Consider the following 72,089-nt stretch of genomic DNA (forward strand, 5'->3'; position numbering starts at 1 on the left):
GCTCCTGTAGCATTCACATAACGCATGATTATTTTACTGTCTTCCCTAAAGTACATTTCAGTGAAACTGATAAAGCTGAAGGACTTTTAACAGAAGGCTGCAAACATCAAAACACTGTTTCTCACTTCATGTTTTATCTGCAGCTGTTAATAGTGTTACAAGCCATCCCAATCTCCGATCAGCGTGAGATTCCAGGGGTTCCGGGTGCTTAACCCAGGGTTTGTGTTTTCTTTTGGAAATGAGGCACAGTGGGGACTGTATGTCTTTAGGATATATGGTTTATTTACACATATATGCAGCCTGAACCTACGATGGAGGGGTTCACAGCATTAACACCCCAAGAGAGTGACCATAGCCATAGCCTTAGATTTAGTAGACATCAAACATTGTGCTCTGCCTCTCTAGCTTTCTAGCCTGCAGCTTTACTTCTAGATCATCACTCCTAAACTCTGCCTTCCACAGACCCACCCCCCTTGCTCTCCTTACTAGGAGGCTAGCTTGGTTTGAGTAGTTTTGAACACTTGCTAGTTCCAGGGATTAGAAGAGTCTGGCATCCACAAACTCAGGACAGTATCTGTAGGTGTAAACTTGATAGTAAAGACATCTAGATAACTGGAGAAAACTAGCAAGATATAAGCAGTCCAACTTTTGGCCATGGGATTACTATCTGGTTACTAATTTTATGTCCTGCTATTCAAAACATGTTTCTATCAGGTAATAATAATAATAATAATAATAATAATAATAATAATAATAATAATAATAAAAAAATAATAAATGATCTATACCCCACCCATCTGGCTGGGTTTCCTCAGCCACACTGGGCGGCTCCAAACATAATATTAAAAACACACACAAAAACCAAACATTAAAAACTTCCCTATACAAGGCTGCCTTCATATGTCTTCTAAAAGTCAGATAGTTGTTTATTTCCTTGACATCTGATGGGAGGGCGTTCCACAGGGCAGGAGCCACTACCGGGAAGGAAGGCCCTCTGCCTGGTTCCCTGTAGCTTTGCTTCTTGCAGAGAGGGAACCACCAGAAGGCCCTCAAAACTGGACCTCAGTGTCCTGGCTGAACGATGCGGGTGGAGACGCTCCTTCAGGTAGCTGTTATTGGGCGACTGAAAATCCAGCAGACTCCAAATTCTGCCATTTTACTGTTCAAAGACTTCCTGATTCTGCCAAGGGGAACAAAAAAGGAGTTTTAAAAGGATATTTTTGCCATTTTAGCTGTTGGTTATATAGCTGCATGAATTTTTCCATAGATGCTTAGTTCTTTTCTATTAGTTCAGAGTTGCCTCCTCATGGTAATTAACAAATAGAAACTTGCCTTCAGTGAAAGGGCAATATGTCCTTTGCTTTACATTAATAGATAACAAGTGACGGTTCTGTATGAGGATGAACCTTAGGCGCATAGTTGCATAAGACCTTTTTTTTTGCAATTTGGTTTGTTTTATCAATTGCTGAAATTCTGTATAACAGCATTATGCCTACACTGAAGTTAGATCAATTTTTGTGAGAGAATATAATGTAATTTGGGTTTTAGGTTTTGCTGCTGAGTTCAAAGACAAATGTGTGTCACTACTTGTTTTCTCAACCTCCCTTAGCTCTCCAGAGGGCTTTTTCAATGCCAGATTACATCTGAGCACATATGTTCTTATTCTGCAGGGAGCCTTGGGCTCCACCTTCTTTGTTGCATTCAGAACAAAAGTTGTTATGCCAAAAGACTGAAATAGTAATACTAGATTTACGAAACTCTCAACAAATTCAGCTTTTGCAAGACTTTATTTCACCCCTCCCCTTTTTAAAGACTATTTAGCAATTAGGATATAAAATGCAGACCCTCAGGCCCAGGGATTTCCTGTTAAAGGTAATTTGCAACGTATGCTCATTAAACTTGTGTGCGTTTAGCTTTATGAGGTAGGCAAAAAAAAATTAACAAAGGCAGGGCAGAAAATGGGTGGGTGTCTGGGGAAAAAAGACTTGGGCAAGCCCAGTTGCAATGTGTTTTGACTACATACAATTTTGGCTATAGGTGCTATCCCTGGTACATAGCCCCTCCATACATTGAGAGCCACCGGTATGTACAGAAGTCCAAGTTGGCTGCATACCGAAATTGTTTCCTAGAAAATCAACAAGGATTTTACAAAATATTTTTTCTCATCAGGAATCATTCTGGTCTATTACAAAATCCTTTCTGCAGTTCTTCTCAGGCTTTATGAGAACTCTGGCACACTTTCTCCGAATTAAATTTGGAGAGACGCGCTTCATTCATGCTTCTGGAAAAGGTCTACTTTTATACTATGTGCGTTATAATTCACCTGCCTTTAGAAGGGCCCTCCTAGCTAGAAGACGGCAAGGTCAGAGCAGTGATTCATGCACAGACACAACAGACCTCTCAGACCAGGACGTTCTATGTTACTCCATGAGGAGTGGTAGAACGATCCATTTACATCTAGTGACAGGTTAGGAGGAGGAAAGATCAGAGTAGTGACTCACACATATACCAGAAGCATCCTCTTCTGTGGCTGGGTACTTTTGAACTCACGTGACATACTAGCAGTTTTCACACAGCGCAGAGTTTGGGAATTAGCTGCTCTGTTCAGTCTGCAGTAGGGCTCAGCAACTTACAAGGCCAGAACTGCTTAGATCTGCATTCTGTGTCTTGAGACCATTTTTGTGGCCTGTGGGGGCATAGAAATGTTGACTGGAGGTTAGGAACAATGATTAAATTGAAAGCAAAGTGGTCTGTAGCTCTGACTGTAAAAAAGAAGAGCCAAGGTCAGCAAATGCACAGGGCCTCCAGACGAGTGTCTTATTTCTTTTCTTGAGCCGGAGAAGGTGAAAGTGTTTGTATATAATCTGTTAGCTTTCAGAGTGCATCTGAGCACTCCCTGAGTAGTAATAATGATGCCTGTTCAGGAGTGATGGGGAATAATCCTAGCGTTTGGCATCATTATAATGAAGCCAGTGAAGGGTGGAAGAAAGTTGTTAGGTTATCAGTATTGCAGGTATGAACACACTAAGGGCGCAGCAAGGATGAAGAAACATTCACGATATGTAGAAACTATTCTGCAAAAATTGGGGAGAAAAGTTTAAGATGGGTTTTTTAGTTTTTTAAAAACAAATATAAGTGAACATGCTATACAGTGGTACCTTGGGTTACAGATGCTTCAGGTTACAGACGCTTCAGGTTACAGACTCCGTTAACCCAGAAACAGTACCTCAGGTTAAGAACTTTACTTCAGGATGAGAACAAAAATTGTGTGGCGGTGGTAGCGGGAGTCCCCATTAACTAAAGTGGTACCTCCGGTTAAGAACAGTTTCGGGTTAACAACGGACCTCCAGAACGAATTAAGTTCTTAACCCAGGGTACCACTGTACTAGATTTTTATTTACTAATCATTTCGTAAAATTTATAGACCGCTTGATTGTTAAAAAAAACAAAACTTCAAAGAGGTTTACCAAAAGATAAAACAAGAAAATAAATAAAAACCACAAACATGCTTTAAAACTTAAAGTTAAAACACACATCACCTCAACTTTCCAAGCATCTGGGTAGGCTTGCCTAAACAAGATGGTTCTTAGTGTGGTGTGCTGTGGCATGATTGCTGACTGCATTTTCCAGCTCACATGTGAGGGAAGCTCCTTGTAGAGTGCATTGCAGTAGTCCAGTACACTGGTACCTCTGGATGCGAACAGGATCTGTTCTGGAGCCCCATTCGCATCCAGAAGCAAATGCAACCCGCATCCACGCATGCGTGGGTCACGATTCGCCGCTTCTGCACATGTGCGTGACGTTATTTTGACCGTCCGCGCATGCGCGAGCAGCGAAACCCAGAAGTAACACACTCCATTCCTTCCGGGTTGCCGCAGTGCGCAACCCGAAAATATTTATCCCGAAGCTACTTCAACCCAAGGTATGACTGTATTGATGTAACCAACACATGAACTACTGTGGCAAGGCTTTCCCAGTCCAGAAATGGCAACAGCTGATGAACTAGCTGTAATTGGTAAAGGGCCTTGCCAGCTGCTGAGGCTACCTGAGCCTCCAGTGATGTAGGTGGATCTGGAAACACCTCAGTCTGTGAACCTTCTCCTTCAGGGAGAGTGCAACCTCATCCATGGAAGGAACTGACCAATTTCTCAGACAAGGGAGCTGCTCACCCACAGTGCCTCTGTTTTGCCAGGATCCAAGCTCAGCTTGTTTGTCCTCATCCATTTCATTATTGCCCAGGGATTGCTCAGGTTCATTGTATTGGCGTCAGAAATGTATTCAGTGCAAATTATCCTTGCTTTTCAATCAGTCCAGAAGAACCACATCACTAATCTAAAATAGCAAAAGCAGTGGCGGATCTAAGCTTCAGGGCCTCTAATCTTGGGGGGTCCCCAGAAACGACTTTAGCCACACGTGTACAGTGGTACCTCGAGTCAAGTACTTAATTCGTTCTGGAGGTCTGTTCTTAACCTGAAACTGTTCTTAACCTGAAGCACCACTTTAGCTAATGGGGCCTCCTGCTGCCGCCACGCCGCTGGAGCATGATTTCTGTTCTTATCCTGAAGCAAAGTTCTTAACCAGAAGCACTATTTCTGGGTTAGCGGAGTTTGTAACCTGAAGTGTCTGTAACCCAAGGTACCACTGTATATAACATCCCTCCCATAACTCAAAAACTATAAGGCATAGGATTTTTTTTATTCACACCAGTGATTTTGACATGTGAGATAATCTGTCCAGTACAGCAATTTTAATCAAAATCTGAGATGTAGCAGTTAACATTTTTTAAAATATATATATATATATACACACCGTATTTTTTTGCCCTATAGGATGCACTTTTCCCCCTCCAAAAATGAAGGGGAAATGTGTGTGCGTTTTATGGGGCGAATGCAGGCTTCAGGAAGCTATCCGCAAGCCTTGGGAGCTCCGCGGGAGTTCCCCTCGGGCTCCCAAGGCTTGCAGATAGCAGCCTGCATCCCGAAGCCTGGGGCGCACTGCTTCGTGCAGATATCGGGCAGCTCCACAAGCTCGGGGGACAGCGGGGAGGCGGAGCACCGCCCCGCCATCCCGCTATTCCCCGACCTGGTTTGGAGGCTGGCGCTGGGGAGAAGCGTGCTTCTCCCCACCGCCAGGCCCACAAGCTCGGGGGACAGATATCTGCAAGCCTGGGGAGACCGGCGAACCATGGTTTATGGCAGTGTTTGAAATGGCTCATGTAACTTTAGATGCAGTAGTGGGAAATATTAGGACCAGAAGATGTTTCAAGAGAGAGCTGCCCTGAGGTTATCTTCAAACATTTTGCATGTGTGAAGTATATATGTTTACATTCCAAAACACAAATTTGTAGGAAGTGTTCTCTCTTGTGTCCAAACAGATTTCAAGGGTGGAAGCCCTTCCTGTTACCTCCTTATCTTCCCTTCTACCTTGCAAGGGTTAAAACTGTAAAATTATTTCCCTCCCGCACCTAAATTGTCCCATATCAATAATTGCCTAGAAAACGACGCAATGATGAAGAAAAGAAAACTGGAGAAAGAAAGAGGAAGTATAAGCACAAGAGACATGGGCAAAGGAAGATAGATTGTGATACAAAACACCAAAGAAAACAGCGGAAGGTAACAGATGCGGAAGATTTGTGGACAGAGAAGATGCCCAATTGGGAAGAGAAGAAACACGATATAGCTCAGAAAAGAGAGGAGTCCATGAGGCTGCTTTCCTTGCTCTTAAACAAAGTAAAAGTAAGGATATAATTTTCAAAATATTCTAAGGGTGTTTTTTTAAAATATATGTAATAAGTTGTGGACAACTGTAGGCATATATGATAGCAGAGTTCGCCACAAGTGGGCAGCAGGTTTCTCACTTTCCACATCCAAGGCACACCACATTTTGATGTACTGAACTGGGTGCGCTGGGAGATGTTGACTCTGAGAATGAAGTGATTTAAGTAAACTCCTCAGCAAGATGTAAGGCTTTTGATAACTTCTCCTTTTCATCTTGTGATAAAGGATCATACAAATGCTTGTTGGTGGAAGTTCTCTTTTCATATAGGAAATTGCTGTGAATTATTGAGGTGGGGCTGAAACTTGCTTTCTTGTGTGGGGTCATTATTTTAGTAGAACGACTCCGAAGTTATCATTGAAAAAAGCGAAAGCAAATAAACCGGCAATTTGACTATTGCCTATGGCAAGTGACTTGCATTAATAATTATTTTTCCTCTGAAAACAGCAAAATCAAGCTGGCTTGTATCTTAAAGGCTATGATTTGTGCAGCTTTGTGAGCCTTTTAAGATGTGGTTTGAAGTGAATTGGCATTTAAAAAACAAAAAACAGGTTTCCTTTCTGGAAAAATTGAACCGCCTCAAACAGCAGTCTGCAGAGACAACTCCTACAGTGTCTTAAGTCTTAAGTGTGTTTGCCAAGCAGTGTATTTTGGGTCTTGCTAAGACTGGCAGGGAGGGAGGCAGATTTCACCCATGAGGTACAACCCACAGGGAGGTTATGCATAAGTCTCTTTTTATGGGGGTGGGGACGAGCTGTTAAAACACAACAATGCTTTTATGCAGCTTTTGCATTTTAGTAGAATCACTTGTACAAAGTAATCCATCCATGTTGTCCTCCAACTGTTCTTGGACTCCAACTCCTGCAATCCCAGGCCATTTGACATGATGGGAGTTGTAGTCCAAGAGCTTCTGGCCACACACCAGGTGCATTCTGGCTTGTTTGACCTGGGTGGGTGGATGCTATTTGGATTTCCTGTCTTAGGCACTGAAGGGTCTTTGACTAGCCCAAATTGTACATAAAATCATTTATCATTAGGCTTTGCTGATTTACCGGTATTTGCTTTCTGCTCAAGTCCCTTGTTCTGTTGCGCTATAATTCTTTCTTTTATTCCCCCCCCCCCCAAGGACGTTGCACAAGCATCTGAGCAAATAGGGGGCCCTCTGCTGAATCTTGAAATCAAAAGGGAGAATTGCTCCTTTGCATCTCAGATACAGAATGCACCAAAGGAACAAGTAAACTGCCTTGGGCAACAAGAGTCAAAGAATAAGGGAGAATCCAAGTGTCAGTCAGCTCAGTTGGCGGATGCTTTTATTGAGGAGCAGCAGCAGCAGCAGCAGCAGCACATTCCATTTAAGTTGCCTGCATTACCTGATCCGTTTTGGAGACATACTTTGAACAGGCCAATTGCTGAAACCATCACCACCTACGTAACACACAGGCCCCATGACAGCCACTCGTTTGGGTGCTCCCCTGAAGCTTCCAGGGAGAGAGAATTCAGGAAGCCCAAGTTATATGAAACTGATGAATTCACACATTATTTACTCAACTACTATCAAACCCCAGAATATGCACGGGACTTTCCAAGGGTGGATAACCCAGCGAATAAGTCTCAGTGGCAGAGGGTGGTGTATTTCAATAAGGACAGCTTGCAGATTAACCTGCAGAACAAAGATAGGCAGTGCATGACGGATTTGATTTGTGTACCAAATACCCAAGAGAAAAGCTCCAGACGTAGTGATAACTGGGGAGTAATGGATAAGGAACCTGAGGTTATGCCAAAAAGCCAGGCATGTGCTAGGGTGTTTGCCAAAAACTATTGGGGCAAAGATCTGTCAAATGAGGCTGAAGAAGGAACGCTGCGTGGTAAATTGAATAGTCGTATCCTAGTAAGTGGAGCTCATGATAGAAAATCCCTAGTAGAAGACACTGAAATGGTGGCTATGGCATCACACAAGCTAGTTGGCCGTGTGAATAAATTGAAGGATGTATTGGAAGAGATCAGCAGTGATTCTGAATCCTTCAGTGAGGCACTTAATGAGTCACGAAGCAAAAAAGAAAGAAAAAATGGTGGTGGCTGCAAGGTGTCACCCTTCGGTCAGAAAATGGTGAGAGATTTGTCGATTTCTGTCCAAAATGATTGTTGTGGTGCTCAAGGTATTGAATGCAGCAAACACAGTTTCTTCTCACGCTCTGAGTACTGTGATTCAGCAAGGCACTCCAAGCTAAAGCTTAGGACAACATACAAAAGAACCAGCAGCAAAGTAAGGGGTGAAGAACAAAGAGTCAAATGGACATCTAGTGATGAGGAGAGGGAAGCTGATCGGAAGAACAGAAAGAGATATTCTGGAAACAATTTGTCTGATGATGAACCACAGTTCTTTAAAGCAAACCATCGTGAAGAGATGGAGTCTCTTGGCAAGATGTCCCATCACAAAATGAAATGTAAAACTCATCACACCATTCCAGGGGCAGTAAAAGCAAAAGATGCCACCCATTCAGGTGGGTCTCCTTTTCAAGAAGCTCACCCAAAGGCAGATAAGGGGAATGTAGACATTAATAAGATCGGTGAGAATGGGTGCCAAATAAATGAAAAGCAGAGAATTTTCAAGGCTAGCTCAAGAAGAGTGGTGTCAGGGCAGGAAGGAGAGGGGAGAGAATTGGTGAGATGGTGAAACAAGCAAGTGAGTCGAATAGGATGGGGGCAGCTTTCAGTTTTTGGAAGCCCTTTTTGGCATTAATGAGCAGCTCCTGCAACAGGGACATTCTTCACTCCAGGAGGTTTTGCTGCAACTCCTGGTTTTCAGGGGACTTGCTATTAAGAAAATAGGTGGAAACAGATTCCTGAAGGATGCCCTTTGTTTCCTGTCAAAACAATTCAATCCATATGCAGAGACAGTTTATGAAGGAGAACTTGGTTGGTCTTGGGGGGTGATGGGTGTGGTTCTTGAAAGCTCAAATTAGGCCCTCTTAAGGACTTTAAAATAAATCACATCTGGTGATTTGGGTGCTCTGCTTGGGCTGCTATGCATGCTGGCAGAGCACGAGAGGGCAGACACAGCTTGGCAAAAACTGGTCAACAGATTCAACATCTGTACTAATGACCAAATTTTTTTTTTTATTAAAAAAAGTTACTGCAGTGCATGATTGAAGCCATGTTTAATGATCTACTCAGAATCTGAGCCAAGTGAAGTGAATGGTCCCTGCCGATTTCGGAGGGAGCCACAGAATATGAAAATGCTCCCTAGTAACTGTACAGTTAAAGGAGATAGTTGAACAAATTGTTTAATTTATAAGATTAAAAAAAGAAAGTGCCTCCTCAGTGATGTCAGAAAGGGGATGGTGTGAGAGATGAAACATTTATCCAAAAGGCAGAGAAGGAACGTGTTTGTTTATAATTTACTGCAGACGTGGCAATTTGAGATACTCAAGCTTTTTTTTTTAATTATTATTATTATTATTTATTTTGCAAGAAGCCTTTTATTTATTTAGAAAGATTTATATGCCACTTAATCAGAAAACTCTGCAATTAGCATAGCTTAATCCAGCATTGGGCAGTATATGCTGTGTGCCAGATTCTACTTCTCAGTCCAGACCCTTTTTGTGGCAGGTCCCTTTGGGTTTATTGGAATGGTTTGAGTAGAATAACAGGTGCCCTGGTTTGAATGGCTACTCCCTTTAATTCTGCCTAAATCTTCTGCCCTTTATTAACCAGCTGAGGGCAAAGTTACACAGGACACAGGAGAGCCATTATCAGATTTCCTGCCATTCATTTTTTCTTTTCTTTTTTCTTTTGAAGGAGCATTTGCAGGGTGCTCAGATGGCAATCACAGTAGTGGAGCTGGGAGGAAGTGTTTAGCCCTTCCCACCCCAGTCACTTTACTAATAATAAGTAACTCCCTACTAGCGTCAGGGTAAGGTGGAAATGTGGGCATGATAGAGGTAAGGTTGGTCCCATATCTTATGTCCACCTTATATATATATATTTGGGGTGGTGGTGATGGTAAATACATAAATTGAGAGCAAGGTAAACATTCCATTCCCAGCTGTTTATTTCCCCCTCCTGTGCACCCAGCAATTTTTCCTTGCTTGTCAGGATTTGGGAAGATAGTGGGAAGCTCCCAGAGCCTGGTAAACAGCCCTTGCCTTGTATGGGGGGGAGGGACAGTTCTGGGGGTTCCTGACTGCACAACTTTGCTTTTGTGCATGGGCACCTGGAACAGAACCCTCGCTTTAAGTGGCGGGCCACTTGTATCTGTTTCCCCCCACTGCCATGGGACAGAAGTCAATGGCAGGAGGGGACTATAGGTGGGAAGAAACAGCAGGGAAAGGGAGGGCTTAGCACCCCTAGAGCCCAGCATCCCTGCGCCAGTCAAAGCAGGATGCACCAAGGTTGCTTTAAAGTGTCTTTTTCTTTTTTCCCCTTTTATTAAAAAAACAAACTCATATCAGGAGACCAGGAACTCACACAGAGTTTGGCCCGCAAGTTAATTTATTTTGAAGAATAGGTGGGGCTTGAGAGGGGAGAGCTAAATTAAAATCATGGTTGATGTGTGAGAACCAATGAAATTTCCCCCAGTCCTCTCCTAAATGTCACAGAATTAATTTCATTTCATTTCAAAATACAGAATTAATTTCATTTTCATTTCAAAAGACAGAACTAGAAAGCAAGAAGTCCATATTTTCACATGTACTTCACAGGCTAGGGGTGCTGTACTTTGTATTCGATGGATCTGCTGAACAGGGAATGCTTTGAGCAGTGAAAAAGGGGTATGAAATCTACTTAAGTGCTGGTTGGTATTTTGTTCCTTGAGTAAGTGACCTTCTAAGCATAGCTATGTATTCTGAGCCCATAGAAATTATTCTGTTCAGTTATTGCTTATAATTTTATGAAACATGGAACGGGCAAAACAAAGACGGTCAAGGACTACAACCTGAAACCATTCTACTGACAAGAATAGGCAGTTCCGAGGGCTGCAAGCTAGGTTGTCGCTTGTTGCACCAGATAGTCACAGCTGTAAGAAGAGGAACAAATTATAGTTTGAGTTTTTGCTTATAATTTTAATATGCTTTATTTATTTCATGTCATGGTAATTTTCATGTGAATAAGCGTTCCCTAGCACACCATCCATGTTTGTTAACCTCTGCTCCAATAAAGTAGTAATGAAGCAATGTATGCAGATATTTTCTGTGCTTAGATTCATGTTTTGCGTCAGGCTGATGGTGGTGGCAATTTCCACAGTCCTCTAAGCTTGTCTTTTCTTTAACGCTAACCTAGTTTGCAAAAATTGAATGGATTTCCCAATGCAGCCAACAAATGTTTATTTAATCTGAAAGTAATGTTTTGCACTTGGGTTTTATTTATTCATTTAGATCATTTAGTGCCAATGGCTCCCAGAGTGGTTCACATACAATCAAACTAACACAGTGCCACTGTAGGCTTATAATCCAGGGGTGGGGGGGTGGGAGAAAGGACACACAAGGGGAAAGGAACAGGGAAGGAAGAGGAAAGTAAAAAACCAAAACTCAAGCATCAATTTCTAAACAGGTGTGCTGTAATGACCAGCTGGCAACCTGATGGAATGGCTACCCCCAAATGGCAGTTAAGGGGAGAGGACAGTTGAGGGGTTCCATTCCCCCCTCTGGATCTTCACCACCCTGCAGTGAATAATACATTTTACATGTGTGTGCATGTTTTTAGTACACGGTTTGTACACATTCCATTTTATGACGGCAAGCATGAGATGCAGTGCTGGGGAAACAGGCCTTCCTGCATGGTAATCAAGAGGGGCTTGTGGTATCATAACCCTGCAGCTCATATCATCTGTTGGAGGTTGCTGATCCTCTGCAAAGTGGCAAAGTGCTCTCAGCGTAGGTCGCTTGGAAGCATTGCTGAACGTCTTACTTTATTCTGCCACAAACCAGCATAACCTAAATAAATAGCATAACAGTATGAATCTAAGCAAACAATTATTGAATAAATGGGAGCAAGAACCAATTGTAGATTAAAACATACATAGAATATTTGATTAAGCATAAATAATGGGTGAATAAATAATAATAATAATAATAATAATAATAATAATAATTATTATTATTTATACCCCACCCATCTGGCTGAGTTTCCCCAGGCACTCTGGGCGGCTCCCAATCAAGTGTTAAAAACAGTACAGCATTACATATTAAAAACATCCCTGAACAGGGCTGCCTTAAGATGTCTTCTGAATGTCAGGTAGTTTATCTCTTTGACATCTGATGGGAGGGCGTTCCACAGGGTGGGCGCCACTACTGAGAAGGCCCTCTGTCTGGTTCCCTGTAGCCTCACTTCTCACAATGAGGGAACCGCCAGAAGGCCCTCGACGCTGGATCTCAGTGTCTGGGCTGAACGATGGGGGTGGAGACGCTCCTTCAGGTATACAGGACCGAGGCCGTTTAGGGCTTTAAAGGTGAGCACCAACACTGAATGTGCTCGGAAATGTACTGGGAGCCAATGCAGATCTCTTAGAACCGGTGTTATGTGGTCCCGGCGGCCGCTCCCAGCAGTCTAGCTGCTGCATTCTGGATTAATTGCAGTTTCCGGGTCACCTTCAAAGGTAGCCCCACATAGAGCGTGTTGCAGTAGTCCAAGCAGGAGATAACTAGAGCATGCACCACTCTGGCGAGACAGTCCGTGGGCAGGTAGGGTCTTAGCCTGCCTGCCAGGTGGAGCTGGTAGACAGCTGCCCTGGACACAGAGTTAACCTGCACCTCCATGGACAGCTGTGAGTCCAAAATGACTCCCAGGCTGTGCACCTGATCCTTCAGGGGCACAGTTACCCCATTCAGGACCAGGGAATCCTCCACACCAGCCCGCCTCCTGTCCCCCCCAAACAGTACTTCTTTCTTGTCAGGATTCAACCTTAATCTGTTAGCCGCCATTCATCCTCCAACCGCCTCCAGGCACTCACACAGGACCTTCACCACCTTCACTGCTTCTGATTTAAAGGAGAGGTAGAGCTGGGTGTCATCTGCATACTGATGAACACCCAGTCCAAACCCCCTGATGATCTCTCCCAGCGGCTTCATATAGATATTAAAAAGCATGGGGGAGAGGACGGAACCCTGAGGCACCCCACAAGTGAGAGCCCAGGGGTCTGAACACTCATCCCCCACCACCACTTTCTGGACATGGCCCTGGAGAAAGGAGAGGAACCACCGTATAACAGTGCCCCCAGCTCCCAGCCCCTCTAGATGGTCCAGAAGGATGTTATGGTCGATGGTGTCAAAGGCTGCTGAGAGATCCAGCAGAACTAGGAAACAGCTCTCACCTTTGTCCCTAGCCCGCCGGAGATCATCAATCAGTGCGACCAAGGCAGTTTCAGTCCCATGGTGAGGCCTGAATCCCGATTGGAAGGGATCCAAATGGTCCGCATCCTCCAGGCGTGCTTGGAGTTGTTTGGCAACCACTCGGTCAATCACCTTGCCCAAGAATGGTAGATTTGAGGCTGGGTGATAGTTGGCCAAATTGGCCGGGTCTAAATATGTTTTTTTAAGAAGCGGTTTAATGACCGCCTCTTTGAGCGGGTCTGGGAAGGCTCCCTCACAGAGGGAAGCATTCACCACCCCACAGAGCCCATCACCCAGCCCTTCCTGGCTCGCTTTTATCAGCCAGGATGGGCAAGGATCAAGTAGACAGGTGGTCAGTTTCACTTGTCCAAGCAGCCTGTCCACATCCTCGGAGGTAAAAGATTGGAATTGATCCCATGTAACAGGACCAGACAGAACTCTAGCACTCTCCCGCCCTGTCCCTGGTCCCACGGTGGAGTCTACCTCCTTCTGAATCTGAGCGACTTTATCTGCAAAAAAAATTGCAAAAGCATTGCAGGAGATCTTGGGGTCCCTACCTGGCCCTAGTGGTACAGGTGGTTCCGATAGATTGCGAACCACCTGAAAAGTCTCCTGCTGCTGTTTTCTGCAAATGCAATGGAGGCGGCCAAGAAGGCCCTCTTCGCTGTTGCCATTGCCACTTGGTAGGCTCAACGTTGAGCTCTAGCCCGTGTCCGGTCTGATTCAGAATGAGTTTTCCGCCACCGGCGCTCTAGCCGTCTCAATGATTGTTTCATTGCCCTCAGTTCCAGGGAAAACCACGGGGCTGTCCGGGCTCCATGCAATCGGAGAGGGCGCTTCGGAGCCAGACAGTCAATAGGCCTGGTTAACTCTGCATTCCAGCGTGCCACCAGGGAATCAGCTGAAAGGCCATCAACTTGGGATAAAACATCCTCTACCACTCTCTGGAAGGAAGCCAATTGGATCCATTAAGTGGCGGGGGTGGACCATCCGAATCGGTCCCACCTCCCTGAAGGGTTGCAGAGAAGTCCAGTTGCACCAGGAAGTGATCTGACCATGGCACTTCTTTTGTTTCTCTTTTAGTGTCAGATCACCAACATCCGTAAACACCAAGTCTAAGGCATGTCCATGGCTATGAGTTGGGCCAAACCTATTCAGAGACAGCCCCATGGAGGCCATGCTTTCCACGAAGTCCTGAGCGGCCCCTTGTAAGGTTGTGTCGGCATGGATGTTAAAATTCCCCAGGACAACCAAGCTAAGTGTCTCCAGGAGGATATCCGCCACGACCTGAAGCAGCTCGGGCAGGGAATCCTTGGTGCAGTGGGGAGGTCGGTACACCAATAGGAATCCTGTACTGCTCCTATTGCCCAACGTCCAGAACATGCACTCAGAGAACTGGGTTTTCCCAATAGGACGCCTGGTGCAAACTAATGACTTCCTAAAAATCACTGTAACCCCCCCTCCCCGCCCACACGACCTGGGTTGCTGTGCATAAGAGAAACCTGGTGGTCAAGCAGCGGCAAGTACAGGCCCATCTGCTTCATCCAACCAGGTCTCTATCACACATGCCAGGTCAAGTCCTCCATCCACAATCAGGTCGTGGATGGCAGTGGTTTTATTCATCATTGACCTGGCATTGCACAGCAACTTTCAGGTGATGTGGGTTTCCCTTGCTGATTCCTGTATCCTTCCGGTCAGGACCAAACCTGGAGGCAGGGATAGTCCTCAAACAACGACTAAACCTGCCTCCTCGGTAATGACATGGTCTGGTCTTAGCATAACTCCTCCTGCTGCCCGTGATCACTGAGATCGGGTGTCCCAATACATCCCCCCCTGTGGAACATGCCCCAGCCATTCTATTGGCTGAGGCCCATTCCCGGCAGCCCTGACCCTTCCCCTTAAAAAGCAAAATACAAACTATATAATAACTTAACAGAATAATAAAAATAAAAACAAAGCAAGAAACAATAGTGCTCAAATTAAACTACTCCCGGAGGCCTTGATGGAGGCCCTCAAGCTGTGGCAGTGAGTGCAGGCCCCCAAAACTATTAAGAATTAAAAAGACCAGTTAAAACAGCTATATGGGGTGGTGCTTCAGTGATACAGATCTAACAATATGGGCCTTCATTTTAGGACTGATTTGTAGCATAGACCATCCTTCGACATGACAGCGCAGAATCTGGCGCCTGAATATATGACTTCTGGGCTTTCGTCCTGTAGTAATAGAGAAATTTTGTGTTGTTCTGAATGCCCTGGGAATTTATATAGGATGGGCTGGATAAACCTGGCTCGAATGTCTATATAATACTGGCAATAAAGAAGGGCACGCTCCATTGTTTCCTGCTGCTCAGAGCCCATGGGCATTTCCTCCCCTCCTAAGGTATCTTCTTGTAACGGCCTTCCTGGACTGCTGAAGGGAGGGCCTGACAATGGGCCAAGGTGAAAGACCTTCGCTGTTTTGGTATTTCGAGGTTAGCTATGTATGGCCTTTGGGAAGTCGAGTATCTTCTAGTTTCACTAATTAGAAATTTTGGGGACCTGGCTAGGTCTACCTGTCGATTGCTGAACGTCAAATCTCCATGGAAGTACGCCACAATTGAAGTTGCGTTTTATAAGAGCCTCCTAAGAGAAAATGCTGTGTGCTTCTGTGCTCCACACAGCTTTTGCTAATGCTCCGATTCGAACAAGGACGTAGCTCTTGCATCTTAAAATGAAATGCCAATGCAGTGGTACCTCAGGTTACATGCGCTTCAGGTTACATACGCTTCAGGTTACAGACTCCACTAACCCAGAAATAGTGCTTCAGGTTAAGAACTTTGCTTCAAGATGAGAACAAAATTCGTGCTCCGGCGGCGCAGCAGCAGCAGGAGGCCCCATTAGCTAAAGTGGTGCTTCAGGTTAAGAACAGTTTCAGGTTAAGAACAGACCTCCAGAACGAATTAAGTACTTAACCCAAGATACCACTATATGGTTTTTCATGGCCCTTAACACCAAATAAAGCCATGGGGCATCTGAGATGTCACCCATGGATTGAATTTAGGAGTTGGGCTTGGGTTTGTGCGCTCCTCCCCATAGAAAGAAAAGATTGAATGGTTCAGGGGAGTATTCCACGTTTCGGTGAATGCAGACGCTCCTTGGTTCGGTCATTCACTTCTGTGGGGAGGACAAGTAAAATCACCCCACTGGTAAAGGTAAAGGGACCCCTGACCTTTAGGTCAGGCGCGGACGACTCTGGGGTTGCAGCGCTCATTTCGCTTTATGGGCCGAGGGAGCCGGCGTACAGCTTCCAGGTCATGTGGCCAGCATGACTGGCGAACCAGAGCAGCGCATGGAAACGCCATTTACCTTCCTGACAGAGCGGTCCTATTTATCTACTTGCACTTTGGCGTGCTTTCGAACTGCTAGGTTGGCAGGAGCAGGGACCGAGCAACGGGAGCTCATTCCGTTGAGGGGATTCAAACCACCAACTTTCTGATCGGCAAGTCCTAGGCTCTGTGCTTTAACCCACAGCGCCACCCGCAGCCTCACCCCACTGATAATCCCAGCCAATTTCCCTCCAGGGATGCTCCCCAAACCTCCAGAGATAAAAAGCAATTACTTCTTCATATGGCACTGCAGAAGATAACTTTAGCTAGCATCTCCCTTATTTAATCGCTCGGGAGTGTCAGTTTCTACACAAAACTGTGCTGAACTATTTCCTTGCTTTTTATGTGCTGCCAGAATTTCTATATATATATATATATATATATATATATATATATATATATATATATATATATAGAAAAAACACTGGTTAGGTTGCCAAAAGATAAGACATGTGCAAAGTAACCTTGCAGATGTTTTCTAGGATGCTTTGTCAAATGTCTTTTTAAAGCAAGTGTGAATACGTGTTCTGATTCAAGCTTGTACTGCTTGGGGGAAATCTGTCTTACGAAAAATAAAAATATTTATGTAAATTTGTTTAAATGCTAGTTCCTGATGATTATTGGCAAGCAACAACCAACATAGTGTATTGTTTTGAAATTAAGGTGGTTCTAATGGCCAGGCAGTTGAGAAATGGCAAGAAAAGTGAGAAACCTTTACAAGGAGGGAGAAAGAATATTAAGTTTACCGTCATCTACTGCAGGGTTTTGTTCCTCTTGCTTGCACCCATATCATCTGGAGGTGCTAAACCAGCCACATAAAATTCAATTGCTACGTTCTAGCTTTGCGTTCATCCCAGGAACTGAGAACTGATTCATAGGCCAGACTTCTCAGTAGCAGAAGGGCTTATAGAAAGGAGGGAAGATGGCTGTTCCACAACAGGCAAAACTAGTGCTAGAATTATTTAATGCTTGGCCTTTGCCCCATCAAGAATGGGCCTTGGGCTCAGCTGCCTGATTTGCTCACAAAAACAGGCTGGGCCTGAGGCAATAGGAAGGTTTGGTTATCTGTTGCAATTACCATGTTTCAAAACCGTCAGTGTTGAATTTCCAAAAAGAAGTGTCTGGGTTAAAATGTCCCTGTGACCTCTGTGCCTTTTCAGTACGTAATTGAAAGTCTTAGTTTTTATTTCTTTATCAAATTTGTATACCACCCTTCACCCACTGATCTCGGGGCAGTTCACAGCATGTTAACAGGGTTTTTTCATGCTAATCATTTGTTGATGTAAGAAGCTAGTGTAAAAGGTAAAGGGAACCCTGACCATTATGTCCAGTCGTGGCCGACTCTGGGGTTACAGCACTCATCTTGCTTTATTGGCCGAGGGAGCCGGCACACAGCTTCCAGGTCATGTGGCCAGCATGACTAAGCCACTTCTGGTGAACCAGAGCAACACACAGAAACGCCGTTTACCTTCCCGCCAGAGTGGTACCTATTAATCTACTTGCACTTTGACGTGCTTTCGAACTGCTAGGTTGGCAGGAGCAGGGACCAAGCAACAGGAACTCACTCTGTCGCACTCTGATGCATGTCTACTCAGAAGCAAGTTGTGCTGTTTTCCATGGGGCTTACTCTTACTTAAGTGCACTTAAGAATGCAGCCTAGCAGCAAATATATATACAGAATATCTGCACAGAAGTCCCATCGAATTAAATGGGCCTTACACTTCCACATTAAGTGCACAGAGGAGATTGCAGTCTTAGTATTGCTGCTGCCTTACTTAATGGATTTTGGACATAAGATCCAGGCTTTGGAATTTCAGACTTGCACCAATACAAAGACAAGGAGAGGAGATATGCCAGGGGTGAGTGTGTTCCATTCTGCACAGCAGTTTACCTGATCCTATTTGCCTAAACCATGGGTGGCAAACCCGCAGCTCTCCAAAGGTTAAAAAGGTAAAGGGACCTCTGACCATTAAGGCCAGTCGCAGACGACTCTGGGGTTGCAGCGCTCATCTTGCTTTACTGGCCAAGGGAGCCAACGTTTGTCTGCAGACAGCTTCCGGGTCATGTGGCCAGCATGACTAAGCTGCTTCTGGCGAGCCAGAGCAGTGCACAGAAACACCGTTTACCTTCCCACCACAGTGATACCTATTTATCTACTTGCACTTAACATGCTTTCAAACTGCTAGGTGGGCAGGAGCTGGGACCAAAGAACGGGAGCTCACCCCGGGACTAGCTAAACTAAACTAAACTTGGAATCTGGAAAAGTTGCCAGGAATCCCAAATCAGTTTGATGCAAGTGCCCTTTGGCCACACGAGTGACCAGGCAAAGTTTGGGAAGAGCCTGAATTGCAGTGGTGGGCAGGTTTTAATTCCATTCCTCCTCTACCATATCCACTCTGGAAGTGGCCTATGCCATAACACTGTGTCTTCTTGCTGAACCCCAGTGTGTAGGCTTGCTGTGGCTGTCATGTGGCAATTGGAAAGCCCACTGTACATACTCAGAAACATTCTTTGCCACCTGTTCTAGAAGCAGAGAGAAGGGGTGTAGCTAAGGGGCATAACGCTTGCTCTGCATTCAGAAAGCAGCAGGTTCAACCCTGGGCATCTGCAAGTAGGGCTGAGAAATTCCCCACCTGAAACCTTGGAGACCTGGTGCAGTCAGCATGGATGTTACTGTGCGAGGCAAACCAATGTGCTGACTTGATAGGAGGAACTTTCTGAACTAAGCCTTGGCTTAGAACCTAAGCCGTATTAGAACCTTGGCTTAGAACCTAATTACCGTATTTTTCGCCCTATAGGACGCACCGGCCCATAGGACGCACCTAGTTTTTTGGGGGGGAAATCAAGGAAATTTTTTTTATTTCCCCCCCATGTTTGCACAGCCATCCCCAAGCTAGAAGAAGGAGATGGAGCGCTCCGTCTCCCTCTTCTGCCTTCAGGGACAGCCTCTCTAGCCTCCGTGGGGCAGCGGCTTGCCCCGCTGTCCCCCGAGTTTGTGGGGCTGGCGGGGGAGAGAAGCAAGCTTGCTTCTCCCCCCCCCCCGTCAGCCTCCAGATCAGGTCGGGGAATAGCGGGGTGGCGGCGCTGCACCTCCCCGCTGTCCCCTGAGCTTTTGGGCTGCAGGCTGCTGCCCGCAAGCCTTGCGAGCCCGCGGGACCTCCCGCCGGGCTTGCAAGACTTGCGGGTGTCTTCCTGGAGCCTGGAGAGCGAGAGGGGTCGGTGCCCACCAGCCCCTCTCGCTCTCCAGGCTTCAGCGAAAGCCTGCATTCGCCCCATAGGACGCACACACATTTCCCCTTCATTTTTGGAGGGGAAAAGGTGCGTCCTATAGGGCGAAAAATACGGTAAATTGTGAACATTGCACACAACATGGTTTGACACAACTTTGCTTGGAAAATGTATTGCAAGTGTCTTTTTTTAAATTATTATTCTCCAGCTGCAACATTCTAGCTACTAGCTGGTACCGTGGGGATTTTGAGCTCTTCAGTTTGCCACTGCTTACATAAATATGATAGAATCCCTGTCCCAGTGGCATAGAGATTGGTTATGTAAAACCTAGTTTCAGACAGTTAAAAAAAAGGCGGATTGAAGTCCATAGAGATTTATAGAACTTCCTTACTTGGAAGGTGTGAAGTTACTGGGAGATGCAAGGATAACAGAGCAGTTATTATTATTATTATTATTATTATTATTATTATTATTATTATTATTTGCATATTGCCCTATACCCACAGGTCTCAGGGTGGTTACAACATAAAACCACAATATAAAAATACATAAGAATAAAAACTCAATAAAACCCCCTCCCAAGCACATTTAAAAAGGGCATTGGAAGTCAATCAGCCAAAGGCCTGATTAAAGAGGAATGTCTTTGCCTGGCACCTGAAGTTACCACCCTTCTCAAGGAGGAGGCACATGAAGAAGGGCCTCAGATGATGATCTCAGGGTCTGGGTAGGTTCAGATGGAAAGAGGCAGTTCTTGAGGGGCATTGTGGTCCTGAGCCATTTAAGGCTTTATAGGCCAAAAGCAGCACTTTTTATTGGGCCTAGAAATTAATTGGTAGCCATTGCAGCCAGACCAGGATCAGTGTAATATGCTCAAACCTGCTCCGGTGAGCAACCTGGAAGGCACTCCAAGCCACTGAGGCCACCTGAGCCTCAAGTGACAGTAAAGGATCCAGGAGAACCCCCCAGGTTACATAGGTAAAGGACCCCTGGATGGGCTAATCTCTGCTTTCAGGCCGAGGGAGCCGGCATTTGTCCACTGACAGCTTTTCCAGGTCATGCTGCTAGCACAGAGGTAGGCAACCTAAGGGCCGTGGGCCGGATGCGGCCCAATCGTCTTCTCAATCCAGCCCGCGGACAGTCCGGGAATCAGAGTGTTTTAATAATAATAATAATAATAATAATAATAATAATATTTTTTTATTTATACCCCGCCCTCCCCAGCCAAGGCCGGGCTCAGAGCGGCTTACAAGCAATAATAAAAACAAGATGAATGATTACAACTTAAAAACAAAAATAAAATACATTAAAATAATGGAACATTAAAATATTAAAATGTAGCCTCATCGCAGGAGGAGAAAGAAAAGAAAGGAAAAGAAAGAGAGGGAGGGAATCAAATTGGCTCCAAGCCAAAGGCCAGGCGGAACAACTCTGTCTTACAGGCCCTGCGGAAAGAAATCAGATCCTGCAGGGCCCTGGTCTCATGAGGCAGAGCGTTCCACCAGGCCGGAGCCAGAGTTGAAAAGGCCCTGGCTCTGGTTGAAGCCAATCTAACTTCCTTAGGGCCTGGGACCACTAGGGTGTTGTTATTTATGGACCTTGAGGCTCTCCATGGGGCATACCAGGAGAGGCGGTCCCGTAGGTACGAGGGTCCTAGGCCGTGAAGGGCTTTAAAGGTCAAAAGCAGCACCTTAAATCTGACCCTGTACTCCACCGGGAGCCAGTGCAGCTTGAAAAGCACTGGGTGAATATGCTCCCATGGCAGAGACCCCGTGAGGAGCCTCGCTGCAGCATTCTGTACCCGCTGGAGTTTCTGGGACAGCTTCAAGGGCAGCCCTGCATAGAGCGAATTACAGTAGTCAAGCCTGGAGATGACCGTTGCATGGATCACTGTGGCCAGGTCGGGGGGGGGGAAAGGTAAGGGACCAACTGCTTGATGCGGCGAAGGTGGAAAAATGTCGCCTTGGCTGTTGCTGTAACTTGCGCCTCCCTGGAAAGGGAGGCGTCAAGGATTACACCCAAACTCTTAACGGAAGGCAATGGCACTAATTGGGCCCCCGCAAGAGAAGGGAGTTGGTCCCTCATCCCCATGCCATCCCGACCTAGCCATAGGACCTCTGTCTTCGAAGGATTTAGTTTCAATCGGCTCCCACGAAACCATCCAGCCACAGCTTCCAAGCATCTGGTCAGTGTGTTCGGGGCCGAGTCAGTGTGGCCATCCATCTGCAGATAGAGCTGAGTGTCATCAGCATATTGGTGACCGCCCAGCCCAAAGCTCCGGATAATCTGGGCAAGGGGGTGCATAAAGATGTTAAAAAGCATTGGGGAGAGAATTGCGCCCTGCGGCACTCCACACACCAAGGAGTGGCGCGACGACATTTCCCTTCCTAGTGCCACCCTCTGTCCCCGACCAGAGATAAAAGAGCACAACCAGTTACGGGCTATGCCCTGTATCCCCACGTCTGCGAGGCGGTGGTTCAGAAGATCATGATCGACCATGTCAAAGGCTGCTGACAAATCTAAAAGGATCAGCAGTCCTGACCCGCCTCGATCCAGTTGTCTACGGAGATCATCTGTTAGGGCAACCAGAGCCGTCTCCGTCCCAAAACCAGGACGGAAACCGGACTGAAATGGATCTAATGCCAATGTTTCCTCCAGAAACCTACCAAGCTGTTCAGCAACCACTCTCTCAATTACCTTACCCAGGTATGGTAGATTTGAAACTGGGTGGTAATTGGATAGAAGAGTGGACACACCACTGCTTCCTTCAGTTCCCCTGGGAATGTCCCCGTGTCAAGGGACAAATTGATAATTTCAACCAGGGGGGACCGCGCAACATCTGGACACTCCCTAATCAGCCAAGACGGGCACAGATCAAGGAGGCAGGTGGTGGGCCTACCAACTTGGAGGAATCTATCCACATCAGTAGGGAGTATCTGATCAAAATGGTCCAACACTGGACCTGAAGTCAGTCGAGGGGCCTCCAGTTCAGTCACTGTATCTAAATTGGCAGGGAGGTCACGGCGGAACAGCAGGACTTTCTCCACAGAAAAGCTTGCAACTGCCTCACAGCTGTGGGTCGAATTTGTGCTTAAGTTTGGCTGTCTTCCTACGGACGTTATTGACCTAATTATTTTTAAAAGTTGTGCCGGGCGAGAGCTAGCGGATGCAATGGAAGCTGCAAAGTAAGATTTCTTAGCAGCTTTCATAGCCATCTCATAGGCTTTCATAAGCGTCCTATAAGATGTTCTTGAGGCTCCGTCACGAGTCCGTCGCCATACTCGCTCTAGCCGTCTGAGATCCCGCTTCATTTTCCGGAGCTCCTCAGTAAACCAAGGGGCCCGGTTTCGACGGGGTCGCAGAGGGCGCTTAGGCGTGATCTCATCAATGGCTGCCAAGAGCCGGTTATTCCAGTCCTCAACAAGGTCATCTAATGAGTCGCCAGGAGGAGCAGGGTTCCGCAAGGCTTGTCGGAATCTATCAGGATCCATCAGTTTTCACAGACGAGCCCAAATAGGTTCGCCACCCGAGCTGGGGAGGAGCGGGAAGTCTATCTTGGCTTTCAGAGCGTAGTGATCAGACCATGGCACTTCCACAGCAGGGAGCATGATCACATCTATGCCAGCCCCAAAGATCAGATCCAGCGTGTGGCCTGCTTGATGAGTGGGGCCCAAAACAACCTGGGAGAGCCCTAGTGTTGCCATGGAAGTCACTAGGTCCAGAGCCTGTGAGGAGGGAGCGGCATCGGCATGGATGAGTAGAATGTGTCCTTTTATTTAAAATGCATCTCTGGGTTATTTGTGGGGCATAGGAATTTGTTCATATTCCCCCCCCCCAAAAAAAAAATATAGTTCGGCTCACCACATGGTCTGAGGGACAGTGGACTGGCCCATGGCTGAAAAAGGTTGCTGACCCCTGTGCTAGCATGACTAAACTGCTTCTGGTGCACAGAACACTGTGACGAATGCCAGAGTGCACAAAAACGCTGTTTACCTTCCCGCCATAAAAAAGTAAAGGTAAAGGTACCCCTGCCCGTACGGGCCAGTCTTGCCAGACCCTGGGGTTGTGCGCCCATCTCACTTAAGAGGCCAGGGGCCAGCGCTGTCCGGAGACACTTCCGGGTCACGTGGCCAGCGTGACAAAGCTGCATCTGGTGAGCCAGAGCCGCACACGGAAACGCCGTTTACCTTCCCGCTGGTAAGCGGTCCCTATTTGTCTACTTGCACCCGGAGGTGCTTTCGAACTGCTAGGTTGGCAGGCGCTGGGACCGAGCAGCGGGAGTGCACCCCGCCGCAGGGATTCGAACCGCCAACCTTTCGATCAGCAAGTCCTAGGCACTGAGGCTTTAACCCACAGCGCCACCTGCGTCCCTTCCCACCACAGTGGAACCTATTTATCTACTTGCGCTGGTATGTCTTCAAACTGCTAGGATGGCAGGAGCTGGGACAAAACAATGGGAGCGCATCCTATTGTGTGGCTTTGAATTGCCAACCTCACGATCAGCAAGCCCAAGAGGCTTGGTGGTTTAGACCACAGCACCACCAGCATCCCTGCCCCAAGCTACATACCTGCTCCTTCAGACGAAGGAGCCACCCACCCATCTGGCCTAGGGAACCACCCATGAACAGTGCCTTAGTCTTATCTGGATTGAGCTTCAGTTTGCTGGATCTCATCCAGTCCATTATAGAGGCAAGACACCATGCAATTCCATGATACATTATTACAGAAACTACTTTCAACCTATAGAAATTAAGAGAAAGCACTATATATAGCATGTGCAAGTTTCTTTGTGTTGTCTAATTTCCTATCTCTGAACTTTTTAGTAGTTCAAAAGGAGTCTAAAGGTACAAAGCCAAAAAATGGGTGGTCGAATTATTACCCTAAAATAGTTATAAATCTAGTCATAACCTTTGGAATTCTAACTGAAAGCCTACTACCCTACTTGAATGTGCTACATTGGAGAAAATTTCAAGTGCAGTTCAAACTTGATGTGAATACATATTTTTTAATTGGGTGAAAACTTCTTAATTTTCAGGGGAGATTTAAAATCATTCCTGCTTTCCTAAGTGTTTGGGTGAAAATACTGTTGCCTGAAAAATAGAGTTCTTAAAATACAGTACAGTGGTACTTCAGGTTACAGACTCCGCTAACCCAGAAATAGTACCTTGGGTTAAGAGCTTTGCTTCAGGATGAGAACAGAAATAGCACAACAGCAGCAGGAGGCCCCATTAGCTAAAGTGGTAGCTCAGGTTAAGAACAGTTTCAGGTTAAGAACGGACCTCCAGAATGAATTAAGTTCTTAACCCAAGGTACTACTGTACTTAAAAGTATTAGCCATGAGTGTATGCAAGTATGTTATTAACCATTTTATCACTGATCTGGTTGCTGCCCTGGGCCAGCCTAAATCTGTGTTGATAGCAGGGGTTAGGCCTCAAAAATATTTCCTTAAATGATGCTTTGCCACTCAATGGTGCCCAAAATCTTCTGCTTAGTGGCTTCAGTTGACTCTTGTCAATAGAATAAGAACACCTTAGTTGTGTGAACAAACCAGTACATTGGAGAGAGGGCTTGTGTTGTATGTGTTATAGAAAGTTGTGTATCTTGCCCTTCCACATGGCTGTTCTTACCCAATTTCTTATATTGTGTTGAAAAGCTGTGAAGTAGCTTCAGACTTGCTCTACTGAATGTGTGAAGACTGAAATAAATATCTGATTAGAAACCCACTGCTTATTTCATGAGGAGCATTGGAAGGCACACAAGTGAGAGATTTCATTATACAACACTTCCATTTCCTGTGACACAGGAGTGCTAATTACTGACAATGAGGCGCCAACTTTTAAGGAAGATTTTATTTTGCCATTTAGAAAACAAATGCATGCGTCTTGAGTTGGAAACACCCCCCCAAGAGACACAGCGGTACAATTAAACATCATTTAGAGTACTATCAGTTAACCTTCCAGGGGTAGGTCATGATATACTTCACCCAACAAGTGACAAAAAAAATCTAACAAAATCTTGCATTAGAAACTGAGAATATCCAGCAGCAGCTGAACTTTTGTTCTTTATCATACTGGAAATTCAAAGAGACACCACTTATTGCTTTGTATAAAGAATGCAGGAAAGAAACTAAGTCATGTAAAAAATAAAACACATTGGTACAATAACCTTAATCCAATCATTCCCACTGTTGGGGTTATATAAATGGGTCTGTGTGCTAGTTGTTTCAAGCTATTTACCCATAGTAAAGCCAACCCTAATTTCATTTTTGTCTTCTGCACTTTGCAAGGGTTCTGTGGTACAGAGTCAGCTCATACAGGGCACAGAAGCTGAGAGCACCTTGCAGCTGTACAGTAATGGTGAGCCAAGCATCTTTGAAGTAATGGTTGTCTAATCCTTAAGCACTGTAATCAGTGTATGCTGGTGAGCTTCCAAAGAACCTCTCAGCTAAGGATGCAGTTCAGGCGTCACAAAATCAAATTTTAAGCCGTACATGAACTATGGCTGTCTAATCTAGGCTCCACAACATACACTAACATCAAGGAAAATATTCCTCAGACCTAAACAAGTCTTTCTGCAGGTTTTGAAGCTGTTGTTTTCCCATTTGTTCGAGGCTGCATTGGTGGATTTTTCCCAGGTTCAGTGTTCATGGATCCTGTTTGCTCCCAGACCATTCTAATGAAATCTGATGCAGGGGCTTTTGCCATTGGGTTGACCCAGCAAAGGCAGATGTTTATATATACCCCGTATTTGGAGCAATACATCACTAAGGAACCATATAATAGCCCCTACTCCCAAATATTAACAGTAATAAAGATTCTGAGTAAACCATACAGAAGCAACTTGCAGTAGACATAAATCGAGAATATGTGCCCGAATATGGGTTATGGTGGAGCTATAGTTAATAAACAAAGGTCAGATTTAAAAAATAATAACAACATTGCTGCTGTAAAGGAATGGAAAGCTTTTTGATCCCCTTCGATTCACCATGAATACTGGAAAGGGAGAAAAACTCTACCTTAACAAATACCTGCAATCTACCAAGCTGGAGGCCTTTTGGGAAGCACCATTAAATGTATGGAAACTGCAAAGCATCAAGACTTGGGTGGCTGCCCCCTTTATTTACCAAAGAACTGGGTTCTGTTGTAACCCCATTGCCAGATTTGTATCACATTATCTTTAATTTAAGAAGTTTAGTGCTGACTTGGTAAGGTTATGTAGGAATGTAGATTTAAATGTATTTAATTAAAGATAATTCACATACTATTTCTAAAACCAGAACTGGTGTTTAGACTGAGAGAAAATCGGAATGCAAGATTTAAAAAAAAAACCGATAACAATTTCAAGATCGTTCTCCACTAATCATCCTTGCGAGCCTGAGCATCCTTGGGTTTCTCTTCCTCTTGGGGTTTCTCTTCCTCTTGGGCTTTTCCTTCTTCTTGGGCTTTTCCTCCTTCTTGGGCTTTTCCTTCTTCATCATCTGAATATACAGTGTGCTCTTCCCCATCCTTCAGCAGCTTGCCCACGTAGTGGTATTTAACTGAATGAAGACCAAAGAAAAATACTTTAGTAAACATCCACAAACTTTGGGTACCGACACTTTTTGGGGAGGCAGTTGTGGTGACGCTTTAAATGTAAGGTTAGAACATCATTGATACCAATAGTGAAGTCAACAGAAACCCGTTCTGTTTAGATTCTGCAACAGGAAAATTTGGATTGTGTGTGCCAAGAAGATGGCAAGTTTTTATGCAAATACCTGCAGAAAATTTCCATGGGTTTGCATTAAAATAGCTCCTCTGTCTTGCGGCAGCAATCCTAACTGCACTTCCCAAAGAACCAATTCCATTCAACTGCAACCTGTGGCATTCTGGATGATGTAGGACTCACAAACTCCAGTTAGCCTCAGCCAGCAGAACCAAGGGTCAGGAATGAGCGTCCCAACTTCATCCAAAGTTTCCTCAAACCTGTCTTCAGGGATTTGCTTCTAAGCAAAGATGCTTGGAATCGTGCTATGTATGGAATCGTACTAATAGCACTGTTTTTAGTTAATGCTAATGTAAAACAAATTCATCTGGAAGACAATGGCCAACTCGTTTAGGAAAAAAGTGAGATGGGTTCAATTCCCAATCCATAACCAGTTATTGACCAATATGATCTCGTGGGAGGGTGTAAAAGATTACAAGTTTTGGGGCAACAACATTTGAAATACTTACATTCGAACTGTTGTTCCCAGTCACTCAGGGTCTCTCTCTGGGTGGCATCAAGATCAGAAAGATCATCATGTCCCTCCTTCAGAATCTCTCTGTCCAGGCAGAAGGTGGCAAGGCCTCTGGATGCATCCCTTCCACCAAAAATCCCATAAGGACCATCTTCAGAGAAAAAGAGTGAGATATTAGAATGCTGATACCTGCCTGACCATAAGGGGTTGATAACAAGGTCAAGTACACATGACATGCCAAATGCCTGCACTCACATCCCCTCCCATTTGGCCTCTAAGCTTCTGACATGAGTACTTAAAACAGGTGTTCGAAATTACCCAGAAACCTGGCTTTTGACCACTTGTGACTAAGTGAAGCCTCCTGGGTGCCCGGATGGCACCAGACACCTCCATCTGGGGATCATTGGATCTGGACTGTTTCTACACATTAGCAACACACACAATTCTATCAGCTGTATTTTATCTGCACAGTCAGAATGCATTTCTGGAACCAAAATGCTTTTTTTCTGAGCAGGAGCACTCACCATTAAGAAAAAGAGGTCAGGATAGGCCAATATATATATGTGTATGTGTGTGTTGCTAATATGTAGAAACACTACTCCCTCCAGCCAGAATGGCTGCTGGTCAGGGACCTGTGGGAGGCCAGTAGTTCCATATTCCTGGTCTGCACCAAAACTTAGAATTAAATGCAGCTCCCCATCTCTCTTTCTATGGGAAGTCTTGAGTTAGCAGCACAGGCATTATGGGCAAAGTCACTCCTACCCACTGTATATGCAATTCTGGCAGGCTTCTCTATGGACTTTAGACAATAAAAGTGTAAATCAGTAACTTTCCTAGTTCATCACTCCCTGATTTCTCTGAACTGTTGCTGGAACACCATAATTTTATTTTAAAATTTCTGTACAATCAATCTGTGGGTTTAAAAAAAAATTGGGAGGAGGGGGGAATCCCCCTCAATTTCCCCAACATAGATTCACTTTCATCATGAGGTCTAGAAACATACGTTAAGATTGGATTATAAATTCCAGGCTTTGAAGCTGCCTGGTAGGAATTACTGAGACACTTTCAAGAAGAGTATGATCTATGCTTGGGGAGGGAATGGGGGTGTGTGTGTGTGTGCGAAAGAGAAGTAAACAACAACAACAGACAACAGGCAGCACATTGTGAATAAGGAACAAGGAGTAGCAGAAAGAAACTATGCAAAAAGTAGGCCATATGAAACTGTTGCCAAACAATATTTGCCAAACAACATTTAGGGACATAGAAAGTTTTGGCAGGCAAAAGATTAAAGTGCTTGCTGACCAGGAGCAAAAAGGTATGAGTGGAGATTACTTTGAAGCCATTCCAAGCTTCAGTGGCATGTTGCATCCGAGTTCACTGGAGACTTCAGATCTCCTATCAGTTATGGTTGACATTCCGGCAATTGCTCTCAGTCTAACCTACCTTGCAGGCTTGTTGAGAGGATTAAATAGGAGGAACTCCAAAGTATGCAGCTCTGAGAAAACACCCATGGCTACTTTGCTGTAAATCAGCAATAGAAGGGTGACAATTTGTGGTGAAGTGATTGGGGGAGAGGTATGGATGAGGTTAAGAGGGTGCTTCAGCTCCCCACCACACACCTGCTCCTTGTATTGGAACTTTTATTTTGGAAATAAAATCCTTTCTTACTTCCATGCAGCAGCAACAACAAAACAGTTTGTTGCCATTTTGTTAACATTCATTTGCCTGCAAAAGTCTAGTTAGGCCTCAGGCTCTTGCAGAAAGAGCGGGCCACAATAAATCATAATCATCCATCTATCTTCCACAGTTGAATAAAAAACAAAAGTTGTGGAAGAGCCATGGTATATGTTTAGCTAGCTATACAAAGGGCTCTGTATAGATCCTGCGACTGCACACTCTGGCCTTTCGACTTGCCCAACATCTGGGTTGAGAGAGAATGGAGAAAGTTTGGGGAGAAGCCTCTGGCTCTTGTGCAACCACAGGGACTGCATGCCAAGCAAACTCACCTTGAGAGGGGCTAGAAAGACAATAGGCCAGAGTGGTCACCTCCCTCCCTCTTTCAGTGCCTGGGGTATAATCCCCTCTACAAAACAAGACTGGCTGGTTAGGCAGGGAAACAAGGGGGAAGGGAACTGGGCAGAGTCTCTCCTTACATCCGAAAGGCTGTTTCAGTGTACCTCTTCCCAGTGTTCCCAGTACCTGAGCCTTTTAATCTAAAGATGAGGAAGACTTTAGTCTTGTTGGATTTACCAGTGGAGAGCCAGGCACACAACACACATAGCATTAATGAAAAAAGCAAGGTGGTGCCTTGAACCGGGTGCCTCCCTAGTGCATTCCAAGCCTAGGAATTTGTTTCCAGCACTAGAACTGAATTGAGCGCACAATACTTTCACAATAAATGCCTGCTCCTTACCAATAAGCCCCCCCCCATTTCTGCAGCTTAGTTGCAGTCTACAACAACAGGTGGGCAGAAGGTAGATCAGGCTGTATTAACATCTCTGGAGGGAATTGCAGGTATTCCATACCAATCTGCAAATCACCCAGAGATATTAATACAGCCTGATCTATCTTCTGCCCACCTCTTGTACCCGGCACCAATCCAGATGCTAACCTCTCATATGCGTACCCAACATGATTTCCTTCAAATTTCGACCTGCCTCTCACATTCTGTGTATCTTTTTCCACTACCCTGGAACCCCGTTTTGCAGAGTCACACAAACCACAACGATCACACAACACTTGGGTTTTGTGAAACAGCACACCAGTTCTAAGCTTCAGGCACAACTTTAATGTGGGGACCATGGCAAACAAATCTCTGGAGTCCTAAAGGGCTTTGGCTGCTAATTTAAAATGAAACAAAGAAGCGACTGAACATCACCCACTTCACAATCATCTCTCAGCTTCTATTTCCCATCACAACTGGGGCAGAGCTTCACAACTGCTCCCTACCACAAGTCAGGTGTGCACACCTTCCCTCTCCCAGGCCCCCCACCCATGCTTTTTGCACAGAAAGCCCACTGCAGGTCAAGAATAGACAGTACTGACCTAGGTGGACAGACAGTATCACAGTTGAATAATGCTCTCCAACCAACAAAAGCACTCAAATGAGGGGATGGAACAAAGAATAGCTTACAGAGAGGCATTTGGCCTCCACGTTCCTTGCCCCTATTGTAAAGCAATGTTTCCCAAACTTGGGTCTCCAACTGTTTAGGGTCTACAGCTCTCACCATCCCTGGCTACCAAGACCAGTGGTCAGGAATAATGGGGACTGTAGTCCAAAAACAGCTGGAGACCCAGGTTTGGGAAACTGCTCTAAAGTGCCATGTAAATTTATGACAATGTAATAACAATACATAAATATTTCCTCCATTCCTGTCACAACAGTTTAAATCCCTCTCACACACAGTTTCAATCAGGATGGCTGATCAATTGGAAAATGGTCAACTATTTAATTCATCTTTGCACACAGTAAGAAAGTAGATGGCGCAACACATTATAGAGCCCCAACGAAACAGCAGACCCACAAATCATTAGAGGTGCCATCAAAGCATTGAGATTACTCAATTTTAAACACTATTTACAGGTGCAGCAGTTTTTTTACTTAGCAAATGGGTCAGGATTTTAGGCACTGACACCAAACCACAACACCTAACTCAGAATTAAGATGGTGAAAAGAGAAAATAAATTCTTCAAATGCAAACTTGTAGCAGAAGCCTGGATTTAAATTATACATTCTTGGGAGGAAATGAACAAATGCTGCCACTGTACTGGTTATTCCAGATGGATATAAAGTGGTGATCAGCACGGAGGCAAATACCCCGATCCAACGAAAGCTTACTCGAGAGCAAATATTAACTGCTCAGTAAGTCTAGACATGGCCTATGGCAGCATGGCTATTACCCAATTCCCTCTTGAGTAAGCGACACCGAAATCTGTAGAACTTTCTTCCGAGCAAACACAAGCAGGCTCAAGCCTCGCAAACCTCAATCTAGACCCAACAGCATTCTGCTTCGAAAACATCATCTCAGCCACATATAAATTTAAAAAAAACCCGAATTCGACTGCAAAGCGAGACACACCTCCCCGCGAGCAAAAGCCCCGCCAGGCAACTCCACGGGGCTAACCTCTAGAGTAGACCTCTCAGCAAACACGTACAGGCAACACTTGCCAGTTTAAGTGGCTTTTCCGGCAAGCGACTAATTGCTCTATTACAATATAAGAAATACTGGCTCGTTTGGAAAGACTCTACTGAATCAATTTCCAACGCTAGCCCAAAGTGGCCTTGCCGGGAGGTAAAGCAAACTGACTCAACAGGCAGACTGACCCGGAGCGTGCCATGCAAGATTGCACAATTCGCAACCACCAAGCCACCACCCTCCTACCCCCCCCCAACGAACTTCTGCCTGCCTGCCCCGCTCCCCCGCCCCCGCCCCCCGCTGTAACTAGGGACGGAAAGGGCGCAAAAAAAAATCTCATACCCGGCCCGTAAAACTTCCTGGCGCGGGACACGTCGAAGACCTTCCCGTTAATGGCCATGAGGATACGCTCGTTCTGGACGCCGTCGAAGGGGCGCAGCTCTTCCAGAGTGAAGTCGCGGCGCTTGAGCTTGGGCAGCGGCGGCCCGTCTTCGTCGTCTCTCTTCTGGATGGGCTGGGACCGATCCCCCCGAATGATCTTGTAGAGCAGGTAGCAGCAAAGGCCCAGCAGCATCAGGTTGAGCGGGGAGCTCAGGATCGCCATAAGCAGACCCGGGTCATCGGCCTCTACGTTCTCATTGCCCGCCGCCGCCGCCGCTGCCGCCGCCGCCTCGTCTTGAGACATCCTGGCTGGTACTTTTGCGCTCGCCGTGGGTGTCCGGGATCTGTAGACAGTGGTCTCTCGGTGGTCTCTCGGTTAGCTCCTGGGGTAGCTCCTGGCTTAGAAAGATCCAAGGCAAGAATCCAAAGGAACAGGACTCGGAACAGGCCAGGCGAGCGAATATAAGGAGGAAGAGGAGGTGGAGCCGGGGCGGGCGCAGGATGAGCTGGGATCCAATGTACGGAGAGGTGGGAGGCGCGCAGCCGGAGACGGGGGTGGAGACTGAAGCGCCGCCGCGCTTCGGAAAAGTGTTCGCAGGTGGGCGGGAGTGGAGAGAGGGACCCGATCCCTGAGCAACTCAGGTTGTAGAACAAATTGCTTCGATCAAACAGTGACAAAAAAGACTTCTCTGGCTTATCCAACAATTACATTGGGCCAGGAGTGCCGACTTGAATTGAATATTTGCACACACATACACCCCCCACCCGCGTAATTAATCACATGACGCAGTGCACGCACTCCATTGAATGGCAGGGCCCTTTAACTTTGTGGGAACCTGGGGTCCTCAATTATTTTATCGGGAGGCCAAATACACCTGTGCTCCTAGAAGTTGGCTCCTATGCATAAGGCATAGGATTACAATTACAATAAGCCCTTTCACAGGCAATTCCTATTAAAAGCGGATTAAAGCAAGGATATAGGCACCATTCTTTCTTACTTTTTATATCAACAATTGCATTCCTGATATGGCATCCCATGTTTTGCAAAATGTGAAGTGCTCATTCCATTATACAGTATACTGATAACCAGTGCTTTTTTCTGGCAGGACATTGGGGAGTATGCATACCCCTAAACATTTTGTAAATCGAAGTTTGGCCTCATTGAGGGGCAGTATTTCAACATGAGTAGGAAAATGTTGTTGTTGTTTAGTCGTTTAGTGGTGTCCGACTCTTTGTGACCCCTGGGACCAGAGCACACCAGGCACTCCTGTCTTCCACTGCCTCCCGCAGTTTGGTCAGACTCATGTTTGTGACTTCGAGAACACTGTCCCACCATCTCGTCCTCTGTCGTCCCCATCTCCTTGTGCCCTCCATCTTTCCCAACATCAGGGTCTTTTCCAGGGAGTCTTGTCTTCTCATGAGGTGGCCAAAGTATTGGAGCCTCAGCTTCAGAACCTGTCCTTTCAGTGAGCACAGGGGCAAACGAAGGCATTGTGACACCTGGGGAGGGGCGTCGCTACGTAGGCCGCATGTGCAGCCTTGCTATGTACGACGTATGCGCTGTATGTAGCGATGCTGCACATGAACTGTACAAAGCAGTTTGCCCCCAGCGCCATATGGACAGTGTCGGGATCCTCTGCTCATGGCTGCAGCCGTGAACGGAGGATCCTCTACATAATAATAATTAATAATAATAATTTTTTTATTTATACCCCGCCCTCCCCAGCCAAGGCCGGGCTCAGAGCGGCTTACAAGCAATAATAAAAACAAGATGAATGATTACAACTTAAAAACAAAAATAAAATACAACATTAAAATAATGGAACATTAAAAGATTAAAATGTAGCCTACATGTGGCTGTAGTGGCGATGGAGGGATCCCACTGCCGTCCATACGGACTCAAATGGCACCGGCGGCAAAGCTCTATGTCCTCTGTCGCAGCTGCAGCTGCAAATGGGATATCCTCCACATACACCTGCAGCGGCGCAATGGTTGCTCGTGATGCCACGGCGGGGCGAACCCCCACGGGGTGCCTTCTTGTCACCCCCTCCCGACATAGCGCAACCGCCCCCGCCCCCCCCCATTGCGATGCCACTGAGTGAGCACTCAGGGCTGATTTCCTTAAGAATGGATACGTTTGATCTTCTTGCAGTCCATGGGACTCTGAAGAGTCTTTTCCAGCACCATAATTCAAAAGCATCAATTCTTCGGCGATCAGCCTTCTTTATGGTCCAGATCTCACGTCCATATAGTGGCGTAGCGTGGGGGGTGCAGGAGGGTCCGGCCGCACCGGGCGCAACATCTGGAGGTTAGGGTTAGGGGGTGCAAATCCACGGGTTAGGGGGTGCAAATTACTTGCCTTGCCCTGGGTGCTGACAATCCACACTACGCCACTGCATCCATACATCACTTTTTAAATACTTTTTAGATACTTTTTTAATACATGGATTTGTTGCTGTGTAGATATCCCTTTTAAATAGGAAGAAAGCTTTTAAGTCCTTAAGTGGTGAGGGGAGAGACTTCATCAGGCAAGGCCTTCTTCCACCTGCCTTGCCCCACCCTCCAGTCTCTGCTTCTCAGTTTGTATTGTATTATTTTATGCACTGTGGCTTGCTGTTGTTTTATTGATTGTAGTTTAGAAATTATTTATTGTAATTGTTAATAGTGTATTCCTGTTTAATTTTTATATGCTGATATTTAATATTATTCTATACTAGTCTAATGGTTGTTGAATGTTACTTTATTTGATGTAGGTTGCTTGTTTTAAAGTTATGTTTTATTATTACATTTTTGTATTGCATTAGATTGTTATAAGGTGTACATTCTTTGTTTCTTCAGCTTGTAAACCGCCTTGGGTATTGTAAGATAGAAATACGGTATACAAATTAAAAGTGATGATGATGATGACTACTGGGAAAATCATAGCTTTAACTATACAGACCTTTGTTGGCAAGGTGATGTCTCTGCTTTTTAAGATGCTGTCTAGGTTTGTCATTGCTTTTCTCCCAAGAAGCAGGCATCTTTTAATTTTGTGACTGCTGTCCCCTAAACATTTTTTTTTAGGAAAAAAGCACTGCTGATAACCTAGTTTTGCTTTCTTTGAATAAAATTGGACTTAGAAGGATGCTAGTTGAATCCAGGCACATGGGTGTAGCTAGGATTTATCTTGGGGGGGGGGGGAGAGGCAGAGCCTCAGTTAGTTAAGTACCGTATTTTTCGCCCTATAGGACGCACTTTTCCCCCTCCAAAAATGAAGGGGAAATGTGTGTGCATCCTATGGGGTGAATGCAGGCTTTCGCTGAACCCTGGAGAACGAGAGGGGTCGGTGTGCACCAACCCCTCTCACTCTCCAGGCTTCAGGAAAGCCGCAGCGCCAGCCCCACAAGGTCGGGGGACAGCGGGGAGGCGGAACACCGCCATCCCGCTGTCTCCCGATGTGGTTTGGAGGCTGACGGCAGGGAGACGCGTGCTTCTCCCTGCCGCCAGCCCCACAAGCTCCGGGGACAGCGGGGAGGTGCAGTGCATCTTTCCGCTGTCCCCGGACCTGGTCTGCAGGTGGGCGGCAGGGAGAAGAGCGCTTCTCCCCGCTGCCTGCCCCGCAAGCTCCGGGGACAGCTGGGAGGCGCAGCGCATCTTCCTGCTGTCCCCGGACCTGGTCTGCAGGCGGGCGGCGGGGAGAAGAGCGCTTCTCCCCCTGCCAGCCCCACAAGCACCTGGGGGAAAAAATATTTTTTTTCTTTATTTCCCCCCAAAAAACTTGGTGCGTCCTATGGGCCGGTGCGTCCTATGGGGTGAAAAATACGGTATGTTTTATTGATTTACTACGCCCATGTTTGAGGGACGCGGGTGGTGCTGTGGTCTAAACCACAGAGCCTAGGGCTTGCTGATCAGAAGGTCAGTGGTTCAAATCCCTGCAATGGGGTGAGCTCCCGTTGGTCAGTCCCTGCTCCTGGCAACCTAGCAGTTTGAAAGCATGTCAAAGTGCAAGTAGATAAATAGGTACCACTCCAGTGGGAAGGTAAACGGCGTTTCCGTGCACAATCTGCAGTAGCATCCGGTTGTGCTACTGCAGATGCACCATTGCATTTCTTCTCTCTGCGTTCCTCCCAGCAGTCATTTCTCCTCTGGTTACTGCTGTGGATGCAAGACCTGACTGTCTGTCTCCAGGCATTGCGGTTGTCTTGCAAGGGATCATGTCACCTTTGCAGACATCTTTGTAGCACAGCATTGAACTGCCAACAGGTTTAGTGCTTGAAGCCAGTTTCCCTGGGGTTCCTGCCATCTTCCCTTCTGCAGATACCCAAGGACATAACGCAATCCCTGGCAGGCAACCAATGCGCCAGCCAAGACAGAGCACCCCTTATCACTGCTCATTGCTCTACTAGATACTCTCAAATCAAGGACAACCACTCACGGCCCCATTATCTGGAGACGCTTCCTTTTCCACAGTTATGCAGGGCTTTTGTTGAACTTAGGTTTCAGCAGATGCCTTCAGCATGCTTGGAGGGGGAGAAACTTTGGAAATAGGACCAGAAATGCACCTATGGATGTAACTAGGTTGAGGACATCATGCACTATTTGTTGATTTGCCCATTATATACGATGACCAGAGTTGTTGTTTTCAGATTAATCCCCTCTCAGATTAACCCCCAAGGAAGTGATCGTTGAACTCTTAGACGATAAATACATACAAATTTCACATCTGGTAGCCAAATTTGCTCCGGCAGCTAAGAAGCTTTGCTTCAGTTGTGTTAATGCGTTGTGCTTTCAAAATTTTATGCTGTGGAATTTTACATTTGTGTTGCCTGATTCTAGATGAATGCCTTCCTTTTTGCCCTGTGGTGTTATGAAGACCTATGGCTGTATACAATGAGTTTGACTGACTGGTTTTTCCAAAGCACTGGATGCAGGCTCACCCACCAACACCAATATAACTCCCATTTACTTTAATGTAAAATACTGTGTGTGTGTGTGTGTGTGTGTGTGACTTTGAATATGTATGTAAAGGCCCTTCACAGCCTAGGACCCTCGTACCTACGGGACCGCCTCTCCCGGAATGCCCCACGGAGAGCCTCAAGGTCCATAAATAACAACACCCTAGAGGTCCCAGGCCCTAAAGAAGTTAGATTGGCTTCAACCAGAGCCAGGGCCTTTTCAACACTGGCTCCGGCCTGGTGGAACGCTCTGCCTCATGAGACCAGGGCCCTGCAGGATCTGATTTCTTTCTGCAGGGCCTGTAAGACAGAGTTGTTCCACCTGGCCTTTGGCTTGGAGCCAATTTGATTCCCCCCCTCTTTCTTTTTTCTTTTTCCTTTCTCCTCCTGTGAGGAGGCAGCGTTTTAATATTTAATGTTTAATGTTTCAATATTTTAATGTTGTATTTTAATCTTGTTTTTAAGTTGTGTTCATTCAACTTTTATTATTGCTTGTTATTTATTATTGCTTGTTAGCCGCCCTGAGCCCGGCCTTGGCTGGGGAGGGCAGGGTATAAATAAAAATTATTATTATTATTATTATTATTATTATTATTATTATTATTAAGAAGTGATTTTGTTAAAGACATTTAATTTATTGTAGATTGTTAGTTCAACTGAGTGTAGAGCAGGCTTCCTCAACCTCAGCCCTCCAGAAGATAGGGTAGATAGGATCTCGACCTGCGTACCAGATGGAGCTGATAAACAACTGCCCTGGACACAGAACTGACCTGCGCCTCCATGGACAGCTGTGAGTCCAGAATGACTCCCAGACTGTGCACATGGTCCTTCATGGGCACAGTTACCCCATTCAGTACCAGGGAGTCTTCCACACCCGCCTACCTCCTGTCCCCCCAAAAGCAGTACTTCTGTCTTGTCAGGATTCAACCTCAATCTGTTAGCCGCCATCCAAGAGACAATGGAGTGTGCTGCTCGGGTGAAGTCAAACCACTGTGCTAGCAGCACGGATGTGACCTTCCTGGGGCTCAAGCCTAGGCAGTGTGCATGGAAGTCCTAGGTTGCCAAGGTGACAGGACCCCGCTTTGGGCCTTGCTAATGTTGTCCAAAGGAAAGCAGAGCAATGCTTGGCACCAGATTGGCTGTGCGGGTTGCCGGATAGAGGCATACAAGATGCCATTTAAATATATTAGGGCAGAAGTTTTCAACCTTTTTGTGTCAAGTACATTCTTTCTGCGCCCCCCCCCGTGGGGCTCAGGTGCCCAGATGCCACCCCTTGCTTGCAGAGCTTGCAGCCTCTCACCCTCCCTTGTGGAGGGTTCCCTCAGCCTCCTCTCTCCCTCCTCTCCCATCTCCTTGGGAGTCCTCTGGGCAGCAGCTGTTGCTGCCCCTGGTCTCTGAGCTGCCCCCCCCGCCCCAAAGAGAGGTGCCTCCTCGTACTGACCCACAGGGGTTTGGGACTTTTCTGTCCATTCCCAACAGCAAGGGCTGGCAGGCTGGCAGGCTGGGCTCCCTTGCCCGCCAGCTTGCTTGCATACTCTGAGGCTACCTCAGCTCCTGGCAACCAGCACCCCCTGAACAGCCCCAAAGGCACCATTCACATGTGAGCTTGTAGCCAGGGCTTCAACAGCTGTGCTAGAGGCAGAGACCTGAGAGGGCATCAGAGGAAGGGAGGGAAGGAAAGAGGGACAGAGGACATTGTTGTCTGCAACACCTGTGACTATCCTTCAAAGCACCCCAGGCTGCCGTGGCACACTGGCCAAAAACCACTGTCTTGGGGACTCCACTCCAGATTTGTGTAGGGTTTACTCTTTTGCCTTTTCTTCTTTCAAAGATATCCCACAAGGCAGCAAGGTTTAGGATCAGTTTTCCTTCTCCTAGATGGACTACCTTCCCAGGCCGACAAGCCCCACCTGCCCCTCACTTCCCTCTACAGCACAAGCAGAAACCACCTTCTTGACCATTGGATCTACTATTGGTCCTAGCCCCTCAGCATGCAGGGAAGTCCCTAACTCGCCGAGGGTTTGAGACCCATTGACTACCCTCAACTGGTTTAGCTGGCCAGTTGAAGCTGTTTGTGATGGCCTGGGATTCAGACTCAGAGGCTGAACCTGAGGAATCCCAGCCTGCACAGGAGTCTCCGCCTCCAGAACCAGCTGAGCCGGGGCTGGGGCCTGAGCCTGAAGGGTCCTCACCTGTGCTGGATCCTCAGGTGCAGGCACCAGCTGAGTCTGCTCTGGCCCCTGAGGTGATGGAGGGCCCATTGCCTGCAGGTGCTCCACTCTCAGCCCCGTCAGGGGAAGAGGAGGTTGCCTCTGGGTCCGGCAACCCTCCAGCCTCTCCTGAGCTGCAGAGGCTCAGGGCAGAGAGGCAGAGGGAACTAATTCCCACAGGAGGAGTGCTCGCCTCCAGGCCAGGAGAGGTGAGTCACCAGAGGATCGGGGCCACTGTTGTGGCTGCTGTTTCATGCTGATAGCTTCTAAGAGCCACAGGTGAGAACTAAGCGCAGGGTGGGGAGTGAGATATTTGCTCTCCAGTCATGAAATGCTTCTTCTCTTCAGCAGCCCCACAACCAGTCAGTGGTGGCCATTGGGGGGGGGGGGAGAAGTGCTGTGGGGTAGGTAGGTTTGTTTTCAGCCTTTAAACCCTACACCATTTTGCCAATGGGGGGGGGCTTATAAAAACCAATTCCATTATTATTTTATTACTTAATACACTTGAATCCCCTTCCAGGCTTTCTTCCTTGTTGGGATGCAGCTAAGGCAGCCCTTGACCTCTGCCTACAAAGAGATGACGCAAGGAGAAAAGGATGTTGCAGGAACAGAGATGCAAGCTGAAGCCAGTTGTTATGACTACTTTAAGTCATCAGTATCAACTGTGGTTCCAGTGGCTTTGCCCAAGGTAAAGAACGGCTATACCCCTGAAAGAGTCTTTGCACACAGATTCAAAACCCCCAGAGCAGACCCAAAAGCAAAGCTGGTGACCATGCTAAGGCCTGGCCTGGAGAGAAAGCACAGATCTCTCCCCTCCCCCCATACATTTTATTAGTTTTACAAATAAAAAATACAAGTAAACACACATCAATAAAGTCATTCTGTACGTGGAGATTCTCTGAATCTTGCAACTTTCCCCCATCCCGTCCATGGAATCTTGTTTTAAACATCTGCAATTGCATATTAGTCCATACTCCAGTTTTTATATCAAACCATATTATCCATAATGTTTTTTACACTACAAGTGAGTCAAAATCCTGCTCTTGTTTCCATCTGCTTGCAGTGGTCTCCTAAATAACTTATAATTTTTTCCCATTCTTTTATAAAGTTTTTATCCTCTTGGTTTCTGAGTTTTCCAGTCAGCTTTGCCATCTCAGCATAGTCCATCAACTTTGACATTCTTCTCTGGTAGGGACTATCATCTTTCCAACTCTGGGCCAATAACATCCACACAGCTGTTGTTACATACACGGGGGTGGAGGAAGGGGTATGTGGTAGGAGTGAGCCACTCCGAGTGTCACAACTGAGAGGGGGTGACAAAATGCCGGGCAGCACTCACCACGGGGCCTGCAGCGTACCTGAGCCATGCATATCTTCTGGGCACCCGCTGCCCAAGCGGTCCGCCTGCTGCCTCCCTCCCAGCTGTAGGGCGGCTGAGTGGGAGGAGGCAGGTAGACTCCTCGGAGGCCCCGTGGAGTGTCCTGCCCCAGCTCGCCCCACCCCCGCGGGTGGCTGGCCCCACCCCTGGGCACGTGTGCCACCCAAGGCACCCAATTGGCTTGCTCTGTCACTGTCCATACATGAAAAGTCTTTTCTGCTCCTTCAGAATGTCAGTAGAGTCATACCCCGGGTCAAATATGCTTCAGGTTGAGCACTTTTGGGTTGCACTTCGCGGCGACCCAGAAGTAATGGAACACATTACTTCCAGGTCTCGCCACTCACGCAGGCACAGGCGCTCAAAATGACGTCATGCACATGCACAGAAGCGGTAAATCACTGCACACGCAGATGCGGGTTGTGTTCGCTTCAGGATGCGAACGGGGATCCGGAACATACCAGAGGTACCACTGTACCTGTTGTTGTTTAGTCATTTAGTCGTGTCCGACTCTTCGTGCCCCCCCTGGACCAGAGCACGCCAGGCACTCCTGTCTTCCACTGCCTCCCGCAGTTTGGTCAGACTCATGTTTGTAGCTTCGAGAACACTATCCAACCATCTCATCCTCTGTCGTCCCCTTCTCCGTGCCCTCCATCTTTCCCAACATTGGGGTCTTTTCCAGGGAGTCTTCTCTTCTCATAAGGTGGCCAAAGTATTGGAGCCTCAGCTTCAGGATCTGTCCTTCCAGTGAGCACTCGGGGCTGATTTCCTTCAGAATGGATCGGTTTGATCTTCTTGCAGTCCATGGGACTCTCAAGAGTCTCCTCCAGCACCATAATTCAAAAGCATCTATTCTTCGGCAATCACCTGTAATTCCTAATAAAAAGGCTTCTGGTTTGAAAAGCACAGATCTTAGCCCCAGCTGAGATGGTGTGCCTGTGGCTTAACCCCACCTGGTTGCAGAGACACTGGACAGCGTGCCTTTTGGTAGCCTGTCTTGTTGATGCCCCCTCCCAGGCTTAACTATCAGTATCAATAGCTTTCCAAGGGTGGCCATGCTGCTCTGGAGCAGAAGCATATCTAGGTTCCTTTGCACCCTTGGCAAGGAGCTGTACTAGTGCCTCCAACCCAGGAGAGCCACAAAACAGAAACTCTGCTTTTTGTTGCCTTTCCTGCTCCTCCAGTGACTTCTTCCTCAGTCACTGGGTTCGAGTCTGCTCTGCTTTGCCTCCCGTCCTCCTCCTCCTCTGCCTCCATTGGTCTGTCTGCCTGCCTGCCTGCCTGCCTACCTTCATCCCTTCCAGCCAACCGCAGCTGGAGTGGAGAGGCCCAGTTTTTGCACCCCCTAAGCCAGCAACCTTGGCAAGGGCCAACCTGGACAGCTCCTAGGTTGCTCTGGAGCACCCATGCCTCTGGAAAAAAACTAGACTTTAGGGATATTAAACTGGAGGCTCACAGACCCAGCTGCCTAGGGTGGAGGGTCTCAGGCAGGGGTCAGTGCTGATGGGAAGTGGTGGGATATTGCACCCCTGGCAGTGGGCCTGGGAGGCCAGGTGCTTATGTCAGGCAAGAGAGTGCACTGGTGACAGCCACTCGGTGGATTGATCTAGTGCATGCGGCAGCCATATTTTGCACTAATGCCAGCAGTTGAGAACACAAGACCAAAGCTTTGTGTTTCCCAATGCATTAGAAATACCAATGTTGCAATCTCATTGCTGCTGCTTTTTCGTTTGCCTAACCAAGAACAGGTATGACAAGGTGCCTCTGAAAATTAGGATGAAGCAAGTAAACAAGGGGATTTACAAGCACCTTCTTCTTATCAATAAATTTGGATATGGATCTCCTTCCTCTTTTTCCACAACACCGGTTGTTCCAGTTTAGCTAAATGGGTTTCTCTAGTACCAAGAAACCCACCTTTCTTTTTCTCAATTTTTTAAATTGGTGTTCCAAATTTATAACAAATATAACACAAAAAAAGAAAAATATTACAATATTAAAAAGAAAAACAAACAAACATATAAATACCTATCCTTTCTAAAAAGCCAATTTATTCATTGTTAAGTGACTTCCTCAAATCCTCCCAACTGAATTTCAATGGATCTCCAATATCCACTTTCTCATAAAATTAACTCATTCAAATTGCTCTCTTTGTTCCTTTTCATAATATTCTGAATCCAAAATGTTATACAATTAAACATACTTTAATCCTAGGCCAATTCAGTACTTACAAGTAGTTCTACTTATCTTATATTAGAATATCTAGCTAAATAATTTTAAATTTCTTCCAATCTTCTTGGTATACCTCCTCTTTCTTATCGCGGATTCTTCCAGTCAGGTCGGCCAGCTCCAAAAAGTCCAACATCTTCAGCTGCCATTCTTCCACTGTTGGTATTTCTTGCAATTTCCAGTTTTTGGCTAACAAAATTCTTGCTGCAGTTGTGGCATACAAAAACAAAGGAACTCACCTTTCTTATCTCTTTCGTTTATTTCCTTACTTGCAGATTTATATATTCACCTAAAAGGCTCTCAGGGCAGCTTGCAAAAGCCACTACCAATGCTATCTCTGCCCGCAGGCTTGCAGTCTGAAGAAAAAGGCATGACACACAAGGAAAAAAGAATGGGAAGGAGGCAGGAAAAACAAGCACAAGTTCACAGAGGTCACAATACAGGTGCGAACTGACATTCAAGCAGTATCTTTTAAAATACTTTATACTGTAAAAACCACCCTGTGCTCTTCCGATGAAGGGCAGTATATAAATTCCCTCACACCATGGGTGCCAACATTTATTGGGGGGGGGGGAGCAGGTAAGCTGTGCCCTGCATAATTGATCACATGATGCGGTGCACACCATTTGAATGGCAATACCCTTCAACTGGGACGCGGGTGGCGCTGTGGGTTAAGCCACAGAGCCTAGGACTTGCCGATCAGAAGGTCGGCGGTTCGAATCCCCGCGGCGGGGTGAGCTTCTGTTGCTTGGTCCCTGCTCCTGCCAACCTAGCAGTTCAAAAGCACGCAGTGCAAGTAGATAAATAGGTACCGTTCCAGTGGGAAGGTAAATGGCGTTTCTGTGCGCTGCTCTGGTTCACCAGAAGTGGCTTAGTCATGCTGGCCACATGACCTGGAAGCTGTACACCGGCTCCCTCGGCCAATAAAGCGAGATGAGCGCCACAACCCCAGAGTCGGTCATGACTGGACCTAATGGTCAGGGGTCCTTTTACCCTTCAACTTGGGGGGGCGCTGCTGTGAAAGACACAGCAACTCGGGTGCTCTGAGCCCAGCGGCACTCACAAAAGCAGCTTTGGGCCGGCACATGCCTGCTGCATTGTTCTCAGCTGCCCTCCTCCAACAGCTCATGATGCCCTGTGAGCCCAGCACCATTTTTGTGAGTCTTGCAAAGCAACACAGGGCTTGCAGGATGCCGTGAGTGCAGCCTTCAAAGCTGGCCGGCCGATGGGCTGATGGTGGTCATAGCGGCAGTGCACCCTGCCCCACAACTGTGCGTACCCAGGCACACACATGCCAGCCCCAGGCACGGGCAGTGGTTCTCAAGCTTCACCCACCCTCTGGGCCACACTTTCAGAATAAAAGATTGCTCTCACCAAATTTTTAATTGATAAAGAAAGACATTAGAAAACAAAAAGAAACAACTCGTAGCTGTGCTTGATTTATAACACAGAAAACAACTACTTTATAATTTGATCTTGGAACACCCAGAAAACAGATGGATAGATAATTTATTATGGTCGGAGCTTAACACCCAGAAAGCATAAAACAGTGCAGTTACATAAGAACACCCCCAAGTATAATTAATAAACAAGCCTCTTACATATGTACCTTAAATATGTATATAAGCTCAATGGGAGGCGTGAGCGTGGTATTGCCAGATAACCTCATTTATATATCAGGTCCAATTTGAGACTAACAAACTCTCGTCTCCTCATCAACATAGTGAAAAGCCTTTCTCTTTTCTGATCTTTCGTATTTGTCAGAGTTGAAAATCCCTCTTCACAACAATATGTCACGGAGAACTGTAGAAGAATAGCCAGTGATCTTGAAGAGACATGTGGATACTGTTTCTGTTTTTATATCCAGCGAAATTAGATTGATACTAAACTGTGATACACTTTACTGAACTTCTTAAATGTTTCTTTGATTGTCCTCGAATCTTCCCAGCGCACTTGCCATCCTCTCCTGCCACACATGTAAAAGCCATAATCATGCATTAATGAAACTTAAGCATGCAGGTTATATGAGACTCATCTATTGCAATTATTTGCATGTTTTAAACAGATTTTACATATGTATATCGTTTTAATTCTATTAATATTTCATTGCTTTTTAATGATAGCTTTTTCTATGCTCGAGTTCCGTCAGGGGAAAAGGTGGAGTTTAATAAATAAATATAAAAGATAATGAAAATATATAATAATGCCCCCTGTAATGTCCTCTTCATGGGGTATTTTTTCCTGTGATCTCCAATCTCAACAACTTTGACTTCCTAAAAAAAGTTCAACAACTTTGGCTGCCCCCCTCCCCCCTCCTGGCTATACCCATGCTTCACATAGTGAAAGACAGAGCTATAGCCATATGTTTATTTTGTCACACCAAGAATAAAGGTAACTATGTTAACACATCAGAAGAACTCTAAAATCCATATTAGGGCAGTGCCTTTATTAGGCCTGTGTAAATGCCATGAAATAGTGTGAAAAATGGTCTGAGTCTTAAAATCATTGTTGCAATTCTAGTCCCATCTTTTACCATAAGGGGAAGAAGTACTTGCACAAATGTTCACCATGGAAGAATTAATTCAAGACTAGACAAAATAAAAGATTCACACTGAAGGCTACACACCTAACTGCAGCTATTTATTATCACTTTCATTATCATCTATTAGCCAACTTTCATCCAAGGGTCACAGAGCAAATTACAGAATAAAAGCACAACAATGGATAACATAGTGGGTTGATGAGTCAGTGTGTCTGGCTATTAACCAAAACATTGGTGGTTTGAGCCCACACAGGCATGGCTGTGGGCAGGATTTGTGCATTGCAGGGCCTAAAACTAGATGACCCTTGGGGTCTCTTTCAACTCTATGATTCTCTGAAACAAAAGAATGGCGCGCGCGCACACACACACACACACACACACACACTCCAACACATTAAAAAACAACAACCCCTTGGATTGTTTAATTAGCCAAAAGTCTGGGAGAAGAGGAATATTTTCACCTGGTGCCTAAATGCATGTGATGAAAGTGTCAGACAAGACTCCTTGGGGTGAACATTCCACAAACACAGAACTGATGCCAAAAAGGCCTGTTCTCTTGCTGCTACCTCCCCAGCTGTCTCACAGAGGGGGCATACAAAAAGGAGCCTCAGATGTTAGTCACAGTGTCCAGGCTGATTCATATGGAGAGAGGCAGTCCTTGAGGTATTGCAGTCCTGAGCCATTTACCGTATTTTTCGCCCCATAGGACACACCGGCCCATAGGACGCACCTAGTTTTTTTTTTGGGGGGGGGGAATAAAGAAAAAAAAATATTTCCACCCCAGGTGCAGGGCTGGGGCAGGGGAAGCCCAGCTTCCCCCGACCCCCGACCCCAGAACAGGCTGCTATCCGCTAGCCGTGGGAGAGCCACATGGCTCTCCCACGGCTAGCGGAGTGCTGCGCGAAGCCCAAAGCTTGGGGCGTGCTGAGCTCAGAGCGCCCCAAGCTTCTGGGTGTGGCCAAGGTCTCTGCTAGCCATGGGAGAGCTGCGTCTCCTAAGGCTAGTGGATAGCTTCCTGAAGCCTGGAGAGCGAGAGGGGTTGGTGTGCACCGACGCCCCTCGCTCTCCAGGCTTCAGCGAAAGCCTGTGTTCGCTCCATAGGATGCACACACATTTCCCCTTCATTTTTGGAGGGGGAAAAGTGCGTCCTATAGGGCGAAAAACATGGTAAGTCTTCAGAGGTCAAAACCAGCACTTTGAATCAAGTATGCTGCCTTGCCCCTGTAAGAGAAGGTGCCCAGTGCTCTGGCAACCTCTCGGTTAGATTACTGCAATGTGTTAGAGGTGAAGTTGCCACTGAAGACGGTTTGGAAACTTCAACTGGTGCAAAATTTGGTGGCCAGGTTGTTCCAGGACCAAAATACAAGACAGATTTTACATATGTATATAGTTTTAATTCTATTTATATTTCATTGCTTTTTCATGATAGCTTTTTCTATGCTTGAGTTCCGTCAGGGAAAAAAGCGGAGTTTAATAAATGTAAAATATAATAAATATATATAATAATGCCCCCTGTAATGTTCTCTTCACGGGGTATTTTCCCCTGTGATCTCCAAGCACAACAACTTTGACTTCCTAAAAAAAGTTCAACAACTTTGGCTGCTCCCCCCCCACAAAAATCCTGGCTATACCCATGTTTCACATAGTGAAAGACAAGAGCTATTGTCACATGTTTATTTTGTCACACCAAGAGTAAAGGTAACTATGTTAACACTTTAGAATAACTCTTAAATCCGTATTAGACATTGTTGTTGCTTAGTCGTTTAGTCGTGTCCAACTCTTCATGACCCCATGGTCCAGAGCACGCCAGGCACTTCTGTCTTCCACTGCCTCCCGCAGTTTGGTCAAACTCATGCTGGTAGCTTCGAGAACACTGTCCAACCATCTTGTCCTCCGTCATCCCCTTCTCCTTGTGCCCTCCATCTTTCCCAACATCAGGGTCTTTTCCAGGGAGTCTTCTCTTCTCATGAGGTGGCCCAAGTATTGGAGCCTCAGCTTCACGATCTGTCCTTCCAGTGAGCACTCGGGGCTGATCTCCTTAAGAATGGATAGGCTTGATCTTCTTGCAGGCCATGGGACTCTCAAGAGTCTCCTCCTATTAAGTAGTGGGTGGACATAGCAGACGACACAGAGATTTCTCCAAGTAGTTCTTTATAAGTAAGCTGGAACTGAACTGAACAGTGAACAGCTCAGCTGGCCTACTTTTATAGGCAGCTGGCGTTCAATATCGTAACAACAACAGCCCAGGGTTTCCTGCCTAAATTAACTTACGTGGACCTGTGAAAACTATATACACAATCCCCCCTGGTGACCAAGCTGAGAACTTCAATACATAATACCCCTCCCCACCAAGATAAGGCATTCTTTACAATCATAGTGGTTCCATTACATACAGCACTACCCTTATTGATTCAGTAAGGCACATAAGCATATCAATTCCAATTTTACAAATTCAGAGGCATAACTGCTTCACTATCAACTATATTGTCCGTAAGACTCACGATCACATATTAATTGACCCTATTCACCATACAGCAATTACATGTGCAGTTTGTCCGGTGGACATAGTATTTTAAATAAGCTGGGCTCTTGGAAATCCTGCTGGACTGCCGAGGGCCAACACCAGAGTCTGGGTGGCCGCCCAATTCTGGCTGCGACTGTGGTGTGACCAAATGTGGTGTTGAGCCTGAGTTCCCTGGCTCCGCTGCTGTTGAAGGAACCACCATGAGCGGACTTGGCGGACAGTCAGGGATGGCAGTGGTCCAAGTCTCTGAAGAGCCAGGCAGACCCACCAAAATGGCTTGGCTCGGCTCCACACCTACAGGTTGTAAGGAAGATGTAGGTGGAGCCTTGCCTTCCATTAGCGTCCGCTCTGGAGCTTGTGCAACAGTTGGGGGCATAGCGGTAGTGAACATATCCCCAACCCTGTGCCTTAGCTGATCTATGTGCTGGCACCACAAGCGTCCGTTCTTGAGTGCCACCTGGTACGAATGGGGCTTCGTGACTCCCACTTCGTGACAACCCAGAACCGGCCGACGCCTACCATGGGGATATCGTTTCCCTGGTAGTCTCTCAAATGTATGCAGTGTGGGTCAAGTTGCCTCTTGGACAGCTTGGGCACGAGTCTTTTGATGGTGCTCCAGGATACAACGGACAAGGCAGACCCAGTGTCAATCTCCATGTCACACGGAGCTCCTCTGATGAGCAAGCTGACGTGTAGCTTGTGACACATAGGCGAGTTGGTTTGGCTAATCGTGAATCCGGACGAGCAGTGGTAGTTGGTGAGGGCAAAACAGCTTCTGCTGGTGGACCGGAGTGAAGACTTGGATTTGTGAGACAGTGAAGAGGGCGTGTCAGACTGAGCTGATCAGTAGACCTTAGCAATGTGGCCCCTTCTGGAGCATCGCCAACAGATGGCGTCTCTGAATTGACACTTGATACGGGAATGATTACCTCTACACCCAGCACATTCTGATCTGTCCTTGGACCTCTGTTTGAACTTCCCGCATTCCCGCTTCGTCTGATGCACGTCTTTGCCTTCACTGGGGGACACCTCGTTACTGCTGGCCTCCTTGTGGTGCACTGGAATTGGCTTCTTAGCAGGATGTGGGCTGCTGTCCTTGCGAATCTCCTGGGTGGAGAGTTCAGCAGCTTCTGAGGCCGCAGCCTCCTCGATGGTCTTCTGCAGTGTGAGGTCTGGCTTGGCGAGAAGACGCTGTTGCAGACGATTGTTCTGAACCCCCTAGACCAGGCAATCCATCAGGGCATCGTCTAAGTCTTGGAACTCACAGTGCAGTGCGGCCTTTCGGAGGGCAGCGATGTAGCTGTTGATTGACTCCCCCTCTGCCTGGTCCCAGTGGTAGAACGCATGGCGGACAGCAATTTTGGACGGCTTTGGAGCGTAGTGGTTTTTTAGCTTCTTTTTTAGCACGTCCCACGGCACTGCCTGGACGGCGCGACCAAAACTCGGGCTGTCTTGAACACCTCGGGTCCACAGAGGCTGAGGAATAGGCCCCACTTATGCTCCTCTGACCCTTCCATCAGCTCATTGGCTTGGAGGTAGCAGGCAAACCAAGCGAGGTATGAGTCCCATGATTCAGAGGCTGGTGGGCGATGGATGGAACACACTGCTCTAGCCAGTACGGCCAGCTCTGAATTGGGTTCTGTTCAGTGATATCGCTCAGTATTTTAGCTCAGTGATTCCACTCAGTGAGTGTTCGAATCTGGGTGTGCTCTGATGTCCATCCAATCCCACCTTCGTTGCCAGTATAAAGTAGTGGGTGGACATAGCAGATGACACAGAGATTTCTCCAAGTAGTTATTTATAAGTAAGCTGGAACTGAACTGAACAGCAAACAGCTCAGCCGGCCTGCTTTTATAGGTAGCTGGCTGTCAACATTGTAACAACAACAGCCCAGGGTTTTCCGCCTAAATTAACTTACGTGGACCTGAGTGAAAACTATATACACAACCCCCCTGGTGGCCAGGGTGAGAACTTCAATACAGAACACCTCCAGCACCATAATTCAAAAGCATCAATTTTTCGGCGATCAGCCTTCTTTATGGTCCAGCTCTCACTTCCATACATCAGTACAGGGAAAACCATAGCTTTAACTATATGGACCTTTGTTGGAAAGGTGTTGTCTCTGCTTTTTAAGATGCTGTCTAGGTTTGCCATCGCTTTTCTCCCAAGAAGCAGGCGTCTTTTAATTTCGTGACTGCTGTCACCATCTGCAGTGATCATGGAACCCAAGAAAGTAAAATCTCTCACTGCCTCCATTTCTTCCCCTTCTATTTGCCAGGAGGTGATGGGCCCAGTGGCCATGATCTTGGTTTTTTTGATGTTGAGCTTCAGACCATATTTTGCACTTTCCTCTTTCACCCTCATTAAAAGGTTCTTTAATTCCTCCTCACTTTCTGCCATCAAGGTTGTGTCATCTGCATATCTGAGGTTGTTGATATTTCTTCCGGCAATCTTAATTACGGTTTGGGATTAATCCAGTCCAGCCTTTCGCATGATGAATTCTGCTTATAAGTTAAATAAGCAGGGAGACAATATACAGCCTTGTCGTACTCCTTTCTCAATTTTGAACCGATCAGTTGTTCCATATCCAGTTCTAACTGTAGCTTCTTGTCCCACATAGAGATTTCTCAGGAGACAGATGAGGTGATCTGGCACTCCCATTTCTTTAAGAACTTGCCATAGTTTGCCGTGGTCGACACAGTCAAAGGCTTTTGCATAGTCAATGAAGCAGAAGTAGATGTCTTTCTGGAACTCTCTAGCTTTCTCCATAATCCAGCGCATGTTTGCAATTTGGTCTCTGGTTCCTCTGCCTCTTCTAAATCCAGCTTGCACTTCTGGGAGTTCTCGATCCACATACTGCTTGAGCCTTCCTTGTAGAATTTTAAGCATAACCTTGCTAGCGTGTGAAATGAGTGCAATTGTGCGGTAGTTGGAGCATTCTTTGGCACTGCCCTTCTTTAGGATTGGGATGTACACTGACATTCTCCAGTCCTCTGGCCACTGCTGAGTTTTCCAAACTTGCTGGCATATTGAGTGTAGCACCTTAACAGCATTTAGGCCTGTGTAAATGCCATGAAATAGTGTGAAAAATAGTCTGAGTCTTAAAATTATTGTTGCAATTCTAGTTCCATCTTTTACCATAAGGGGGAGTGCTTGCACAAATGTTCACCATGGAAGAGTTCCTTCCATCAGCTTGGGCTGGTGGCCCAGCTACGCCCCTATCTGGACAGGAATAGTCTAACTACTTTTGCCTATGCTCTGGTAACCTCTCGGTTAGATTACTGCAATGTGTTAGAGGTGAAGCTGCCTCTGAAGACAGTTCAAAAACTTCAGCTGGTGCAGAATTTGGTGGCCAGGTTGTTCCAGGACCACAATACCTCAAGGAATGCCCCTCTCCCTATGAACCTACCAGGACCCTGTCATTATCATCTGGGGCCCTGCTCTGTGTGTCTCCTTCACAAGAGGTCTGGAATGCGGCAACATGGGAACATGTGGCTCCCTTTGTGGGTCCCCATGTCACTCGAGGCTCACGTGGCCTCAGTGGCCCAGAGTGCCTTCCATCAGCTTGGGCTGGTGGCCCAGCTACGCCCCTATCTGGACAGGGAAAGCCTAACTACTGTTGTCTATGTTCTGGTAACGTCAAAGTTAGATTACTGCAATGCGTTATACATAGGGCTGCCTCTGAAGGCGGTTCAGAAACTTCAGCTAGTGCTGAATTTAGCAACCAGGTTGCTCACTAGAGCAAGAGGGTTTGAACATATTACACCAATCCTGGTCCGACTGCATGGGCTACCAATGAATTTCTGAGCCCAATTCAAAGGGCTGGTTTTGACCTATAAAGCCTTAAATGGCTCAGGATCGCAATACCTCAAGGGCTACCTCTTTCCATCTGAAGCAACCCAGATCCTGAGACCATAATCTGAGGCCCTCCTTTGTGTGCCTCCTCCTCGAGAGGTCCGGAGGGTGGCAACAAGTGTACAGGGCCTTCTTTGCAGTGGCTCCCCGTCTGTGGAATGCTCTCCCCAGGGAAGTTCGCCTGGTGCCTTTATTATACACCTTTAGGCGCCAGGCAAAAATGTTCCTTTTTAACCAGGCATTTGGCTGATTTGATTGACATCCAATGCCCTTTTAAAATGTTGCGAGTTTTTTTTTGGGGGGGGAGTATTGGGTTGATGTTTTTATTTTTATTATATATTTTGTGGTTCTATATTTTGATTTTGTTCTGTGAACTGCCCTGAGAGCTTGATGCATTGCAGTGATGTTGAGGTTATCAGAACATAGACATAGTAATTAGGTTATCCCTGTTTTTCCTTCCAACATCTCCTATAGTGTGTAATTCCTTCCTTGTCACACATTTTTCTGGGTGACTAGAGTCACTTTTTTTGCAGGGGGGATTAGGGCATGTACCAGAAATCTAGGTTTGCACAATTAAAGCGGATTCAAGAGCTACATTGCCTTGGTGCAACAAATCCATTAAAAAGAAAAGATACAGGACTTTTGTTAGGACTTGTGGTGAGGAAATGCATTGAAAGGTGTGAGGTGAACAAATGGTTCACAAAGATTGTGCAAGCAAATCAAGATGAATAAACTGTGTCATATAACTTCCCACCCCAAACAAATGTTAAATAAAGATCAAATACAGTCTAACTACTGCACACGTTTTGTGCAAGGCAAAGGTGTACCTAGGCTTGATTGCACCCTTGGCAAGGAGATGTCTCAGTGCCTCTGGGGTCTGGAGAGATCATGGATCAGAAACTAAAAAAGTTTGCTTTCTGTCGCCTTTTGCACACCCCCAGCGACTTTCTCTGCAGTCACCAGAGTCAGGTCTGTTCTGCCTCCCCTCCTCTTCCTGTTGGTCCATCTGCCTGCCTGCCTTTCTGCCTTCCTCATTTCCTCGGCTCACCTGCTTCCCTTCTGCCTCCTTCATCCCTTCCCTCTTTCTTCCTTTTTCATTCTCCTGCAACTCTCACCTGCTCTCGCTGTCTTCCTTCCCTCTGAGCCATGCTCCACTCACACTTCTAATAGTGCTGCTGACTGACTTGGGAGTGGGCTCTGCAACAGTCCATGCCAGCAACCCGGAGGTGCCCAGAGGCGCCTTTGTGTCTCACCTGGCCGCCCAGAGCAGTGGAGGAGTAGCCCAGGGACCGTGTGGGTGGGCTCCTAGAACTCTGAGCCAGAGCTCAGAAGTATGATTTTAGTGTGCCCTACCCCCTTGGTGGGGTCCAACCTAGCCAACCCCTAGGTACAACCTTGGTTCAAGCAAACCAGGATGAATGCTAAAAAAACTGGCCACTAGAGGACCCTTCTGTTTATTATGCACTGCAAATTAAATGCCCCCTGCTATGATGCAAGAGCTTCACTTGCGGAGACACAATTCATTGACTTTTCTAGAATCTATGGTTTTGTTGATTAGTCATGTCCAACTCTTTGTGACCCGATGGACCAGAGCACGCCAGGCACTCCTGTCTTCCACTGCCTCCCGCAGCTTGGTCAAACTCATGCTGGTAGCTTCGAGAACACTGTCCCACCATCTCATCCTCTCTCGTCCCCTTCTCCTTGTGCCCTCCATCTTTCCCAACATCAGGGTCTTTTCCAGGGAGTCTTCTCTTCTCATGAGGTGGCCAAAGTACTGGAGCCTCAGCTTCACGATCTGTCCTTCCAGTGAACGCTCAGGGCTGATTTCCTTCAGAATGGATCAGTTTGATCTTCTTGCAGTCCATGGGACTCTCAAGAGTCTCCTCCAGCACCATAATTCAAAAGCATCAGTTCTTTGGCAATCAGGCTTCTTTATGGTCCAGCTCTCACTTCCATACATCACTACTGGGAAAACCACAGCTTTAACTATACGGACCTTTGTCGGCAAGGTGATGTCTCCGCTTTTTAAGATGCTGTCTAGGTTTGTCATTGGTTTGTCTTCTAATTTTGTTGCTGCTGTCACCATCTGCAGTGATCATGGAGCCCAAGAAAGTAAAATCTCTCACTGCCTCCAATTCTTCCCCTTCTATCTTCTAGGAGGTGATGGGACCAGTGGCCATGATCTTAGTTTTTTTGATGTTGAGCTTCAGACCATATTTTGTGCTCTCCACTTTCACCCTCATTAAGAGGTCTTTAATTCCTCCTCACTGTCTGCCGTCAAAGTTGTGTCATTGGCATATCTGAGGTTGTTGAACCTATGGTAGCCATCCATTGCTAAGGATGATGGGTAATTTTTGCCTTCACAGCAGCATGATCTACAAGGACTTTATTCTTTCTCAGGCCTGGGAAAGTAGAAATAAGTTTGTTTGCCCTGTTATCGGGCGGGTGGCTTTTTGGGCAGGGTCCGGGCCTCCCTAGTAAACAAGCCTATTGCAGGCTGGGCTGTCTTCCTTTCACCAAATGGGCCAATGGCAGCAGGAGTTAGGGAGCGTTCCCTTGGGCAAAGGGCCAACTGACTGGTTGCGTTCCTTGGAGCTGCACCCAGAGGAAGTTTAAATGCTCAGCTTGCAGGGCCATTTGGCACCTCTCTCACTGCGCCAGTTCTCCCACCCACCTACACTCATATTACGTTTTTTTCTCGGATGGTCCGATTTTGCTATGGACAATGTCAGTTCCCTCATTGTCAGGGACCAGGCAGGAATCCCTCCCCCCCTTGGCTAATTGGAACCACCATTTGGGTTTTCATCTACCTCAGAGCAAATCGTCACAACTTCATAAGGCAGATAGGCACTGGGTAAGCCTAGCCTTGGTTGGAGGGGAGATTGTAGCCTCCGCCTGCCCCTCCATAGATAAGGGTATCCTGTTAAAATGACCCGGGAGGAGTTGCTCCTGTCTGATACTCAGATGGGGGCTAGGGCCATACCACTCCTCCAACAGGGACTGCTTGGGGGATGCCCCAGTTTGACGTAGGTCATAGGGTGTGTCCCCCGCACATCAGCTTCACCCTTAGAAACACTCCCAGTGTCTGGAAAGTCAAGGAGGAGGAGGTAACAGCGGCCATGGTGAGGTGGTCACAAGATTTTGGCCATTCTATAACTATGTTCCAATGGGGAAATTTGTGGAAGAACAATTGGAAATTCACAAAGTGTTATACCACTAGAGATAATTTTCTAAAAATGCAACACCGATGGTGTTTAACACCCTGGAAACTTTTGAAAATGTATAAAAGTGTCCCAAGTAATTGATGGAGATGTGGAGATAATTCAGGAACTTTCTACCACATGTGGTGGCTATGTAAGAAAATACAGGTACAGTCATACCTCAGGTTGAATGTGCTTCAGGTTGAGCGTTTTCAAGTTACGCTCCGTGGCAACCTGGAAGTAACAGAGAGTGTTACGTCCGGGTTTCACCGCTCACGCATAGCACAGATGCGCAGTCGCGTCTTACGTTTTATTCAGGATGTGAATGGGGCTCTGGAACGGACCCCGTTCGCATCCAGAGGTACCACTGTATTCTGGGAGAGTACTCACTCAGAACTGCAAAAAATGCTAAAGATCTCTTTTAATAAAAAAACAGAGGCCTATCTCCTGAGAATTACCGATTTGGATATTCTGCAAAAAATGAAGAGTATCTTTTTATATGCTACCGCTGCAGCAAGAGTTCTCAGCACAGCAAAATGGAAGAATATTGAAATTCCCTCTCTACATGAATAGATCCAAAAGCTGACAGAATATGCCAAATTAGATGATCTATTTAAAAAAATAAAGAATAAACCAAAACAGGAATTTGTTTCAAAATGAGAGGTTTTCAAAGACTATTTGAAATATAATTACAGTAGTTTAAATTCTGTTGCAGCATTTGAGGAATTTCAGTAAAGCTGCAAGTTAGACATGAGAGTTAAGATATAATGAGAGAAAGTTAAATTATGATAAAAGTGTGTATTAGCAATAAGTAATATAAAATTAAAATAAGGAATAGAAGGGAGGTTGGGTCTATAGTGTTAAGACCAATTTATGTTTTATTGTTTGTTAAGAAAACTTTGTGTTTATTGTTATTCTTGTGTGTAATTTTGTATTTTAAAAAAATTAATTTTGTAATTTTGTATTACAAAAAAGAAAAAATGTGTTTTCCATTTTTTTGTTGTATTGATTAAAAAAAAGAAAAAGAAAGAAACACTCCCAGTGGACAGGCGGGAGTTACATACGCTGTTACTTACCACAATTCCCATGGCCAAACTTCACATCTGTAACCAATAAAGTTGTGGCCTTATTTGATCCAAAAAACCAATATGCCATGTGTTGTCTAGTTATTCACACCTTAGGGAACAGGGTGGTCATGGGGCCTCGATATGCAAATGCTGCCCCTCTCTAGTCCAAAACCACACTCAGCAAAAGATATAGAAAAGGCGATGGTATCCTATTTTAGAGTCCTCCTTCTGCCTTGACCAGAGATGCAGATTACTGGCTAGTGTAGGCTTCTGTCAGCTATTCCTCAGCACCTAGAAGAGTGCCAAAATTTTGCTACACTTGAACTGGAGAAGGCAATGAAATATGGGAAATAAGAATTTGAGAAGTGAGGCTTTTTGAAAACCAGTTATTATATTTTGCTGTGAACAGGAAATGCTCCAGGCTTTGATATGAAAAAAAAATGTGTGCCTACAGGTAAACTGCAGTGTTTGTGCTCTCTACATTGGATTGAGATGATGAAAAAATTGTAGGTCATAAGAAGTGGGCATTTTGGGTTGGGGGAGGGAAGGCAGCTGTCATATTTTTATACTTATGGGATGCAAAGGCATATGGTGTCCCAGGTATAAGGTCTCAGCAGGTTGCAGTTTTTGGTTAATCCACAGAACTGGCGCACATGCACGCACGCACACACACACACACACAAAGTTCTGTTTCACAGTGTAACAGACTCCCATGAGAGGTGGTGGGCTCTCTCCTTCCTTGGAGCTTTTTAAGCAGAGGATGGATGCCCAGCTGTCATGTGTGATTTAGCTGAGATTCCTGCATGACAGGTGGTTGGACTAGATGACACTTGGGTTCCTTTCCTACTCTACAGTTCTATGATTCTGAATTTATATTATTTTGTTACTCTAGAAGTGCCACAATAAGATGCAGAAAAGGGCAAGCCCAGGAGATGCTGGATTTTGGCATCAATGTCATCCAGTGAAGAAAGATAACTCCCCAGGTAGGAGAAGTGATCAGCACTTTCCAAAGTTACACCATTGAGTTGGATTTGTGGCAGTCCAGAGGGGTTATTTTGTACTTGTTGGTGCAGCACTTTGGTTTTTTGAACATTGAATGACAGGCCAAGCTTTTTGTAAGCTTCTGCAAAGATATTTAGGATCGTTTGGAGGTTATCATCTGAGTGTACACACACTATGTTGTCATCAGCATCCTGAAACTCTATGACAGAAGTTGTGGTAACCTTACTCTTTGCTTTCCGCCTACTCAGATTAAAGAGCTTTCCATCAATTTGATATGATTTCTACTTGAGTTTTCCTTTGACAAAGTGTAGGATCATGGCAATGAAAATAATGAGTAGAGTCGGGGCAACAACACAACCCTGTTTAACACCTGATCCCACCGTGAATGGTTCACTTTGAGAGCTGTTGTTATCTGTAATTGTTGCTCTCATATTATCATGGAGGAGCTGAAGGATGTTCACAAATTTATCTGGGCAGCCAATTTTCAGAAGGACAGTCCACAGGGCATTACGATTTACAGTGCTGAAGGCCTTAGTCAGGTCAATAAATGCCATATATAGGGGTTGGTTTTGCTCTCTGCATTTTTCTTGAAGCTGTCGAGTGGTGAAAATCATTTCTGCTGTCCCCCTAGAAGTTTGAAAGGTCAAAGGGGAGGAGCTAGACAAAGAATGACCCAAGAAGTCCTCAAAAGCAGAACAGGTGGAAGATACCATGGCTGTGAAGGCAGATGAAGGCTGCAGCAGCTCACGCCATCGGACTAGAGCCTTACTGCAAAGACTGTGTGTTGGTCAGCATGCACTGATCTACACACATAAAACAAATTCAAACACAGGCATCCTCCAAAAACCCACCCCAAACCCCAAAAAGTCCCATGGCAGTCGGCAAATGGCAACGGGGGCAGGACCATGAAATCTGGAAGCCCCTAGTCATGAACCGGTACATGGGCGGTGGATATAGATTCAGTCGCTCTGACTCAAGGAATGAGACAGTTGAGCAGCTCGGCAGCTGTATCCATGACTGAGCAGCCCTATTTAGGATCCACTCTGCTCATCCCAAAAAGAGGGAGGAGCTAGAAAAGGTACCCTAAACATAGTCTGCCTCCCTATTTCCCTGTCTGGATTACCATGCCCAGTGGGGTCACCCAGTGGTTGTAAAAGACAATTGGACATCAACAAAATATATCATGAGGTATCAATAGACATTGACAGATGGGAATCATTGACCCTGACCCTGTGGGGGAAAGTCACTGCTCTTAACATAATACCTAGACAGTTTATATCTTAAGAGGAATTCCAGTTCACATACCGAGCAAATACTTTCACAAAATTAAATCTTGTTTAGAAGATGTTTTTGGTTCTCTTCAGTTCTAAGAATATCTATTCAAAAATGCAAATATTGATAAAGGAAGGCCGCAAAAGGATCCCATTGAGCACATGGATTGACAATATGGACAGACTAGTTACCTATGAACGAATTGCATATCAACACAAATTAAGAATGGATAAATATGAAGAAATCTGGAAGGAATACTTAAGCGATAAGGCGGACAGTGGTGGGAAGTAGGGGGAGGAGAGGTGGGGAAATATTGTTAAAAAGGTGTAGTTATAGGTATATCAGTACTCAAATCTGAATTGTTAAATTGTGTTATTAGTGTTATTGTGGTTTTCGTTGTATATATTTTTTTGGTTGTTGTTTGTATTGAAAAAATGATTATTTTTTTTTATAAGATATTTATTAGAGTTTTTAGAAGTACAAAAAGAAAAATCAAGAAAAACATCCTTTTAAACAAGAAAAGATAAAATACAAAAAAGAAAAAAGAAAAATCAAAAGGAAAAAACAAAGAATTGAAATCCATTAGGCAAAAAGAAGAATAAAAAAAGATACAGCAAATCTTCCCATTACTTTCCTTTCATTGGCTTATTTCCCTGACCTCCTCACACCTCCCTTTTTTGTATTCTAAGTCAATTATCCATTTCATCAAATCCTTTCCCTCTTTTCAAATTTTTGTCCTGAAAATTTATCTTAATATTAATATAAGTTTACTTTCCCTCCTTTCACCAATTAACAGTCTATTTTTCTTAAATCTTTGTTACATTTCTGCAAAAATCACATAAATTCATTCCAACATCATTCTAACATTCATTAATCTTACAATACTTCTGTAAATAGTCTTTAAATTTCTTCCAATCTTCCTCCACCGACTCTTCTCCCTGGTCTCGGATTCTGCCAGTCATTTCCGCCAGTTCTATATAGTCCATCACCTTCATCTGCCATTCTTCCCGGGTGGGTAGATCTTGTGTCTTCCAGTGCTTTGCAATAAGTACTCTTGCTGCTGTTGTAGCATACATAAAGAAAGTTCTGTCCTTCTTTGGCACCAATTGGCTGACCATGCCCAGGAGAAAGGCCTCTGGTTTCTTCAGATAGGTATAATAATAATAATAATAATAATAATAATAATAATAATAATAATAATAATTTATTATTTATGCCCCGCCCATCTGGCTGGGCCTCCCCAGCCACTCTGGGCAGCTTCCATAGAACCCAAATATACAGTAAAATATCACACGTTAAAAACTTCCCTGAACAGGGCTGCCTTAAGATGTCTTCTGAATGTCAGGTAGTTGTTTATCGCTTTGACATCTGCTGGAAGGGCGTTCCACAGGGCGGGCGCCACTACCGAGAAGGCCTTCTGCCAGGTTCCCTGTAGCTTTGCTTCTCGCAGTGAGGGAACCGCCAGAAGGCCCTCGGCGCTGGACCTCAGTGTCCGGGCAGAATGATGGGGGTGGAGACACTCCTTCAGGTATACTGGACCGAGGCCGTTTAGGGCTTTAAAGGTCAGCACCAACACTTTGAATTGTGCTTGGAAACGTACTGGGAGCCAATGTAGGCCTTTCAAGACCAGTGTTATATGGTCTCGGCGACCGCCCCCAGTCACCAGTCTAGCTGCCGCATTCTGGATTAGTTGTAGTTTCTGAGTCACCTTCAAAGGTAGCCCCACGTAGAGTGCATTGCAGTAGTCCAAGTGGGAGATAACCAGAGCATGCACCACTCTGGCGAGACAGTCCGCAGGCAGATAGGGTCTCAGCCTACGTACCAGATGGAGCTGGTAAACAGCTGCTCTGGACACAGATTTGACCTGTGCCTCCATGGACAGCTGTGAGTCCGAAATGACTCCCAGGCTGCACACCTGGTCCTTCAGGGGCACAGTTACCCCATTCAGAACCAGGGAATCCTCCACACCTGCCCGTCTCCTGTCCCCCCAAAACAGTACTTCTGTCTTGTCAGGATTCAACCTCAATCTGTTAGCCGCCATCCATCCTCCAACCGCCTCCAGACACTCACACAGGACCTTCACCGCCCTCACTGGTTCTGATTTAAAAGAGAGGTAGAGCTGGGTATCATCCGCATACTGATGAACACCCAGCCCAAACCTCCTGATGATCTCTTCCAGCGGCTGCATGTAAATGTTGAAAAACATGGGGGAGAGGACAGAACCCTGAGGCACCCCACAAGTGAGAGCCCAGGGGTCTGAACACTCATCCCCCACCACCACTTTCTGAACACGGCCCAGGAGGAAGGAGCGGAACCACTGTATGACAGTGCCCCCAGCTCCCAGCCCCTCCAGACGGTTCAGAAGGATGTTATGGTCGATGGTATCAAACGCCGCTGAGAGATCCAGCAGAACTAGGAAACAGCTCTCACCTTTGTCCCTAGCCCGCCGGAGATCATCAACCAGTGCGACCAAGGCAGTTTCAGTCCCATGATCCCGACTGGAAGGGATCCAAATGGTCCGCTTCTTCCAGTCGTGCCTGGAGTTGTTCGCTCAATCACCTTGCCCAAGAATGGAAGATTTGAGACTGGGTGATAGTTGGCCATCGTGGCCACATCTAAAGATGGTTTTTTAAGAAGCGGTTTAATAACCGCCTCTTTCAGCGGGTCTCGGAAGGCTCCCTCACGGAGGGAAGCATTCACCAAGCCCATCACCCAGTCCTTCCCGGCTAGCTTTTATAAGCCAGGATGGGCAAGGATCCAGGAGACAGGTGGTTGGTTTCACTCGTCCAAGCAACCTGTCCACATCCTCGGAGGTAACAGATTGGAATTGATCCCACTCAACTTGACTAGACAGAACTCTAGCACTCTCCCGCCCTGGCCCTGCTCCCACGGTGGAGTCTACTTCTTCCTGAATCTTAGCGATTTTATCTGCAGAAAACTTTGCAAAATCATTGCAGGAGAACATGTGGCCCGTACTGAGCCCCGATGTTGCAGGTGGTTCCGCTAAATTGTGAACCACCTGAAAAAGTCTCCTGCTGCTGTTTTCTGCAGATGCAATAGAGGCGGTGAAGAAATTCTTCTTCGCCGTCGCTATCGCCACTTGGTAGGCTCAACTTTGAGCTCTAACCTGTGTCCGGTCAGATTCGGAATGAGTTATCCGCCACCGGCGCTCTAGCCATCTCAACGGCTAAATACCTTTTTCGTTTCATTATAGATCATCTCCCAGAAAGCCTTAATCCTTGAGCATGTCTACCAAATGTGAAAGAATGTACCTTCAGTCTCTTTACATTTCCAACATTTATTATCGGGCAAGTGATAAATTTTCGCAAGCTTGACTGGTGTCATGTACCACCTGTATATCATTTTCAATATATTCTCTCTTAAGGCATTACATGCCGTGAACTTCATACCTGTGGTCCATAACTGTTCCCAGTCAGCCATCATAATGTTGTGTCCAACATCTTGTGCCCATTTAATCATAACAGATTTCATCGTTTCATCCTGAGTATTCCATTTCAACAGCAAGTTATACATTCTTGACAAATTCTTAGTTTTGGAGTCTAACAGTTCTGTTTCCAATTTTGATTTTTCCACCTGGAAGCCAATTTTTTAATCCAAATTATATGCCTCCAATATCTGATAATAGTGAAGCCAATCTCACACTCAATTTTTTAATTTTTCAAAACTCTGCAGTTTTAGTCTGTCTCCCTCTTGTTCCAAAATTTCCCAATATTTCAGCCATTTAGCCTCCATATTGCGCTTTTTCTGAGCCTTCACTTCCATTGGTGACAACCACCTTGGGGTTTTATTCTCAAGCAAATCCTTATATCTTATCCAAACATTAAACAGTGCTTTTCTGACAATATGGTTTTTAAACGCTTTGTGTGCTTTGACCTTATCATACCATAAATATGCATGCCACACAAAAACATTATTAAAACCTTCTAAATCCAACACATCAGTGTTGTCAAGAAGCATCCATTCTCTCAGCCAGCAAAAAGCGGCTGATTCATAATAAAGTTTTTAGTCTGGCAGGGCAAATCCACCTCTTTCCTTAGCGTCAGTTAATATCTTAAATTTTATTCGAGGTTTCTTGCCCTGCCAGACAAATCTAGAGATATCTCTCTGCCACTTCTTGAAACACTCCATTTTATCTAATATTTGCAGTGTTTGAAACAAAAACAACATCCTTGGCAATACATTCATCTTTATCGCAGCAATTTGGCCTAGCAATGATAGCTTCAGGTTTGACCATATTTCTAAATCCTTTTTCACTTCCATCCAACATTTTTCATAGTTATCCTTAAACAGATTCACATTCTTGGCAGTCATGTTAACCCCTAGGTATTTCACTTTCTTAACCAATGTTAGCCCTGTCTCCTTCTGAAACCTTTCTCTCTCCATCACTGTTAAATTTTTCTCTAGGACTTTGGTTTTCATCTTATTCAACTTAAATCCCGCTACTTGTCCAAATTCTTGAATCAATTCCAGTACTCTTTTGGTGCTAGATTCTGGCTCCTGTAGTGTCAATACCAAATCATCAGCAAATGCTTTCAGTTTGTACTGTTTAGCTCCAACTTGTATACCTTTAACTGTTTGGTCCCTTCTAATCATGTTTAAAAGAACCTCCAGGACCGATATAAAAAGCAATGGAGAGATTGGGCAACCTTGTCGTGTTCCTTTCTCTATCTTAAATTCTTCCGACACTACATTATTCACAATTAATTTCGTCTTTTGTTCTGAATAAATTGTCCCTATACCGTTTTCAAACCCTTGACCAACCCCCATCCCCTGTAAGTTTTTCTTCATAAAACTCCAGGAAATATTGTCAAAGGCTTTCTCCGCGTCCACAAATATCAAAACTGCTTTAGTATCAATATTATTAATTAATATTAATATTAGTATTAATATTAATATTAATATTGAAAAAATGATTAAATAATTTTTTAAAAAATATATTGACAAAAGAAGGAGGATTTGGGATACCAGACTTAGAATTATATCACCAAGCAGATCTACTGTCAGGTACCCAATTCTGGAGACCTATAACTCAAAATAGTCCAAATTGGGCTACTTTGGAATATTCCTTTGTAGCACCTGTAGAAAGATGGGTGGCACTTGGTTCTAAATACATGAAAACTCAATAAGCTATTGAAACAATAGCATCAGTTTGAACGATATGGCACCACATGCAACAAAAAATATAAAACTGACCTTTTCTCCCATGACAAAATGACTTTGTGGGGAAACCAGTCTTTAAAAACTGCGAAAGAAATGGTTGTATGGAAGAGGTGGATGAATTTGGGCATATTAACATTACACCAACTGATAAATGAAGATGACAAATTTAATACATATTCCGTTTTAAGAGACAAATACAGATTACCTACAAATGCTCAATGGCAATATCTCCAGATAAAACACTTGCCAACCACCATCTATGGCAGTTGATTAATTCTTACACAACTAAAAAATCTGGCCATCAACCTATATACCGTAAATCTTTGTTACTAGCAAACCAATGTGATATACAGGTATTGAGGGAGGAATGGAATAAAGAACTAGAGATCTCAATTTTGACCACACAGTGGGAAACAGTTTTAAATGCTATAACAAGGGCATCCCTGGACCTTAAATTGAGGCTCATACAACAAAAAATAATATTTAGAATATACTGGATACCATTACATTTGATTAAAAAAGGGCTATCTAAGGTATCTAACTGTTGGAGATGCAATAGGGATAATGCTTCTTGTAAAACATGTTTTTTTCATTGTCCTATACTGAAAGATTTTTGGCAGAAGGTAACTGAAACTATCAACAGAACTGTATGGAACAACCTTACATTTATACAGCAAAATATCCTTTTGAATTATATGCCCAGCACATGGACCCTTACAAAAGGACTGTATGAGTGAACTCTCCATGCCCTTATCATGGGGAAAAGACTGATACTGATGAATTGGAAAAATAAAAGTGCGGGTCCCTTCTTCAATTGGATCGAAGACATACAAACTCACAACATATGAACAATTTGCATATAAACGCAGACTTGCCACGGGCAAATTCAGTGATATTTGGAATTCATTCTTACAAATACTGTAATGGGTTAAGATCTGGTGAAGTAGGACCCAGAAATGGAAAGAAGACAAAGTTGCAACACAAGAAGAGTGGCAGATGAAGATGATGGACTATGCCTAAATGGCAAAATTAACCAGGAGACTCAGAGACCAGGAGGAGAAGAAGTTCAAGAAAGAATGGGATAAATTTATAGTGTATTTAAAAGAGCATTGCAAACAATTAAAAACTTTGGCAGGATAAGAGTAATAATTGTACAGTGGTACCTCAGGTTACATACGCTTCAGGTTACATGTGCTTCAGGTTACAGACTCCGCTAACCCAGAAATATTACCTCGGGTTAAGAACTTTGCTTCAGGATAAGAACAGAAATCGCGCTCCAGGGGCGTGGTGGCAGCAGGAGGCCCCATTAGCTAAAGTGGTGGTTCAGGTTAAGAACAGTTTCAGGTTAAGAATTACGAATTAACTTCTTAACCTGAGGTACCACTGTAATATAAAATAATACAAAGGAAAAGAAAATAATATTAATAATAATTTAGAAAAATTGGATAAGCTGAATGAAAATAGGGAATGTAATGGAAACCAGAGAAGGGTGGTGGGAAGTCAAAGGATCCAGAGAATCTTACATGTAATGGTGAATGATATGTTTTGATGGAAATTATATTTGTAAAAATTAATAAAAATATTTGCACAAGGAAAAAGATCTGGTGAAGTACAATAACAACTTTGTAAAATACCTTGGTTCTCGAACTTAATCCATTCCAGGAGTCCGTTCGACTCCCGAAACCATTCAAAAACCAAGGCGTGGCTTCCAATTGGCTGCAGGAGCTTCTTGCACTCAAGTGGAAGCCACGTCGGACATTCGGCTTCTGAAAAACATTCATAAACCGGAACACTTACTTCCGGGTTTGCGGCATTCAGGAGCCGATTTGTTCGACAGCTAAGCCGTTTGAGAACCAAGGTACCACTGTATACAGTTTCGCCCCCCCCCCCTATTTTCAATTCTACATTGGTTCTGTTTCTCTTTCTCTTTTTCTCACTTTTCTTTTTGTCTCACCATGTTTAGTGCACATATAATTATGTACTTTTTTTTACTTTCAATAAAGATGTCTGGGGAAAAAATGAATGAAAACATTAATATTAATAAAACTAATAATAAAGAAGTTAGGGAGAAGGGCTGTAACTCAGTGGTAGAGCATCTGCTTTGCATACAGAAGGTGCCAGGTTCAATCCTCCTGCATCTCCAAAAAGGGCTGGAAAAGGCTGTGGTCCGAAACCCTGGAGAGCTGCTGCCATTCAGTGTAGACAGCACTAAACTAGATGGACCAATGGCCTGACTCTGCATATGGCAGCTTCCTTTGTTCCCAACTTTTCATTAGGCAAATTGTGAATGGTCCAGAACTACCACTTCCAGTAGGGTAGCCTAAATCTCTTTGCATGCCTACCTGGCAGTAAGACCCATTGTCTTTAATGAGGGTTGTTCCCAAGTAAGATTGTAGCCTTGGTCTGTCGCAGCAAGGAGAACAAAGAGTCTTTAAGATGCCACGTTATATTGCACCTTAGCTGTTTTTCCAGAACAACCAGTAGATAAAAGCATAGGATTATAAAAGACTTTGTGGGCCATTCTTTGCCAACGCTCCAGATGTTCTGGACCACAACTCCCATCAGCCCTGGGACCTGTAGCCCAGAATATCAGGAGGCCAAATAAACGGGCAAAGGCTATGCAGTTCCCCTAGTCTGGAGCTAAAGCATCTCCAGCAGATAAGCTGACCAGCCCCTGCTTGAAAATCCCCATCTTGGTTCACAGGGGACCTCTGTCTCTGAGAACCTGCACTGGTGGGCTCCAGTTCCCATCAGCCCCAGTATAATCTGTATTACACAATATATGGAGGATACCAGGATAGTGAAGGTGGCCTTTACTTCAGAACTGGGGAACCTGTGACCCTCCAGATACTGATGGACTGGAACTGCTATCAGCACCAACCAGCACTGTCACAGGTCAGGAAGGATGGGAGTTGCAGTCCAGCAATACTATGAAACTAAGTTTAAACTTCAGGCCCCTAATCCCAGATGGGCCCCAGAAACCTTAGTCCACATTGCTTAGAAATTTGAGGTCAATTTGAGTTGCATTACTTTTTTGGGGGTATATATTTCAACAATCCCAAAGCTCGAGAGTCAGTAGCACAGATGTTGTAAAAGTGTGGTGATCTGTTGTGGAACAACCCCATTGAGAAAGAGAACAATGGTTACCCAGACCTCGTTGCTGGTTGCAAAGGGGTCTCCATGATAGTTCAAGCCTCAAAGCCCCCAAAATGTATGTCCACTACTGACCAAAGCTAAGACTTCATGCATCTGATGTGGAGGCTTCTAGTCCATGGAAGCTGATGCCACAACACAGCAGTGCTCAACTTATTTGCAGGGAGTGGGGAAGATAGGAGTGCTCTTAACACTTTGTTGGGGGAACCTGTGGCCCTTTAGATTTTGCTGGAATACAGCTTCTGTCATCCCTGACCATTGGCTTTGCTGGCTGGAGTTGTGGGGGCTGGAGACTGGAGTCCAGCAAGGGCCTTAGCTCAGTGGCAGAGCAATGCATGTGTAGTTCAATCCCTGCTGTCTCCAGGTAGCACTGGAGATGTCCCTCATCTGAAACCCTGGAAAGCTAATTCCAGCCTACGTAATACTGAGTGAGATGGACCAATGGTCTGACTTCCTTCCTATCTTCCTATCTTCTTAACATGCCTCTGCCTTCATGATATCCAGAAGCCTCGCACTACCTTGACTTGTGCCCTGTTGACAGTGGCGGACCAAAGTTTTGAGGCCCTGAAGCTTGAACTGTCACAGGGGCCCTTTTGCAACAAGCAATGAGGTCTGGGTGACCACTGTTCTTTGCTTCAGTGGGGTTGTTCCATGACAGATTGTTGGCATCTGTCTGTCTCAGGAGACAACAGAGGAATGCACCTTTGGGAATGAGGTCAAACTGCTGTAAGATTGCAGCACCTAATGTGGCCGATTAGGAGAGATATGTTTTGTGAAGACCAACATTGCCAGCACATCATCATTGGTGACCACACGCTTGAGGTGGGGTAGACAAATTTGTCTACCTAGGCTCCACCATAACCACCAGCCTTTCCATTGATGCTGAGCTGGACAAGCGTTTTGGCAAGGCAGCTATGGCAATGGCTCACCTCTCCAAAAGGGCATGGGAGAATGTGATGCTAACATCCAATAGTGTGGCACCAACTTGAATAAAATATTGGCAGGGGTGTTGCCCTGCCCCTCACTAGAAGGTCACTGGAAGGAAGGAGGGAGAGGGAGGCCAGAGACAAGCGAGCCCAGCCCAGGATGAGGACCTCCAGTCAGGCAGAGGTTGTGCCACCTTCCTCCTTCACCTGGTATTTCCAAGACCCAGGCAGCCAGACTCCAGGCACGGGAGGCGGTGCTGCCCTGGCTAGTGTTGGTGGTGAGAGACTGAGCCAGGAGGCTTGCTGGGGGACGATGGCAGGTCCAGCTCGTGCACCGCTGCTTCCTCTTCCTGCCTGGTTGCCAGCAGGTGGTGGCAGCGGCCAATTTCCCTCTGTGACAGGTGTGTCTGTGGTGCTGCTCATGGGGGGGGGGGCAGGACCAGGCCACGCCTCTGGAGGGTAAGAGAGGAGGAAGAGCACCCCGGGAGAGAGGCAGACAGGTAGGTGATTGGATGTCCTACTTGCACTTTCATGCCACGGTGGTAAAGGAAAAAGTACGCCAAGAACTCAGGCCAATGTAAGTTTCAATAGTGGGAGTGATCCCTACTCACAAATCAATAGTCAATAGTAACAAAAACCAATCCATTCAAAAGTATGTATTCTGACAAGGATTACAAACTCAAAGAGAGATTACAAACTCAAATTCATAAAGATATGTATAACACAATAATTCGTTTCAAAGATTTTCTCTTTTTCACTCGACAATAATGTTGATCCTTACAATTTATCAGCTTGCAGATGGAGACTCAGTTTCAATCATAGAGCAAAAGTCAGAAGTCAGATATGGATTAGAAACCAGGACATGGCCCTGTTTCGATGTATTTGCCTTCATCAGCTGGAAGTATCAAATATTACATGAAAATACATTTAAATTCTAAATTACCATAAATTATAAAACAGCCCTGTCCTGGTTTCTAATCCATAATTTAGTAGGGACCACTCCCACTATTGAAACTTACATTGGCCTGAGTTCTTGGCGTACTTTTTTGGAACCTATTGTCCAATACCAAGGAGGAAGGTCTACAAAGCTTACTTGTTGAGCCCATTGCCTTGCGAAAGTGAGTTGTGGACAACTTACAACCGTCCGGAGCAATGCCATAATGGCTTCCACGTCAGGAGGATTTTGGGTACACTGGTGGAGGAAGAGGAGTGCGGGGGGAGCGCACTGCCCCCGGCAGTGTGATCCTGCTGGGGTGCCATCGCAGCTGCCCCACTCCTGTACTGGGCGCCCCGCCCCCACAGGCTGCGTGCCCCGCCCTCAGGAAGCACACCTGGCCCTTGCAGGTGGTGCGCCCTGCCTCCAGGATGCACACCAGTCCTGCCTCTGCCTGCTCTCTGCCCACACCCCCGTGCTAGAGCATGAAGCTCCGCCACTGTTTGGGCATCACATGGCAGGACAGAGTTTCTTTTTAAATATATATATATATATTATTTTCAATTTTTCTAATAATAACAATTTTCTTATACATAGATATCAAAGCCAAATTTACATTGATTGACTCCCCCCCATTTCCATTTTCTTTTTTTAAAAAAATAATATTTATTAAAGTTTTAAAGGTTACAGAAAGAAAAAAGAGAAAACACCAAATTACACAAAAACAAGACAACACATCACAATAATAAAAAAGAAAAAAAGAAAAAAACAGAAAAATAGGAACAATTTAAAAAAACAACAACAACAAACTTTCCCATAACTTACCTTTCATTTGCTTGTTTCCTTGACCTCCTCACACCTCCCTTTTTTGTATTCTAGTTCGGTTAGCTATTTCAGCAAATCCTTTCCATCTTTCCCAGTTTTTGTCCTATAATTTATCTTAATATAATGTGACTTTACTTTCCCTCCTTTCACCAATTAACAGTCTATTTTTTCTTAATCCTTTATAACATTTCTGCTAAAACCACATGACTTCATTCCAACATCCTTCTAACATTCCTTAATTTTACAATGTTTCTGTAAATAAACTTTAAATTTCTTCCAATCTTCTTCCACCAACTCTTCTCCCTGGTCTCGGATTCTGCCAGTCATTTCCACCAGTTCCATGTAGTCCATCACCTTCATCTGCCATTCTTCCGTGGTGGGTAGATCTTGTGTCTTCCCATACTTTGCAATAAGAATTCTTGCTGCTGTTGTAGCATACATAAAGAAAGTTCTATCCTTCTTTGCCACCAATTGGCCGACCATGCCCAGGAGAAAGGCCTCTGGTTTCTTCAGGAAGATATATTTAAATACCTTTTTCATTTCATTATAGATAATCTCCCAGAAAGTCTTAATCCTTGGGCATTTCCACCAAAGGTGAAAGAATGTACCTTCAGTCTCTTTACATTTCCAGCACTTATTATCGGGCAAATGATATATTTTTGCAAGCTTGATTGGTGTCATGTACCACCTGTATATCATTTTCATAATATTCTCTCTTAAGGCATTACATGCCGTAAATTTCATACCTGTGGTCCACAACTGTTCCCAGTCAGCAAACATTATGTTATGTCCAACATCTTGTGCCCATTAAATCATAGCAGATTTTGGTCACAAAATTTTGGCCATTCTATAACTATGTTCCAATGGGAAAATTTGTGGAAGAACAATTGGAAATTCACAAAGTGTTATACCACTAGAGATAATTTTCTAAAAATGCAACACCAGTCAGCCATCATAATATTATGTCCAACATCTTGTGCCCATTTAATCATAGCTGATTTCACCGTTTCATCCTGAGTATTCCATTTCAACAGCAAGTTATACATTCTTGACAAGTTCTTAGTTTTGGGATCTAACAGTTCTGTTTCCAATTTTGATTTTTTCACCTGGAAGCCAATTTTTTTGCCCAAATTATATGCCTCCATTATTTGGTAATAATGGAGCCAGTCTCGCACTTTTTTTTTTTAGTTTTTCAAAACTCTGCAGTTTTAATCTATCTCCCTCTTGTTCCAAAATTTCCCAATATTTCGGCCATTTGGCCTCCATATTGCGCTTTTTCTGAGCCTTCGCTTCCATTGGTGACAACCAGCTTGGGGTTTTATTTTCAAGCAAGTCCTTATATCTTATCCAGACATTAAACAGTGCTTTTCTGACAATATGGTTTTTACCCCATTTCCATTTTTCCCCTTATTATTTTCATTGTATTTCCCCCCCACTTGATTTCAAATTATTTCCATTATTTTTCCACTTGATTTCAAATTATTTTTCACAACTGATTCTGCATTCATTTCATAAATGGTACAACAGTCTTGCTAATGTTTCCACATTCTCGCAGTGTTCTTTAAAATAATCTATAAAGTTTTTCCAATCTTGACTAAATTTTCCTTCGTCTTGGTGCCTGATCTTCACGGTTAGTTTTGCCATTTCAGCATAGTCTATCATCTTAGTCCTCCATTCTTCTTTCGTTGGTATACTTTCTTCCTTCCACTTCTGGGCAAGTAACATTCTAGCAGCTGTGGTCGCGTAAATAAACAATTACTTTTGCTTATTTGGTACTCCATCTCCTAATATTCCCAGTAAAAACAGCTTTCCCCATTATACAAGTGGTATATTATACCCTATATCTTGTGCCCGGTGTATCATTACCACCTTAACCTCTTCATCTTTCGTCTCCCATTCTGACAGTAGTTTGTACAGGTGAAACCTCGAAAAATTCCCAAATCTCTTTTCTTATGAGAGCAGCTTTTATATCTCATATGGAAACCAAGGACCCAGAGTCTGGAGGAAGACTGGGGAGGCACACAATGCCAGATGCTTGAAGTCCAGTGTGAAGTTTCCACAGTCTGTGTTGATTTGGGGAGCCATGTCATCAGCTGGTGTTGGTCCCCTGTGCTTCATTAAGTCCAGGTTCAACGCAGCCATCTACCAGAAGATTTTGGAGCACTTCATGCTTCCTTCCACAGACGAGCTTTAAGGGGCTGCTGACTTCATTTTCCAGCAAGACTTTGGCACCTGCCCACACTGCCAAAAGTACCAAAACCTGGTTCAATGCCCATGGGATTACTGTGCTTGATTGGCCAGCAAAGTTGCCTGACCTGAGCCCCATAGAGAATCTATGGGGCATTGCCAAGAGAAAGATGAGAGACATGAGACCGAGCAATGCAGAAGAGCTGAAGGCTGCTATTGAAGCTTCCTGGATTTCCATGACACCTCAGCAGTGC

The 72,089-nt window shown here is 45.4% G+C and overlaps 2 protein-coding genes across 2 annotated transcripts in view; one reads left to right on the forward strand and one right to left on the reverse strand.

The window, feature by feature from the left end:
* The window catches only part of LOC309362108 (A-kinase anchor protein 17B-like), a 13,364-nt gene extending 3,170 nt beyond the window's left edge, over positions 1 to 10,194 (forward strand). Inside the window, exons 3-4 of the mRNA XM_081897593.1 lie at positions 5,495 to 5,735; positions 6,902 to 10,194. Coding sequence (XP_081753719.1) covers positions 5,495 to 5,735; positions 6,902 to 8,449 — 1,789 coding nt within the window. The 3' untranslated portion in view covers positions 8,450 to 10,194. The remainder of the gene's footprint in view (positions 1 to 5,494; positions 5,736 to 6,901) is intronic.
* A 15,330-nt stretch (positions 10,195 to 25,524) lies between these two features.
* PGRMC1 (progesterone receptor membrane component 1) lies at positions 25,525 to 32,882 on the reverse strand. The gene is made up of 3 exons (XM_081897119.1): positions 32,384 to 32,882; positions 27,901 to 28,056; positions 25,525 to 27,227 (listed from the first exon to the last, which is right to left on the reverse strand). The coding sequence occupies exons 1-3, from the start codon at positions 32,724 to 32,726 to the stop codon at positions 27,046 to 27,048; spliced, it is 681 nt and encodes a 226-aa protein (XP_081753245.1). The 5' UTR covers positions 32,727 to 32,882; the 3' UTR covers positions 25,525 to 27,045.
* Positions 32,883 to 72,089: the final 39,207 nt, after the last annotated feature.

This window comes from Podarcis melisellensis (assembly GCF_964234715.1).
Source record: "Podarcis melisellensis genome assembly, chromosome: Z".
In the NCBI taxonomy this organism is placed as follows: domain Eukaryota; kingdom Metazoa; phylum Chordata; class Lepidosauria; order Squamata; family Lacertidae; genus Podarcis; species Podarcis melisellensis.

What these genes read in the sequence shown, in the direction of transcription:
- PGRMC1 (XM_081897119.1), bottom strand. Translation starts at nt 32,726, where the DNA reads ATGTCTCAAGACGAGGCGGCGGCGGCAGCGGCGGCGGCGGCGGGCAAT. An exon ending in CAGGAAGTTTTACGGGCCGG is followed by an intron (nt 28,057 to 32,383) that starts GTATGAGATTTT and finishes TTTTCTCTGAAG; the next exon opens with ATGGTCCTTATGGGATTTTT. An exon ending in CTGGGAACAACAGTTCGAAT is followed by an intron (nt 27,228 to 27,900) that starts GTAAGTATTTCA and finishes GTCTTCATTCAG; the next exon opens with TTAAATACCACTACGTGGGC.